The 61,108-nt window shown below is 39.7% G+C and overlaps 1 long non-coding RNA gene across 1 annotated transcript; it reads left to right on the forward strand.

Moving 5' to 3' along the window:
* The first annotated feature begins 6,792 nt into the window (after nucleotides 1-6,792).
* On the forward strand, nucleotides 6,793-58,120 carry LOC127053793 (uncharacterized). The gene is made up of 3 exons (XR_007775121.1): nucleotides 6,793-6,878; nucleotides 10,118-10,335; nucleotides 57,685-58,120. It is a non-coding gene; the product is annotated as an uncharacterized LOC127053793 (long non-coding RNA).
* The last annotated feature ends 2,988 nt before the right edge of the window (nucleotides 58,121-61,108 follow it).

Genomic DNA, 61,108 nt, shown 5'->3' on the forward strand with positions numbered 1-61,108 from the left:
ATTCCTCAAGTCACACTGGCTCCATGGAGACTGAAATTTCTCACAAGAAGAGGGTCTAAACGAAGAAAAATAAATGCCCAAAAAACCCACAAACTATCTAGGAAAGTTCATTGGAAAACATATGGAATTGGCAAGTTCTGTAAATACTAAACCAAAAGCTTTAAAAATCCCTGATGCAGCTTTCTTTTTTGAGGAAAATTCAAGTCTAAATCTTTTTCTGGTCATGATCAAAGTCTGTGTCCTGTTGGCAGATGGGGAAGAGCTGTTGTGGGGAGGGAGAGATTACTAAGCCATCTACGGCAAGAAATGCAAGCCTCAGCATTTGAATCTAGATCTGAAGTTCAGGGGCATTTAGTTCTAGGGTTTGATCACTTCTCTATCACAAGTGAGGAGATGATACAGGCAAAACAAGAGTGAGATTTTTCAAAACGTCTCAGCAATAGTTGATCTCCGGTGCTGTTGACATTAGCAAGAGTTTTATCATAACATTCAGTGGTCACGTCGTTAGACTCAATGCAAAGTACTTTTGAAAATCCCACCTTTCAGGTGAGGAGAAAGGAGGAGCAGCACGGACAGGAGATGAAACCATGACAGACAGCAGAGGCCAAGTGTGAAGGGATTGTAGCTTTTATAGTACTGATGGGTAGATGTTACCAATGGTATCTCAAACCACAGTGACCTGTGCCAAAAGTTGGAGCTTCCTAACTCTAGCATTAGAGTAAGCAGGATGAGAACCACCATTAGAAATATCAGTAGGTTTTGAAAATCTAGGAACACATAAGGAAAAGTGACCACAAGTAATACACTCACACGCTATCCAATATTCTTTTATTAACAATTTCATTATTCAGATGAACAATGCCACAACTGTTGAAACAGATGCAGAGACAGAAACAATCTAGGATTAGAATTCAAAATGATCTGGAGAAAAGAAGACTGAGAGGGGACGTGATAACAGTTTTCAGGTACATAAAGGATTGTTACAAGGAGGACAGTGAAAATTGTTCTCCTTAACCTCTGAGGCTAGGACAAGAAGCAATGGACTTAAATTGCAGCAAGGGAGATTTAAGTTGGACATTATGAAAAACTTCCTAACTGTCAGGGTAGTTCAGTGCTGGAACAAATAACCTAGGGAGGTTGTGGAATTTCCATCACTGGAGATTTTTAGGGAAAAGGTTTGATAAACACCTGTCAGGAATGGTCTAGTTATTATTTAGTCCTTCCTTGAGTGCAGGGGACTGGTCTAGATGAACCGTTAAGGTCCCTTTCAGTCCTACATTCTATGCCCGCTATGCTCATGCATGAGAGTATCAATCACTTTTCCCTTATTTGCACTTCCATACCTCATGACTTTTAGGATGAACCATTTCTCATAGGCAATCTTCTCAGTTCCCCCTGATTCTCACGAACCACTATATCAATAAGTTACCATAGCAACCTGAAGTTATTACAGAATCCCTCAATATGTTACTATCGGGCATCTTATGGTATTTCCACTTTATTTCTGCATAGTTTCCAGAACATCAGCACTTAATATCTTTTATTTTAATCTTACACTTTACTGATACAGGGTTCTCTCTCAGTGAGCTAGTCATGCCAAGCTGTTTCAGGGGCCTGTGGCCTTTTATAGCCAAAGTACATATCTTATAGACCTAAAACCTATAGGCCTTGCATTTCAGCCTTATCTTACTTCTATGCCTAATACATTCAGTGATACATACTTACTAGTCCTATATACCTGTGGCATGAGCCTACTTATATTTTACCACTTAAATCTAAAACTCAAATCTAATCTATTACCCGTATCTTTGATTACACAGTAGGTTTGACTCATTGCTAGCACCTCCTTGTGGCACTCTCCCTATTGAGTACCTTCCACCAACAGTCACCCTGGGCCCGCAGTGGCCAATCCCTTCCTAAGCCTTCCAGCCAGGTCACTATAAAGTTTAAGAACATAAGAACGGCCGAACCGGGTCAGACCAAAGGTCCATCTAGCCCAATATCTGTCTATCGACGGTGGCCAATGCCAGGTTCCCCAGAGGGAGTGAAGCTAACAGGCAATGATCAAGTGATCTCTCTCCTGCCATCCATCTCCATCCTCTGATGAACAGAGGCTAGGGACACCATTCTTTACCCTTCCTGGGTAACAGCCATTTATGGACTTAGCCACCATGAATTTATCCAGTTCCCTTTTAAACATTGTTATAGTCTCAGCCTTCACAACCTCCTCAGGTAAGGAGTTCCACAAGTTGACTGTGCACTGTGTGAAGAAGAACTTCCTTTCTCTTCTTCTCAGGTAAACAAAAACGAGGGGCAATAACACAAATAAACAGAGTTCACAGTAATAGAGTGGAATGGTTTTCTCTCAACTTGAGTCATCCTCTTGCCCTTCCTTTCCTTAAGAGTAGGGGGACATCAGATAGCTGGAGAGCTCCTGCTTTCAACCAGTCCTCTTCAGGAACTGAGCCCCACCAGCCTGTTCTCCCTGGTCTTCCATCAACTGAGCTGAGAGTGTCCCTTTGAAGCTCCTCCCTCAATGCCTGACACTTCTCACAGGTAGGGTGTAGACACCTGAACACATATTTGCTCATTAACCTCATGTTGTCCAGTGTGAGGTTTGTATATCCCATCACACCAAGGCAGGAAAGGTCATAAATGCTAGCAATGAACTAGCTAGTGTGCTTTATTACCCTACATGATACTATATTATATACATTCAAATCACACATTAAAAGTAGGCATTTTATCTTTTGATTCTGGTGATTGTAATGCATCACTCAAGCTTTCCTCTCCTGATACTGCTAGTATCTTTAAATAGATTTACAGGCCTTTTATGAACAGTTTGGAATGTATAATTCTTTCACCATATTTTTTTTTAGTGTGTAAAATAACGGCTTTATTTAATCTTAAATAAAAAATGCTCATTTGGGAGTGTTAGCATTTATGACTAGTTTTAGACTAGGGCTTCTTCATTGTGACTCTGTCAGATTATCTGCTTCTGCAGTAAGAGTCATTTGGGACATCCTACATACACTCATTGTACACTGGTGTAACTGCAGGACTTTACTGGAATTACTCCAGATTGATGCTGGTATAGATGAGAGCACAGTCAGACCCCATTTTTTCTTGCCTATATCCCCATCAGCTAGAGTTTTATTGCTTTCTTAGGGCCTGACAAATGAAATTAGTGAAATAGCTGAATTTCAATCTAGTGATGGGGGAAGCGTCTGGAAGAACGGAACTACTGCTGTGAAGAACAGATCGCCTAATGCAATTGAACTGATTCTGAATGCCACCATTTGATGGTGATGCTTTCAGGACCAACATGGCACCCATCTAATGTTCAGTAGATTGTACCCTCCAGCAGGTAAAGTATTATGGCAGTACTCACAATAGCCTGGCACATTATTCCCAGCCCATCTGTCTTGTACTGGGAAGCAGAATGCACTGGAAATGTGACTCAAAGAATGACACTTCATGCAATGGGAGAGTAGATGTTAGGATCACCAAAAAGGAAGTCACAGGAGGCCTTAGCTTTTCACGTAAGACTAGAACTGAGAGAATAATTGAGAATTAATGTATCTGAATAATTTGGCTTTTTTGATCCAGTCTCCTCATTTATAATTGTATTTATTATTCAATTAACCAATTTTCAAATTATGTACTAGATGGAAGGCAAATAATAAAAACAATAAAAAAAGACAATGTTGAATCTAACAAATCACTCCCCTCTATTCGACATTGGTGAGGCCTCATCTGGAGTACTGTGTCCAGTTTTGGGCCCCACCCTACAAGAAGGATGTGGAAAAATTGGAAAAAGTCCAGCGGAGGGCAACAAAAAATGATTAGGGGGCTGGAGCACATGACTTATGAGGAGAGGCTGAGGGAACTGGGATTGTTTAGTCTGAAGAAGAGAAGAATGAGGGGGGATTTGATAGCTGCTTTCAACTACCTCAAAGGAGGTTCCAAAGAGAATGGATCTAGACTGTTCTCATGGTACCTGATGACAGAACAAGGAGTAATGGTCTCAAGTTGCAGTGTGGGAGGTTTAGGTTGGATATTAGGAAAAACTTTTTCACTAGGAGGGTGGTGAAGCACTGGAATGGGTTACTTAGGGAGGTGGTGGAATCTCCTTCCTTAGAGGTTTTTAAGGTCAGGCTTGACAAAGCCCTGGCTGGGATGATTTAGTTGGGGATCGGGCCTGCTTTGAGCAGGGGGTTGGACTAGATGACCTCCTGAGGTCCCTTCCAACCTTGATATTCTATGAAATCACCAGTAAAGGCCATAATATGTTATTTCCATTACCTAGGCACTACCACAATACAAATGGTTGTTAATAATAATCAGTATATTGGATGTTATTTGGGCTCTTCTAGTAGGAGTGGGATTGGTGTTCAAACCTACATCATGTTCATGTTTATTAGCCATATAGTAACTGTAGCAGGCAAGCTGGCATTCACCATAGGTGAACCCCCTGAGTTCTTTTAAAATAAATAATGTTTTTCTCTGAGTGTCCTCCACCAGAGAACCTGAGGCCTGGTGCAAACAAACAGAAAAGTCTTGTAAAAAAGTTCAGACAAACAAAATGTTCCAGGTTTCTTCTTCCACAGGAATTTATTGGGGTTCCAGAGCCTCCCCAGAGGTCCAGTGCCACACAAGAAAGTAGAGGAGATGTAGCATTCTCCTGTAGCAGGTTAAATCCCCGATACACACAATACTCTTTCTCTCACTCACTAATACTCCAGATGGTTCAGAGCTTGACACATTAGCAAACACCTCCCTGCTGCTCTAGTTACGCATAACAAAAATGTCACCTCTATCCAAGTCAGAATAATTTGCTCCATCAGTCTTGTAATTTGAGCAAATGTAATTAGTACAAATTATTTCTCTGCTATGAGCATAGGGAATATCCAGGTCCCTTGAACAAGTGTCAGCTTAGCATTATTGCATCCTGCCATTCATATCAGGCTGTCAAATACATTTTCTGCATTGTCATTTTCTCTACATCATCTGGTTTAGTAGTTTTGTGGGGACAGACAGCTCTCATTGTTTAGCCTGAAGGATGTATAGCTCCTGGATGTGCTCATGTAATCTACTGCATGCCCGCTGCACAAAAAAATGAAATGAAACAATAGATGATTAAGATTCTGCTAGAACTGCCTACTTTCCTCCCGCTGCCCTTTCAATAAATTCCATTTACAACTCGTTCTAGTGGGAGCAACCATTTGTAACGTCCGAAAGACATTTTCATTAACTAGGCTCTCAGCCTCTGCAGCTTTTCCCAGAAGTGATAAGTGCATTCAAACTGGAGATAATTTTGGAAAGTTTTGATGTGTGCAGTCCTTATCTGAAGCCGGGCTGTGTGTGTGGCATTAATTTGTTATCAATCACTGAATCAGAGTGACTTTCAGTTTGCTTTCAGCTTTGTGTTTGCATAATAAAAGAAAAAAGAGAGGGAGACAACAGACCAATTGAATTCTTCACCCTAGGTTTTGTTCACTTCATTTTCTTTAAAACTTTCCTGCCATCAACACGCCTAGCACAGGTAGCACCAGTTTGGAGAGTAGAAGGATGTAAAATTTTGAATGGAGATTTTTAAAAGATTTCATTAGGAGTGTTCCAGAGAGAGTTTAATGGATGGATGGTGGTTGCTGAACTTGTGGTGGAAATCTCTGAGGGAGCTGAAGTTATCCATCCAGGGGATGAAAATATTATCAATGTATCTCAAGAATATCATTGGTTTTGTGGTGCATTTGTCCAGAAATTCTTCTTCAAGGTGGCCCATGAAGTCCAGGATATCCACCTTAACACATTCATAACCACCTTTGCCAGAGAAGTAGATTGCATCATGGAATGGGCCACCCAAATATTCCAAGAAACCCTGCTTCAATACAGAAATAAAAACCCCTCAGACCGCACACCCCTAGTTGTCACCTACCACCCCATTCTGGAACCCATATAGGGTATCATCAAACTACAACCCATACTCATGGGGACCCCATCCAGAAAGAAATCTTTCCTGAACCCCCTCCTCTGCTCTTCAAACAATCTCCTAACATCACCAACCTCATAATCAGAAGCAAGTTCCCCCAGACCAGGACACACCAACTCAAAGTGGCAACAGACCTTGCCAGAACAACAGAAACAAAACCTGCAGACATATCTCCAATGCTACAATTATCAACACCCTTCACAACATGCCTTTCAACATCCATAGGTCCTACACATGCCTATCACAACATGTGATGTACCTCATTCAGTGCACTAAATGCCCCAACAACAACTATGTGGCTGTGACAGTCTATATGTCTATACTATTATGGTCACCACTTTTACAAGACTATGATACATTTTGTACAAAGTATGCCTTGTGAGGTATCATTTGAAAAGTCATAATCTGCTGAATATCAGTATCCTGTTTTATATATCTATCTGTATATATTGACACTATATGTGAAGTTAAAAGATTCTACTGTACGATTGTTACTGAAATATGTTGTAATTCTGGGTAACACCACAAGACAGTTCTTCAGAGACAAAGACACACTAGAAGCCTAGACAGACATTAAAGGGTCATCACCTAGTTAAGCAGCCATCCTTCAGTGTGTGTGTGGGGGGGGTGTAAACAAGAAATTTATGTTTAATCACAGGGAAGATTCAAACCTCATGTCCACAATGGGCTGCATGTCACCATGACTCAGCAAGGATGTTCCTGGCACAAGAAATTGAACTATAAAGAGGGAGGAAAATATTTGACTTCTCCTCTCTCCCCCTGCATGTCTGCTCATGATATCAAGGACTCTTAAAGAGCTGAACTAAGGGGGAGTGCTCTCAGGCTGAAAGGTGACCCAGCCTATGAAATTTACATGCAGCAGATGGTGAAAGAAAACTTTTGCTTTTAAGTTCACTTAGCTTGTTAAGTTAGGTATTAACTTGCACGTTATTCTTTTGTTTTCTTTTGTAACCAATCCTGACTTTATGCATCATCACTTGTAATCACTTAAAATGTATCTTTCTATAGTTAATAAACTTATCTTCTTGTTTCATCTCAACCATTGTGTTTGGATTAGAGTGTGTAGGAAACTCTATTTGGGAAAAGAAGGCTGGTGCATATATCATTTTCCTTTGATAATTGATAGACTTTCCATTAGCTCGCATTGCTGGCCAGTACAAGATGAACATTTCTGGGGAAAAAAGTCTTGGACTTGAGAATCTCCTGGTGTCACCCTGTATGTAATTCATGGCTGGCTGGCTAGCATTCATGTAACATAGCTGGGATTGATTTTACATGCTAGAGGCTGTGTGTAAACAGGCCAACAGTGGATGTTCTTAGAGCAAAGCAGTGTAAAAGGCATCCCAGGCTAGATAATTAAGGGGACACAGCTGTTCAACAGTCCAGATTGTACCCTGGGAAATGTCACAGTGGGTGAAACCAATCACTACGCTCTCGAATGAACTCACACAGGAAAACAATAAAAGACAAAAACACCACATCATCTCTGGGTGAGCACCTTTCATAAAATGATCACTGTATATTTGACCTATCAGTCCTCTTCCTCAAAAGAAACCTGCACAACACTTGCCTGGAATCTTAAATTCATATAATTGTTAAGACACTCAAAAATCATGATCTTAATAAAGACACTGGATTTATGGCTTATTACAACCATCTGTAACCCACTAACTATCTTTTTCCTATGACTACAGGGGTGCTAATGGGCCACTTCACCTTGAATGGTCCCTTAGAATATTTGCTAACTACATATGCTAAACTCTCTATTTGATCTTCTATTTAGCTGTGATATTCTGAGTACTTTCCTCAGATCAGAGGAAAGCTTTCAAGCCGCACAAAGCTCTGTCTCTCTCACCAACAGAAGTTGATCCAATAAGAGATATTACCTCATCCATCTTGTCTCTCTACTAAAGCAGTGCCTCCTATGTCTGTACAGTGGTCGGCCATTATTTCCATTAAAGACCTGTATAGTGTTAGGCTATGTCTACACTACAAACCTTACAGCCGTACAGGTAGTGGTACAGCTGTTCTGCTGTAAGATTTCCTGTGTAGCCATTCCTTGCTGGTGTCATAACATTTCTTCCCAGATCTGGACCTTAGCGTCCAAAATATGGGTGTTAGCATGAAAACCTCCAAGCTTAGGTACCAGCTTGGACCTGGTAATTGCTGCCACAAGCTAGGAATTATACAATGCCTAGCTCACTGTGGTCCCCCAAAACCTTCCCTGGGGGACCCCCAGACTCAGATGCCTTGAGTCTTACAACAAAGGAAAATAACCCCCTCCCCTTGTTTCCTTGTTACTTCCTCCCAGGCTCCCCTCCCTGGACGACCCTAGGAGATTCTCTGCTTCCAGTCCTGGAAACGCAAGTACTGAGAGATCTAATCTCTCTTCCCCTTCACCCAGAGGGTATGCAAAGTCAGGCTTAGTAAATCTAACACAAAGAGATTTTCCCCCTGACTTCTTCCTCCCACCAATTCCCTGGTGAGCTGCAGACTCAATTCCCTGGAGTCCCCACTAAAGAAAAACTCCAACAGGTCTTAAAAAGAAAGCTTTATATAAAAAGAAAGAAAAAGACATTAAACCTGGTCTCTGTATCATGGTGACAATATACAGGGTCAATTGCTTAAAGGAAAAAAATGAATAAACAGCCTTATTCAAAAGCAATACAATTTAAAACATTCCAGCAACTACACACATGTAAATACAAAAGAAAACAATATAAACCTATTGTCTTACTATCCTTGTACTTACAACTTGGAAACAGAAGATTAGAAAGCCAGGAGATAGAAAAATCACTCTCAGAGCCGAGAGGGTCAGACCCAAGACAAAGAACAAAGAACTCACACCCAAAACTTCCCTCCACCCAGATTTGAAAAAGTCTTGTTTCCTGATTGGTCCTCTGGTCAGGTGTTTGGTTCCCTGTGTTAACCCTTTACAGGTAAAAGAACATTAACCCTTAGCTATCTGTTTATGACAGCTGGCAGGAGAGAAAACTCTCTTGCTGGCATAATTAAACCACTCCCAAGGAGCAGCAATAACAATGTCAGCAGGAGAGGCTCTCCTGCCAACATAGTGATGGCGAGACCAGCACCTACTGTCAGCGAAACTAATGTTGGTCAGGGACGTGTTTTTTCACACCCCTGATGGACAAAATTTTTACCGACAAAAGTGCTAGTGTAGCAAAAGCCAGAGTCTTTCAAAGAATTACTTTTAAGCAATGTTAGAGAGGAGAGATGGAAAGTTCAGGTAAATTTATTGGAAAATGGTGTAAAAGTATTATTACGTTAAGAATCCAGAAATCTAAACATTCTGGACTATTGTGTTCTATTACCTTTTATAATTCTTCAATGAGTATGTAGCTGGAAATAGGCTTTTAGCACAAAATCTAACTTCAACATTTTACTCTATCATTCAGAGAAAGAAAAGTTATTCATATTTAATTAGGAAGGATATACCATATTTTCTGATAAAGAACAAAATAGAATAGTGTCATAGAAGAACCACCTCCAGAAATGCATTTTAAAAATCTTTCATTCATAACTATTATTTTTAAAGTTAAAATTAGGTTGGATGGGATGTTCACACTGAAAGACAATGCCAGGGAAAACTTGGGAAACAGCAGGAATCTGTGTAAGTACCAGGATCTGCACAGATTTCCAAAAGTGGGCTTTTGCCAGTAAATTAGCATAATCTTCCTTCACAGACACAAACAGAAGTCTTGATTCTCCTCTAAACAGGTTTAAATCAGGAGCAGATCAATGTATATCAATGGTATTACATTGATTTTACACCAGTGGAGGTGAAAGTAAGGCTCACAGAACTTAAGAGATCAGATCCATTCTTTCTCCAAATCAAATTTATTTTCTAAGGATTTTTACTTGGCCTTTTTTGTCAATATTAAGTTTGATAAATTTGCAGGATGACATTTTGTATTTAGTGAACATTTAGAAACATTGTTCTTGAATTTCTTCCCATTATGTTTGTGTACATGTTGTTTTCTATATAAGGGTTGTGCTTAGTCAAACTTCCAAACTCAGCAGTTATGAGTCACTCTGGAACTTCCTTGAGGTTCAGTAACCAATGTCTCTCATTCTTGCCTCTAGAACTTGCCTTTGATACTCAGGGTATATCTTCACTACTGGATGGATTGGCGGGCAATGATCGATCCAGCGGGGATCAATTTATCGCATCTAGTCTAGACACAATAAAATTGATCCCCAAGCGCTCTCCCATTGACTGCTGTACTCCAACTCAGCAAGAGGCACAGGCAGAGTCGACGGGGAAGTTGCAGCAGTCGACTCACCATAGTGAAGACACCGTGGTAAGTGGATCTAAGTACATTGACTTCAACTACTTAGATCGATCCCCCCGCAGTGTAGACCAGGCCTCAGTGGGGGACTCAGGTGACCTAGTGGGCCAAAACCTTCTCTCTTGTTGGACCTTGTATCACTTGTCTGCCAGTCAGAACTCCATCTCCTATTCCTGCTCCTCACTATTCCATCTGATTCTCAAATCACTGGGCTGTGGCACAGATTGCATTCTCAATTGGTCTTTGGATCTACCTACTAGCTTCCCCATAGCTTCTCCCCAGCTCCCACTGAATGGGCTAGGAAGTGAGGAGATGGAGAGAAAAGTGTAATTTAGAAAGTTGGGGAGAGGTGATGTCAGCATGCCGGAGTGTGCATGCAGGTGTAGGTGGGATATCTAGTCTTTACTGGAGAAGGAGCTGGATGGTCCTCAAGCTGGATGGGTCATAATTCTTATAGCCTTCTTTGCTGTTGCAAAACATGAAAATATGATTTTCATACCTGTCTCTAGAACACAGCCAACCCAAGAGAATAATGGTGTTGTTGCACAGGACAGGGCCCTCAGAATGTCAGGACCACCACTCGTCTGTAGTTGACTGCCATAAAGGAATATACAGATTTTTCTGTTAATTCACATCCAGACAACCATGACTACATTGATAGTTTTGGTTCCTTGCTGTAAAATGTACATAGAAACCTACTATTTATTTTTCACCAAATCTAATAGCAATTAGTTATTTCCTATAAAATGTCTCCAAATATTCCCCTCCCTCCCACATTAGAGTTTAGAGTTTTTGAATGTGGGGTTTTGGTTCAGTCCATTATAAAGACATCTGAGTAAAACTTAAAATATGGATCCCGAACCAGGTTTGGATTACAGCCACACTCCCAAAGTTGGGGTCTTCAGAACTACTTAGTTTTTGGTCCTGAAAATCCTTATGCATCTTAGGGAGCATTTGTATCCCATTGCTAGAGAGGAGGTTATGCAAAAGTACACACAACAGGAACTAGTCCCCCACATTGAGTGTCTGGTTCACTGTGTTCCAGTTCCTTTACTCTCAGAGGAAAAAGAAATGTAGTATGGGGAAAGAATGGGCATGCTTAAGGAATCATGGGTTTAAGTGCAATCCTCAGCATGCCAGTAAGTCTTGTAGGTTCACACTCCCTTCTTTGCAAAAGGCTTGCTATTATGCAGAAGTAACTTGATGCCTGCACAGCAGCATTCTCAGTAGATTCCCCTGTTCTCTGCTCTGATTGTCACTTACTTGCTGTGCTTATAAATGCATTGTCCATGGTCAACCCATCTGTGAGCACATTATGTCTGTTGGCCAATAACTGTAGGTAATATATTGTCAGAGAAGATGACTTTGTATTTGATGATATACCAGGAGCTATATCTTCGTACGGCAAAAGCCTTCCCCCAATTATCTCTGTGCAACTCTATGACCCCACCAAATGACAGTGTAAATGAGAGCAAACTTTGTCCTATGTTGTGTAGCTAGAATGGTGAAAGCTTTAGTGAACTCATAAAAGTTGTAACACAAGGAGATAAGAGAATCTCCATGAGGAAGTTTAAGTACATGAAATTCAGATGGATAAAGAGGACTTTGAAAAAAGTCCTCTATTTATTACTTACCTTCACACCCAGCAGTTAAGAAACTGCCCAGTCCAAATATTTCATTAATGTCAAAGCTGTAGATTTTATTCCTCATAGATTTATGGAGTATGAATGTTCACTAGCAGGACTGTATAACTCTGCCTTGCTTCTTAACAATCAAATGCATTAATATTTACTAATATATGTATGAATCCTCAAGAAAGAAGAGGAGCATATCATCCAGTCCATCAGTTGTTAAACTTTAACATTCTAGCAGGTATGTTTCCTGGGGAAGTGAAAGTAAACAATATTCTTCTTGAAAGCAGACAGAACATTTCTAAGCAGGCTGTAACAAAGTGGTAGGAATCTTTCTTTGCCATAACAGCAGGATTTGGAGCCCTGCAGAGAGAGAGAGAGGTTAATTACCAATGATTTAGCAGATGTGGCTCATTCCACTCCACGCTGAATATAAGGAAGGCATGAATAAATCTCTAGAGAGAAGAAAGTAGGGGTTGAGATGAACAGACTGACTGAGGAAAGTAGAGCCTGGGACAAATGGATAGGATGGATCAACTGACCATCCAAAAGGGAAAGGAACTCTAGAATACCAGGTCTATAATACATTTTCTGTTCCCTATGTTGCAGTATTAAGCTGTGCACATGTGCAAAATTTTATGTGCCTAATTTATGCACACATTTGATATATGAAAACACACGAGTGCATAATTTGTCTTTTTACATGTAAATAACCTATCTGTATGTACATTTATAATATTTTCTAGTATAAACTAAAGCTGAGATTATCGAAAATAATGGGAATTAGCATCCTGAACTCCCTAGGTGGCTTTGAAAGTCTCACTCCCAAGAACACACAATTTTGCATGCATACGCTCTTAAAAATCTGGCCTGTGTTGCCAGGGTTCATATTCCTGGGGCCCAGTCATGCAAGGTGCTGAGCACTCAGTCTTCGAGCCAGCAAGGCACTTAAGTGCATGAGATGGAAAGAGCTTTCCCATAAGGGAAAATGAAGTCATCCTCATTTACATGACTTCTGAAATTGTTTACCCATAGTTCAGCATTATTGTCTTTTGTTGCTTAAATTGTAATGTTCTGTTTAAACAATAGATTTTGTTTCTGTAATTGTATTCATGAAAAGGCACAGAGATTGTACACATACCCTGGAGTAAGAGGGTAACCCTGAATTTACAGATGGTAGACTCTGGCTTGGAAATGAGATTCAAGCCTAACATGGAGAGGGGAAAGGGCTTGTTCTTAAAGATCAGCAGCTCCACCCCAGGAGCAGGGCCTCTGTCAAAGGGTCTTGTTTTGCTCAAGTAAAATGTAGTTGTGGTTTGACATAACCAAGGACTCCTGAGTGCTTCGAAGTGGGGAAAAGAACCCCAGCCACCTAGAGAGTTGATCAGGCAGGTTTTATTTTCATTTCCCAGTGCCAAGTAGGAGTATGGGTCTGAGTTAGGCTTCAACTATAGTATTATTTATTTTAGGAAAGTACCATTAGATAGATGGACCCTGTTCCTTGTGCTCCCACTGGCAACCCGGTAGAAGTGTTACATTAATTTTCAGTATGTGATTAGTTCTGTTGACCTCTGTGGGACTAGTAATTACATGCTTGAAGTTAACTTGGAGATCACTACTTGGCAGAATCAAAAACTTGCTGAGTGGCTTGTTGCCTTACTAATGTATTCACACTTAAAAATTATATCCTGCCATTGAGTTTTACACTAAACTCCCAATTAATTTACTGGGAGTTCTACACACTGAGCAATAACCCTGAGAGTGTTACTGACAGTGAAAGCTGGCTTGAAATTTTCCAATGGAACAGTTTTCTGTTGAAGACTGCTTATTAGTTGAAATCCAAGTGTTGCAATTGAACAAACATAACCCAGATAGGCTTCTGAAAGAGTAAGCAGATTTTTATCTGAAACCTACCTGATTTCTTGCCTGCTCATCCACCCAACTCCTGAACAACCTGCCAGTTGGTGAGCCTGGGCTTCCAAGCTCTTCAGCAGCCACTTGGGGGAATTCCATTTTTTAAATGATCAACATGAACTCTTTTGATACATTTTGGTGCAGATTCTTTTTCATGGAGAATTTTGAAATCTAGGCGGTTTGTTCCAAATCAGGGGGGAAAAAATGAAATTCTAAAGTCCTCCATGAAACAGAATTACCCTTCTCCACACAGCACTACTGAAAATCAGACCTCTGCTTCTCTAACACAAACTCACTGACCTCCACCCCCGCCCCCCTCAAAAAAATCTATTTTCCAATAGAGAATTTCTTTTCAGTTATTAAGATACAGGAGAACACCTGATATTTTATTAGAAGTCTTCAGCTGAATTTTAAAATAACTGCTCATATCCAAAAACACTTGAACAAGGGGACACCTCTACCGCAATCCAGATTCAGTTTCTTGATTGGTTTCCCATATCTCTGAGTCAACTTCCATATTCTTCTCATGGCCTTGACTATGTCTTTGGAGGTGGAGCGGAGATATTCTATCATTAGAAGTGCAATGATTTATCCTTATTTCTGCTGAATGTGAAGGAAGCAAAAAGAAAGAACTTTGCATCTCACTTGAAAATGGAGCAGACATTCTCCATATTGCTCCTGTAATATATTGAATTCTTTTTTTTTATTTGCTTTGTGTTTAAAGTTAGCATTTTGTCTTATTAATGAACGATTACTGCTAAATTTGTCATGTTTATAAGCCTTCTTAAATCACTGGTGCTATTCTAGTGTAGATACAGTGAAGAAGCTCTCATTAGATCATTTGGCTATGCATTATTTATACTGTATATTTCATTCTGCTTGTCCATGGTAAAAATTGTGATTGCCTTCCTCTAGTGTTAACAGGGGTTTAAGCTTTAAGAGAGCTGATTTAAAATCTGGAGAATACTTTTTCTTCAGAATTATTTCCATAACCTACAGAATAAATCTTCAGTCTGTTTTACAGTATCACATGGTTGGATATATATTTTTGATTTGGAAAGTGCTCACAAATTACTGTCCTTAGTGTATGATCTTTCATGATTACATATAAGGGAAATCTAAGACTATATCACTATTCCTTCTGACCTACCAGATCATGAGTTTCAATATGGAAATTGCACATCAGAGTTGGAAACTTTTGTTTGCGTTTGGCCTCCACTTCTGTTTTTATTCAGACCCTGATCCTGCAAGCTCATACCCTGCATGGAAGCCCACCCAAGTGTCTTCGATTGCAAGCCCTTAGGGGCAGGCACCATGACATGTTTTTGAGGTACATAGCAAATAGTGTCCTTGAAAAATAAATAGTCCATAATCCATTTTTTTCTAAGAATCCCCTAATTCTGTTTATCTGGTTTTTGCCTTTAAACTGTTCCCTATACCTGAGAGATTCAAGTAGCTTCTTCAAATCTTACTCCTGGGTATAAAAGTATGCTCATCCAATAAGGGAACAAAGCCAATACCATATATACTCACATTTTAATTATCACATTGAATTTTTCATAATCTAGCCATAAAGTAAAAAAATGATCAAGAACATGTTTTATAACTAATACATTCAAAGTAATCCTGATCTGGTCACAAACAGAACATTCCACAAGCAGAAAAAGTAGCTGAATTCACCAGGTAAATTTGTTGTGATTTATTTCCTTAGCAGTAATCAGAGACTTATTTTATACGCTGCCACCATGCCTGCTGTAAGCATCCTTTGCCCTCACCACCCCACATACCATTAGGGATAACAGCTTCTTCTGGCAGTATAACCTGTTCTGTTATTTTTAATACAGCTAAAATCCAGAAACTAGTCACAAAGGCCCAGATCCTCAAAAGTATTTAGGCACTTAACTTTCATTGAAATATCTTTGAGGATCCAGGCCAAAAATGACTTTTATTATGAAAAAAAAAATCTTTGGAAACAAAGTGGGAAAGGTAGCAGGCTAATCTGGAGCCAAAAATAGGGGTGGGGGAGGAACAAAGCTCACATAATGGGCTGATTCCTGCAGTTCTTACTGCAGCAAAACTTCCAGTGAATGGTGATTTTTATTTATTTATTTATTTTACTTGGGAAAGGATTGAGGGACTCTGTCCCAGTGTGAAGTTTTTGCACATCCTGCTTGTTAACTACTGTTGAGACAGAGATGGGCAAACTTTTTGGGTCAAGGGTTAACTCTGAGTGGGGAAATTGTATGCAGGGCTGGGGCAGGTGGTTGGGAGAGAGTGCGGGTATGTGTGGGGGAGCGGTGTGCAGGAAGGGGCTCAGGGCAAGGGATTGGGGCAGAAGAGCAGTGCAGGGCTGTATGAGGGGGCTCAGGAAGGGGATTGGGGTGCAAGAGAGGTGCGAGGTTCAGTCAGGGGGCTTAGGGCAGGGAGTTGGGGTGCAGGAGGGGTTTGGGCTCCATCCCAGTGCCACTTACCTAAAGCAGCTCCAGGGTGGCAGTGGTGCACACTGGGGCTAGGGTAGGATCCCAGCATGCCTGCCCTGTCCCTGGCCCCGGGCCACTCCAGGAAGCGCTGTGGCCCCAGGGAGGGGGAGGCACGGAAGGCTCCGCGTGCACTGCCATTGCTGCGCCTCCAGGTACCTCCCTCAAAGCTCCCAATTGGCCGTGGCTCCCTGTTCTCGGCAACGCACTGAGCCTTCTGTCCGGGTGCCACAGAACATGGTGCTGGCCGCTTCCAAGAGTGGTGCAGGGCCCATAGCTCCATGGGGAGCAGTCCCACAGGATGGATCCAAAGCTGTAGTTTGCCCACCCCTGTGTTAAGGCAATGAGTCTCATCAATAATTAAAGCCACAAAGATGCTATTTTGTGTTGTTTATTTCCCACTTGAAAAAAAAATGTTGTTCTCTTATAAATTGCTACCAACCATCAGGTATTTGGAGACATTTTATAGGGAATAACTAATTGCTATTAGATTTTGTGAAAAATAAATAGTAGGTTCCTATGTACATTTTACAGCAAGGGACCAAAACTATCAATGTAGTCATGGTTGTCCTGAAGCAAATTCCAAAGTTTATTGAAAAACATCTAAAACTGGTTAATTACTATATTTAAGAAGGCCTTTATATGGCCACCATTACAATAGGCTTGGTCAACACTTAAAAATTTAGCTTGACAAAGCTACGGTGCTCTGGGATGTGAAATCCACAACCAGAACATCCCATGTGTAGATGCAGGTCGAGCAACAAAAGAATGCTACCATCACGCAAGGAGATGGTGTTCCTACAGCAATGGAAAACCCACTTTTGTAGGCTGAGTCTGCACGAGGGGATTATGTCAGAATAGCTATGGCACTGTAGTTATGTCAGGATAGTCTCATTAGTGTAGTCATGGTCATAGTGTCTGACCACCTCAAATTTTAATGTATTTATCCCCACAACACCCCTGTAAGAAAGGGCGGTGCTATTATCCCCATTTTGGAGAGGGTTGAACAGTCAGGGTTCAGGAAAGGATGTAGCACCTGTGATCAAGTCTTGTCCTTGACTACCTTTATCAAAAACGGTTTTCAGCAAAATCTAAAGATAGGAGATGTCTTCCTAGATTTGACTATCGCTTATGACACAGACTGGTACAGAGGCCTTCTCTTGAGTTGCCCTGTGTTGGAGAGTTGAAGTAGTAGAGCTCCTCCTCCAGAATAGGCAGTCAGAGTACACACGGGTGACCTTGCAATTCCTGGCTCAGGACTGTGCCTAAAGGACAATCTGGCCCTAAAGGTTTTGCACACACCATATTTGGTATTAACTATATCACTACACTACTCTAATCACAGCTGTAATTGTATGTATGAAAATGTTATAATTTTATTAAAAACCCACTGAAATATAAATGAACGGAACAGCTAAAGCAATTCTCCAGTGGCTTTAGAAGACTCGAATGTATTAATGCATCTTTGTTCAATATACATGAAGTGCCAAATTAAAATTTTATATTGAAAAATACTTCTCTTTGGATATAATTGCCTTTCCTGTATTGTTTTCCCAAGAAAGACCTAGAGAAAATATTTGCACATTGCCTAGAAGAAGCAAATTAGCTGGTTTACTAGCAAACTCTTTTTGTGCGGTGAGAAATACCATATTGTTGCTCAGGAGATGATATCATAGAAAAACAAAGCAGATTTGTCAAGACCTTTTTTGAATGGTCCATGTACATCCCACACTTTTTTTTTGCATCCCTTTATATTTTTCTGATGTACTCCTCATTTATAGCTCCATTGAAATATAAATGAACAATAAAATATCCTAAGTATCAAACATTTAAGAATGAAATCATTTAAAAAAGTACTGAAAAATATTCTCTTCCGGGTCACCTGAGGGCAACCTGCATCAAATTACTCATTATTTGTACTGCAATAGTACCCAGAGGCCTCAAGATGGGGGCCTCATAGTACTCTGTGCTATATGGACACACAGTAATAGACAGTTTCTGTCCTGAAGATCTTTCAATCTAAGCAAACAAATGGTTAAAGGGAGTATTATGATCTTCCTTTTTCAAGTAGAGAATGGAGATACAGCACATTAAGGTCCAGATTTTCAAAAGGTATTCAGGCTCCTAAAGTATCAGAGGGGTAGCCGTGTTTGTCTGGATCTTAAAAGCAGCAAAAAATCCTGTGGCACCTGTCATAAACAGATAGTTAAGGGTTAATGTCTCTTTTACCTGTAAAGGGTTAACAAACAGTGAACCGGATACCTGACCAGAGGACCAATCAGGAAACAAGATACTTTCAAATCTTGGTGTTTGTGTTTTTTGGGTTTTGCTTTGTTCTCTCTGGGTCCTGGAAGGGACTAGACGTGCAACCAGGTTTCTTGCCAATCTCCCTGCTACAGTCTCTTATATATTCAGAATAGTGAGTATTTAGTAGAGAAGGCGGTAATAATCTTTTGATTGTTTTCTGTATTTGCAAATATGTAGTTTGCTGGAAGTATTTTAAATTGTATTTTTGCTGGGGGGGGGAGGCTTCTTCCTAGTGTCTATAAGCTGTAAGACCTGTAACTTTTACCATCTAAATTGCAGAGATAAAAAGAAAGAAAAAAGGTAAAAGTTATTTAAAGTTTTGCTTTTTAAGACGTTTGATTTTTTCCCCTTGTTGAGGCTCAAGGGAATTGAGTCTGTACTTAACAGGGAAGGAAAAGGGTGGAATCCCTTTGTTTTAGATTCACGGAGCTTGAATCTGTCTCTCTCTCCAGGAGCCCAGGGAGGGAACACCTGGAAGGGAAGAGAAGGGGAGGGAAATGGTTTATTCCCCTGTGTTGTAAGACTCAAGGAATTTGGGTCTTGGGGTCCCTAGGGAAGGTTTTTGGGGGGACTAGAGTGCCCCAAAACACTATATATTTTTGGGTGGTGGCAGTGTATCAGATCTAAGCTGGTAATTAAGCTTAGGGGACTTCATGCTGGTACCCCAACTTTTGGACTCTAAGGTTCATATGGGGAAAGATACTATGACAGCACCTTATAGACTAACAGACGTTTTGGAGCATGAGTTTCGTGGGTGAATACCCACTTCGTCAGATACATCCAAAACATGTTAGTCTATAAGGTGCCACAGGATTCTTTGCTGCTTGTAGGCTCCTAAAGAGTCAGATGATGCTTTTGAAAAATCTCACTAGGCATTTTAGGAGCCTATCTGCATCTTTTGGAGCCTACGTACCTTTAAAAATCCAGCCCTCGGTGCCTTGACTAACGTCACACAGGAGGTCTGTGGCAGACCCAGGAAATGAAACCTGATCTGCTGTGAACCAATCCAGTGCTTTAACCACAAGATCATTTTTCCATTCAAAGGAGATAGTCCCACTCTGGAGAAAGGAAGGGAAAGAAAGGAGTCAACAAAAGATTCTCAGATAAGTTAACAAGCATCCAAATTGCACAATTTCTTGTTGGACAGAAGATTTTCATTATCAGATAGATCTTTTACGTCATGTCCAGAGGGTTCTTATCAAGTGCCCTGCTCCCACACCTCTGGTTAGTAGGAGCCTTCCAATTACAAAGACTAAATCCAAGCCTGCTTAAGCATATTCACAATTTAATCTAAGCAAGCTTCCTCATCTAGCCATTTTTTTTGGCCCCCAGGGAAGTTTCTTCTCATCAGAGACTATATGAGGAGGTAAATTACATTTTCTGGAAAGTATTTTTTTTTAAACCAGTTGTTATGGATTAGTCATTCAGGTGCTATGAGAAAGATTTGCCACTGTTCCAAGGCATTTTAAATTCACTCAGAATTACTTTAACTGCACCTCAGAAGACTGGGAATTTCTAACAATGTGTATCCGTAAACAGAAATTTTATTTGGAAGGGGCTAGAGTTAAGTAAGTGTAGTATCTCCCACAACTCTTAAAAGGAAATGCCAACTTAAGGCACTCCTCTTAACTATTCCATAGGTCTGACATAGCACATTTCTACTGACAATGGTAGACTCCGCAACTTCCGAGGGAACTTCTTTCTGTCTCCAACATATAAGGAAACACATAACACTAATCCCTCTCACATCATAATGCAACTCCTTGACAACCTCAGCAAGGATTCAGCGTTGACAAGAGTGCAATCTGTTTGTGTGGGGTGAACAAGGATCAGGTGACCTGGATGTGCCTTGGGGTGATGTTTTTTTCTAAACCTAACTGCAGAGAAGTAAATAGCACTGGTTGAAATATATATATATATTTTCCATGTCAAATTTCAATTTTTGGTGGAAATTTGAACACCAAAATATTTTTGCCAAAAACTGGAATATGTAGAGGCCAAAAAGTTTCAGCAGCTGGAGATGTAATTCAGGGCACTTTTCACAAATAAATTAGGTCAGGAGCCAGGGTTCCCAGATCTATCCTCTAGATCATTCTGCATCCATCCTCTAGATCATTCTACTACACATTCAGAGTCTTATTGAAGTCACTTTATTGAAAGCTAAAACTCAAATTACTTCCAAAGTACAATGCAGTGCTTATGTACCAGAGATAACTCACTTTTCCTCCCCCTTTCAGTAATGATGCATTCCAGTAACTTTTAATAATCAAGAGTCTATTTTTCGCTAACTGTAATAAATAATTTCACCCTCAATTTGGTGATTTTATGCTTCAGGGTGCAAGCTCATAAGTGTAACTGTAACACTTAACTGGCTACAGTGCTATAAAAATTAGATCTACCTTTGAAGCATTACACTTCCCAAAATAGATTCACTCAAAACGGTAATTAATTTCATGAACTTATCCTATGGGAGCATTGAAGAATGGTTCAGCTTTCTCACAGAAAGAGCTTCATGAGCATATCTGAGCTGCTTAGATACACCCAATGCTTACACTTTTTATTCAAATCACTGAAAATTAATAAGCAAGTTTCAGACAGTAAATTGTTTCTGTTACATTATCTTTTACTGACTATACAGTTCATGTAATGCCAAAGATCTATATTCTCTTTCACTGAATTTACCTTTTTGACTTCAGCAATCACAGAAGCAGTTAATCAAAATTAGTACAACTTGGACACCAGGGAATAATTTTGGGATAAGAATGAAAGAGTAAGCATTGTATTAAAAACGAACCTGAGTTAGTAGAGTTATTTGTCTGTTTGTGGAAATTAATGGGACTTTGATTAATAATAACTGAGGTATCAGGCAGAAAATTTTCTTCTGCTGTATGTGTGTCAGTTATATTTACTGATATCTTAAGCAGTTGGGGCTTCTTGGTAAAAAAAAAAACCAAATAAATTCTTTTTTTTTTTTTAATGCAAACACAAAGAACTTAAACCATTTAAACTTGATTCAGAGTCTTTAGGACTGAAAATTCCAAGTACAGCAGGTTCTAGGTACTCTTCTTCACAGATGGATTCAGGAAGCATAGATGGCTCTGACCCAGTGCTGACAGGAGGGTCCATGAATCTCCGAAGGCCCTAATACTGCAAGCCTCTCCACCCATGCAGAGCCCTGTAACAAGGTGGAGTCCCACTGTATTCATTGCAGTACTGCCTGGTCAAAGAGGCTCAACTGCATGGAGCAACGTGCACTGTCTAGACCCAATTTGGATGTATGGCAGCCCTTGGAGTTACCATGGTAACTGGGGAGCATCACTGGTAAGGAAGGGAGCCAGAGCTGCCATTAGGGTGACCAAATAGCAAATGTGAAAAATTGGGATGGGGCTGAGGGGTAGTAGGTGCCTATATAAGAAAAATCCCCAAATATTGGGACACTCCCTATAAAAATCAGGACATCTGGCCACCCTAACTGCCATGCATATGTTTGTAAGGGAGGGGCCCTTTGCTATATAACACGAACTATCTTCTAGGATTGACAGATTGAAGTCCTGAGTTAAGCCTTGTGATAGAGGTAGGAGCAAAATGAAGACAGACTAGCTACTGCTGCTCTGAGGAAAGAGAATGTTTCATAAAAGGGTTAGAAACAAACAGTGCTGCAGCTATTACTTGCAAGAATAATCAGGGATTTATCAAAGCTCTTAGCTTTAATGCACAAAGAGAAGGAGAAAATAAAGACATAGGCCTGGATCCACAAAAGGGATTGAGGCCAGGGGCGGCTCTAGTCATTTCGCCGCCCCAAGCATGGCGGCATGCCATGGGGGGCGCTCTGCTGGTCCCGTGGCTCTGGTGGACCTCCCGCAGGCGTGCCTGCAGCTCGGGTGGACCCTCCGCAGGCATGCCGCAGAAGGCAGCCTGCCTGCTGCCCTCTTGGCGACCGGCAGAGCGCCCCCCGCGGCATGCCACCCCAAGCACACGCTTGGCGTGCTGGGGCCTGGAACCACCTCTGATTGAGGCATTCCACCTAGAAAATCACAGGAACAACGCTCTGATCCACAAAGCCTGAATTACACATGCAGACCCTCTATACAATGAATGGGTAGAAAAAGGTGCCTTAAAATGAAATCTATAAAGCCAGCCACCTGAAGCTACTTAAACTAGTAGCCAATGTGTGCTAAACTCTGAGCTTGGTGCCTAAGCCCAGGCTGCAGGGAGGCACCTATCTCTGCTTGTGGGGAAGACAGGCATTCAGCCATCTTAGACATGTGCAGAACCATACAAAACAGCCAAGGGTCAGGGGAAAGGAAGAGACCAAACCTTCAGCCTAGTGGTTACGACACTCATCTGGGCTTTGGAAGACATTTGATTCAAAGAGAAAGGATTTGAACAGGGAACTGCCACCTCTCAGGTGTGTGCCTTGTGGTTATGGAATGTTCTGATTGAAGTTTTCCACTATAATTAAATATTAATTAGGCCAGAGAGAGTGTAACCAACACAACACCTAGTGGTCAAAGCACTCAAGTGGCAGATTCCTATTTAAATCTCTTTTCTCCCAGGGAAGGGGGAGAGGGGAGAAGAGGGAGGGGAAGGCTGTACTTGAGGTGTGTGTAGGGGGTCTCACATATCCTGGGTGAGTTCCTTGTCTCCTAGGCTAAAGGTGATAAGGGGACTCTTCCTCTCCCACCATGGCTGTCCTGTGTGTAGCTAGGAGGCCTCTCAATATACCTCCCACACTGAGCCCCATACATGACCTAGGCAGTCAAGCATCTTCCCCTGGTTCATGAACCAGTCTGGAGCTTAGTTGGGAGATAAGAGTCTATGTGCCCGGAGGGAGCAGCAGACATGCCCAGAGGAAGAAACATAGGTACTAAGGGAACTTTTACTGCAAAAACTTAGGCACTGAGCAAGTTTAGGTTCCTACAGGAATAAATGGCAGCCAAGCAGAAGTTTTGCAGATCATAGTGGTACCTAAAATTGAGACATCAGTGTTTAAGTACCTTTGGAGATGCTACCCATTGTGATTAGCTGAGAAGTATTGGATAAACATGCTGGTGGATCTAGGAAGGAGGAACTACCATCAAAGTCTCCTTGAGGGAAGGAAATTGCAGAGTGATATCTAGGAAGGAACAGACCAGAGAATGGGCAGGTAAGGATTTATTTGTGTGTTTTCTCCTTCTCTCTCAGATAGGACCTGGACAGGAAAAACCCTGATGTTTGAAGGGCAAGAGAGAATAACCTACTCAAGTCTCAGTCATTAAAATAAATCACAGTAATCCCCTGAGTAGCAATCTGCTAACAGACTCCATGTAGCAAAAGGTGTAGGTGACCAGATGAGAGCCAAACCACTGAGAAACATGTAATAAAATAAATGGATATAAATATTTCTAGTATATAAAAAGCCTGTGTGCATTTGTATAACTAGCCAAATAATGTCAAATGCAAGTTCTGCATAAATCCCACACAGTCCTTTTTTTTTTTTTTACCTTTAGTATCTGTATGATGGATTGCTTCTGACTGCGTGCCTCTGCTCAGGAAGATATACACTCCTACTTAGGGAAAACCTATAAATACTTCAGAGGCTAAGTCTGACTAACACTGAGCCCAGTCACCAGTTAACTCCACACAACATGCAGGTCTTTCTGCTTCAACCCTCTGTTTATTACCCTGCTGAGGAATACAAACATTAATTAATGCATTTAAAACACCAGGCACACGCCCTAATTCCTACCTGTGGTTAATTATCCACCTGCATTCACTCAAGGGCCTGCCTACAAATTAAAATGACCCAACTCACTCCGAAATAGATTTTGATAGAAAGGAAGAGATTCAGTAGAGCAGAATTTTAAAAAACACCACAAACGACTTGGGGGGAGAACTAGAAGTACACATGAATTGCTGAGGAAAGAGCTAAACTTTCTTTGAGAAAAAAGTAGTAGATATGGTAAAAGAAATGAGACCTAGTTTGTTTAGGAGGAAGGGATCTGGAGATCAAAGCATTTTGTAGAAGTTGCCTGAATGATCATGAGTCACTTAATTAAGTAGAAAAATGAGAAGTGTACCCCAAACTTAAGTACAAAAATCTGCTGAAACATTTCTGGACCTAGGGTGATTTGCAATTAATCTAAATTAGACAAACTTAGAACTTGTAGATGTCTCAAGACTCTGTCCTGTGAGCTGTTTCATTTGCAGTTTAAGAGCATTGCTTCTTATGCTCTATGTAGTTACTGCATTAGGTGTTTCATCAGAAGGGTGTCAACCTGTGCCCATGCCTCAGCGACTTCAGTGGGTGTCTGCATGCACACAGCAATTCATAAAATTGGGAAGTAGAAGGCAATTTTTTTTGTTTTCTGCTTTGCATATGTTCATAATCTGGTACTGAAAACTGGTGAAGTGGGTCTGCGGGCTCGGTGTTGGAGCTAAAATAGGTCTTGCGGGGTGGGGGGTCCTGCACTAGTGATGTCAATGGGAGTGGTATTAGTTCCTGAGCATATTTTTCTCCTCTAAGTTCTATCTATTATTAAGGTTTCAAGTACAGTGGTTGCAACAAGAGAATCGAAAGTGTGAACTGAAAACAGACTGTAGTCTCATGACAACGTAGTGTGGGGTTCTCCTTTCTAAAAGGCCTTCGCTACTTCAGACTCTGAAGTAGACTCATTGCCAGAGACCAAGAGGTCACTGGGGAACAAACCTAGTGCAGAGGGACCAGGCAGATTATCTTGATCTCACACAGATCCCTTAGGATCTATCGGATTTGGCCTCAGTACCCTGACTCTCTCCTTGTGGGGGAAGGGAGGTCATATGTCTTCTTCCTCTGAGATCCCTTCTGCAGGTTTTTCCACAGGAGGAGACCATCTGTTTTATGATTTTCAATATTCTCACTGATCACTTGATTGAGCTTTCAAGCCTTACCACAGCTCTGAAAGATTATTCTGTCCTGAACACCAATGTGAGCACTGAGCAGGAAAGGAAATAAGCCTTTGTTCCTCATCAGTACAAGGGAGCAAAAGCACAGGATAATTAAACCCAATAACAATGCAACTCCAAAATCATGAATACTGAAGTGTCTCACCAAAAAATCTTGTTTAAGTTTTAGTATTAAAGCAAACATCACTGTAAAATAAAGATCGTGGCTTTAACACTAGGCACTGACTGGCTAATTGCTGTAGAGAACCCTGATTTATTAATAGAAAGCCAATTTTAAATCTACACAAACTGTGAAATTTATCTAGATTCAGGTTAGTTTTAAAAAAAATCCCTCCTGAGACAATATTGAGTGAAATAGCTAAAAACTGAAAACCTCTTGTTTGTGGCTATGGCTGCTCTTGATTTGAAGATGAAATACCATGTTACTAGCTGTCTTGTGGGCATCTTCTTCAAGAAGATAAAGAACTGCTTAATTTACAACAAAATCTGTGTTGATGTGCCCTTTTTTTTATTATTATTATTCAGCTCAGATACCTGTAGAAATACACTTCATTCTGATCCTTTTCTCTGGTCTATACTTCTCTGGTCTTCTTAAACAAGTTACTGGACTGTAAAGAGACTTCCCCTCAAGCTCTAGTGTCTTATTTTCACCATTTTCCATTGATACTTGTCTTTTATTTTTTCTAATAGCTTATTTTCAATGTTGCTGGTTATCCCTTTTCACAAGTTACTGTGTGATGTAGGAAAATAAGATTTAAAATATCTCAGTACACTTACTCATCATATCTATATCTATATCTATAGATATGATGAGTAAGTATTTTTTTTCTGTAAAGAGAACCAGGGACGCACAGAAGCAAAATCAAACTCTTCATTGAGTTCTTTGCATAGTGGCTTTAAAGACAGATATGCAGTGTGATCTTTACCTTTTGGACTGTATGATCTCTGGGATGGCTATTGTCTATATTTTGTGTATTGGACAGCATATTACCAGAGCTTAACAAATATTGAGTAATAATACTGAGCAGACCTTAGTGTTAGTTTTCACACCTACTCTCTGATCTACCATGCTTCTGTTGTAATAAATAATAATCATTCAGTATATATGCAGCAGTATTATGGGGTAATGGTTATATAGCCAATATTTTTCTCTCATTTTACTTTGGGACTTGTTATAAATTGTTGAAAGTATTTGTTTCATCAGAGCAATCATGGTCTCTCTTGCCAGCTCATTCAGGCCCTGGTCAAGAGAGCACGTATACACATACTTGACTAACTGTGCATGTCAATAGTCCCACTGATTGGAAGTAAGTTGTAAGCACTTGTATCTTTGCAGTACTGGGGCCTCACACTGAGAGATTTAATAACAATTAGTGTGTTGCACACAGAATTCAGCAAAACTGGCAATATAAAAATGTGGTGATTAGTAGCAGAAAATAACTAAAAAATGACTTTGCCACAGGAAAGAGACCTCATTTTATTCCCTCAATGCAACAAAATAAATCCTCTATTCTTTAGCTTCTGCAGAAAGGCAAGCCTGCTTCCTACTTTTTTGGGTTTGCTAGACACATCACTGGGAAACAATGCAAGGCCTGAAGTGGTGACACAGTCATTCGTTTTTTCTTGGTAGGTAGACAGTGTTTTGCTGATTGTGTAACCCTGCTGTATACATAAATAACAATAATACTCTGTAAACAGAGAATGACTTGTATCTTTTAAACCTTAGTTCTTTTAACATCCTTTACCAGAAAAAATGCACTCTGACTGCAATGGGATGAAGAAATAGGCATGGCATAGTCTCCATAGTGAGACGTTCTGAACAGAGGCAACGTGTTTGAAGGTATTAACCGTTCAATTAATCAACTAAATTATAAACAGTCCTTAGAGTTTATTAAAGGGGAACAGCGTCAAGTCGGTTAGACTCTGAATTTAGATTATGTAAAATGATGTTTTGGAAAATAAATTAATATAATACTTTGAAATTTTTAAGTGAAAACAGTATTTTATGAGGTTCAGGTTTATATTGGAGTATCAGGTTATATTGGTTGGGACATACTACTTTTTCCCTATGAAAATAGTTGCTGAAAACTGAAACATTTTCAGGTTTCTGATTTTTTTTTTTACCAGACTGCCTCCCCTCATTTGATATATATTTTTAACAGTGAAAGTAATTAATCATTAGAACAATTTACTAATGGTTGTGATTCATTCTCCATCAATGGCAATTTTTATATCAAGAGTGGATGTTTTTCTAAAATATATGCTCAAGGGGAAATTCTGTGGCCTGTATTATACAGGAGGTCGGATTAGGTGATCACAATGGTCCTCTAGGCCTTTGAATTTGTGAATATATGAATCTAAGATTACTCACATAATTAACTTGTAATTTCTTCATTTTTTTTAAATCAAAGTCACTGTGTCCAAATAGTATAGAAACACTGCTATGAGTGCCTTGCAAAGCCAGAAAATCAGATGGAGCTCTTGACTGCAAGAGAATATCTAAGCATCTTTGGTGTTAATACAGATGAATAAAATTAACATGTAAGTGCTATTGATCATTGTAGGTAAGAACTGGCTATGTTTGGTGTGGAGGAGTGCTCCAAAAAATTGCTTTTTGGGCCCAAAAAATGAGTAAGGCCAGTCCTAAATGCCCTGTCGGTAGTGCTGAGGTTCTAAAAGGTCACCATGCCTAAAGTATGTATGTTTGGTGGTCAGGTACTACAATGAAAATAACCAGTTGATGGAGTTCTCTATCTTGTGCTTAAATTTACTGTGTTGTTTCCACATATCTCCAGTCAAGACTCCAGTCTCATGGACTGAAGGCAACCACTTTACCAAGTGAGCCAAAATGGAGGCTAGACTGCAAGGTGGTTAGATCAGTACACTGTGGTGAAAATTACTCTTTGTAAATATCTTACACTTTGAAATAGGCCCAAACCAGAACTTGGAATGATTGTTATTTATATTACATTAATATCTCAACTGTGGTAGGTGCTGTGCAGACATAATAAATGTAAACGCCGTTAGAATTTCAGGCAGTTTGGATCCAAAACCTCAGATTCAACCCATCCCTGTGGATCTTGTCCTGGGCCTATGGAAAACTAGAAAAAAGAGGCCTGTCTTTCAGTTCTGGGTGCTGATCGAGTGTTCAGATCAATGCAAGTGAACACTGGTGTCTGCGATATACAGAGGATCAGACTAAGTGATCTAGTGGCTAACAGATTTATTTGGGCATAAACTTTATTTGGAAATAAGTGGTAAAAACCCCAAATTCTTCAGATGCATGTACTCCATGGGTTTTTTTAACTCACGAAAGCTTATGCCCAAATAAATCTGTTAGTCTTTAATGTGCCACCAGACTGCTCGTTGTTTTCGTGGATACAGACTAACACAGCTACCCCTCTGATAGGGTACAAGCTCTGATTTGGATTCAGGCCCTGTCATAAACACATAGTTAAGGGTTAATGTCTCTTTTACCTGTAAAGGGTTAACAAACAGGGAACCAAACACATGACCAGGGGACCAATCAGGAGACAAGATACTTTCAAATGTCGGTGGAGGGAAGCCTTTGTTTGTTTTTTGGGGGGTTTTGCTTTGTCCTCTCTGGGCTCTGAGAATGACCACACGTACCTACAGGCTCTCTAACCTTCTATTCCAATTTTGTGAGTACAAAAGTAGAAAGGCGGTATAGTCTTTTTATTTGTTTTCCTTTATTTGCAAATGTGTCGTTTGCTGGAAGTATTTTAAATTGTATTTTGCTGGGGGGGAGGCTTCTTTCTAGTTTCTATAAGCTGACAGACCCTGTAACTTTTTACCATCTAAATTGCAGAAATAAACTTTTACTTTTCTTTCTTTCTTTTTATTAAAAGTTTTGCTTTTAAGACCTGTCTGATTTTTCCCCCTTGTTGAGGCTCAAGGGAATTGAGTCTGTACTTAACAGGGAAGGAGAGGGGAGGGGAAGGGCGGAATCCCTTTGTTTTAGATTCACGGAGCGTGAATCTGTCTCTCTCTCCAGGAGACCTAATTTCTCTGTGTTGTGATTCAAGGAGTTTTAATCACAGTAATCATCCAGGGTAATCCAGGGAGAGGAAGGCTGGGAAAGGCAACGGTGAGGAAAGGGGTTTACTTTCCTTGTGTTAAGTTCCAGGGGGTCTGGGTCTTGGGGGTCCCCAGGGAAGGTTTTGGAGGGACCAGAGTGTATCAGGCACTGGAATTCCTGATTGGTGGCAGCTTATCAGATCTAAGCTGGTAATTAAGCTTAGAGGAATTCATGCTGGTACCCCAATTTTTGGACTCTAAGGTTCAGATTGGGGAAAGATACCATGACAGGCCCTAGCACTTAACTGACCTGGATTAAATCACCTCCATCTTGGCCTGTTCCTACTTATGGTTTCTGCATGCTCACGGTGGTGGTGGAGAATTCCCCATCTTGGAGGCACTGGAATATCTCTGAATTGATTCATCCTGATGCCAGTGTATATTATTTGAAATGTTCTGCTGAATATTTTATACGCGTAACTGAGCTCATTTTTATAAGTAAGCTCTTTGTCCATCTATTGGGTTTTAAATATTTAATCAAATTATCCGAAACAAAGAAGTCTATTTTTAAGATGACATAGAGTTCACGTTAGCCTCAGGCTGAAGAAATTCAGAAAGCTGCCTAGGTTTTCAGACTTGTGCATTTTTTAACAGCATATTTCCCATTACCTTAATGGGAGTTTCATGACTTAAACTTCCTTTTTCCCCCCGGGCCAGCCCTTCAGAGTCAATTTGAAAATGGAAGGCTTTGAGTAAAATATTATTCACTCCTTAATAAAAAGGTAATAAAAGTCTTAAGGTACACAACTTAATACTATATTTGATCTTCAATTGCCTTATTCTTAAAAGATATAAAGAGGATGTTAAAACTCTGATTAGATCCAGCTATAATATTCATATCACATATTTGATAGGCAATTTGCATTTTTTCCTCATAAAATAATTAATGATTTGGAAAGACTGACTTTTGAAGATAGAGTAAAAACATCTACTGCCTGGGTAAATGGTGACCAAGGAGAAGGGGAAATGCGTTGTCTTCATCTATCTGAGATGAAAAGAGAACGAAAGTTGAGGTCAATGATAAGTTAGGGGAAGAAATAGCTAACATAATACAAAGGATTACTTGGGTGAGCTAGGAGTAATTGGGTGAAATAAAACATCAATATTTTTAAAATAATTATTAGGAAAAAAAATCCTAAACAGTGGAATCTTTCAGACTGTAGAACAGTCTCCCACGGAAAGTAAGTGGAACCGCCATACTGGTAAGGAGATGGATTACATTGGATCGTTTAAGTATTTTCCATCTCTAATTCCTATTATATTCTATAAAATGTATTACTTCTTCAATTTTTTAATAGCCTGCAATTTGTAGGTATATCCATTTGCTTTGTGCAAAGGTCCACATTTGCACGTCCAAAACAGAGAATTGTATATGATGCAACTGCCTGTTTATGGGCCAAGGAGGCAAAATTACCCATTTAGTATGGACAGTTGTGAGTTTTTGCCTGAGCACAGGAACATATTTATGCATCCAATAAATACTGCAGGTGCTCATTGAATGCTATTGAAAAACTGGCCTTCGGAGTCTTGTGTGCTTTCTTCATTGTTGAGTATATTCTTATATAACATTACGGTAGTTTTTTGTCTACTTTTATTCAACCATAATAACTTGAGACAATCTTGACCAGATTCATACCAGATACAAATCATCATAGTTCCATCAAACTCAATAGAGCTAAGCTAACTTTCTCCAGCTGAGGACTTGGCCCATTATTTACAATACCCTCCCTCCTGAGAATATCTTTGCCAGTCATGAAATCAAACAGATAGGTATAAGGATTCTAGGTTGTACTTATATATTCTTATATTCATTCTAGTTTATTTGATGCGATTGATTTTTGTATTTACTGCAACAAGAAGCTGCTAGTAATCAGCAACATAATGTATTTGTGCCTTGAAACATATGCATTCTGTTAATACAGACTTCTGATAGGCAGGAACAGAATACATTTTTCTTTGTAAATGTGCAGCTGTGGTTAGAATTCAGTCACTTTTAAGAAGCAGTATGGAGACAATATTTAGACTACAGATTCCTTTGTTAAACATTACAAAACCTTTTTCGGTAAGGCGTTTACATCAACTTCTCCCTATTCAACTTATTATAAAAGCACACAAACTCATAATTATCATCACTACCTACAGTGACAGTTATACCCTAATTGCAACTTAATTAAACCTTGTATATTGTATCAGGGAAAAGCAAACCCCCACCCTTTGTCTTAGGCCCTAGGCCTTTGAGCAAAAATAATTTAGAGTCTTAGCTTAGCTTGTTTTTCTGTACAACAAAGGACATGCTGAGGCAGAAAGATGTGGTCAGGGCCCCAAAAAGAGGAACTGGAATTGGATAAAGGGGAACCAGGAGATCTGTTACAGCTGAGCTTGCTGTTGGGACTACAGAAAAGGTGTTAGAACGGTCAAACTGCAGACTTGACTGGCAAAGACTATAACAGGAAAAGCCATAGATGGAAAATTGGGGCTCTGCTATAGATGGAAAATTAATTGGTCAGCTTGCTTGTTATCAACATTATATTCCAAATAAGGCAAATAACATGTGTAACCAGTGTGCTACGTTTTGCAGTTTTAACCTTTATAAGCATGGTAAAATTTGTAAAAAGCAGAGCAGCCTGCCTCTTGCGTGGGGTTATGCTGTCTCTCCCTGTATATATGCTTGTATCAAAATAAAGGACCCTCAGGCTGTCTGATCTAAAATCAACTGTGTGATCTATTTTCCACAACAATTGTATCCCTGTATGAATCTGATTATCCTAAGGATCAACTAAAGTTCAGACTAATCCAAAACAGTTTCATATTTCTGTGTGTTCACCAGACTTCTGTTATCACTGTTACAGTTCCTAGTAAGTTGATATCTTTTTAAGTGTTATTAAAATCATATAAAATGTCTCCTAGTAAATATTCCTCCTCCTTGTTGCTGCTTTAAAAAACAATAATGAAATGAAAACTTTTAAAAGATACGAATATGGGATTGTGCTGATTAGTCTATGAGATGAGCTTATTGAGGTAACAGAATTGATTTTTAAGATTAATGAGATTAGTAACAATATTTCCATTCCCTTCAGTGGGAGCCAGGCCACAGTCCATAGTGTGATAGCCCATCATCTATGGCAGTAAATAGCACTGCAGGATTTTGTGTGTCTGACTGCAATTCTCCTGCTGTTGTATTTGAAACCTAGATTCCAAATTACCTAATATTTTACCCAGCTCAGAGCTGCCTTTGAACTTCCACCAATGTTCCATTCTTGACCTGCCAGCAGCTACTCCTGTTGAACAACAGCAAATGTATCTTCTCCTTATTCCATCCCATCTGCAGAGCTTCCCCTTCACATTCATCTCCCTCTTTCAGTAAGGGAGAATCCAAGACTAGGAAAAAGTCTGATACTGCGACAGCAGTTGGCAGTTGCCAGTTTAGCAACAAGTAGAATATGGAGCTTCAGCACCCTTCTCCAAGCTCCATAATAATCAAATGGAATAAATTCTGCCTATTGTTTCAATCTCTCACCTCAGAACAGTTGTGACTGTAAACTGCAGCAGACAAAAAAAATGAGACAAGGACACCCATTAAGTATTTTAGATTCAGAATGTACTTCATGAAGTGTTACACTACGTACATTAGCAATCATTTGCATATAAATAGTTGATATAGTGAATATTTTTTTCTGTTGGGGTTCGTGGTTTGCTTGGTTATGATCATTCCACTTCCTCGGTATTTGTGGCTGCAAAGTTCTGAGCATGTAGTCCAGTCTTATTCACAGTGCAATGAGAGGTAATATGTCTTCTTTGCTTGACTACCCTGGTAGCAATAATAAGGATAACTTGTAACATGGTTGGACTGGCTGATTGGAGATTTTCTCAGAGCTCTGTTGTACAATTCTGAATAATTGAGGTGACAGTTAGACAGTTTCAGTCAATAAGAACATTTTTCAATATGTTTGTTGCAAATTAGATTAATGAGCTTGTCTTTCCTGCAGTTGTTGGCTTGTTGCAGATTCTTTCCCTTCATTTCCTTATTGGCAAGCACAGCGATGGTGCCCATTAAGGTTTCCCATAATTACCAGATAATGCAAACACCTCTTTGTGATCTGATGTAAGTTAGCCCTGTGGATTGGCAGTATACAATTCCCTGCTACCACTGTAGCATATTCACTTTTCAGATACTGTTGGGAATCTGATGTTTTGTAATCAGTCTGAGCAATTTTACTCTCTTAGGACTGTTTCCAAATCGTACTATCTGATTCCATTACCTCATTCTTGCTCAGTAGTAAAAGTTGTCTATCTAGATGATCAGATGATTGATTGATTGATTAAAAGACTGTTCTAGAAGATTGTAGTATGTGGCTACATGAGGACATTGGTTAAAGGTATATTGGAAGAATGCATTTGCCTTCTAGTGAGTCTCAGGTTATTATGCAGAGTGTTTGACTAATTCTCCACTAGTTTGATAGAGGATATAAATAGAATGGAATATAAATATTTTAAATGGTGTAGAATGTACACTTCTTTAAAATATCTTGCATTTGCAAGGCAAACGCCTATTTATCTCCTCCACAGGAAAAAAGTCCAGACACTGATATGTGGTCCCACAAAAGCATTTAGAAAACTATCCCAGACACACTCACTGATAATTGTTGCCTCCTTTGTCTGTAATAACAGGGGATGAGGACATGATATCTCATTTCTGGGTTTATTCCAAGACACCTGACCTCTTATAGTAATAGAGCGCCATTCATCCAGAAGCAAGTGAAAATGTTAAGTAATGAGATATAATATAGAGGGATCACGTCACACACGGCACCAAACTGCACGTCATATGTGAGATACAACATAGCGGTTTAGCAGAGCACAGCAATACTACATAATAAGCTAAGACAGGACATGGCCAAGAATACCATATCCAGTTGAAACTATAGAAGAATTTAGGGTAGTCTAAGGTTACTACCCAAGTGGGTATTTGGCCAGTGTAGATACCCATTCCCTTAAGATAACTTTTAACCTACAAAAAAGTGTTATGGGATATTTCATAACCCCAAGTAATCAGACTTTTTTATGTTGATTATCTCATCTACATGAATTAAAAACTAACAATTCAATGCATCCTAATAGCATGATGTGTGCATAAGTTCAGAGTTGAGTCAGATGGAAGAATGACACCTACTCTATTTAAATCTCCAGCATCTCCTGTAGCATTTCCTTAAAGATTGTCCATCTAATTACTAGCTGAGCCAGATCCTGATTAGTTTCCAAGAACTAGCAGAACTGTAGCATTGGGTATGAAATGTACAGGTATATCCCTTTTTCTGAGCTATTTCTTCTACCTCTCAAAGAAAACATTGCAAATGTAAGAGCTGGAGGCTATACCCCAATCCCTCAAGCCCTCTGTATGTGGAACTCCCATTGACATTGCTGTCAGTTCAATGCATGGAAGGCTTTCTGTGCCAGATTTTGGGATCTTGTTTGTATAGTAGCTGCAGTACTGAGGGTGGAGGGGGTGGGTGGGCTGAGCATGCGTGTGTGTGTGAGAGAGATTAATGTAACATATCTTGTATGACACCATTTATCTTCTTAAAGGAAGCAACACAACGATGACTACTATCACTAACCTCAATATTGGTTGACACAGCCCACAAATTAACCTTTCCTATTAAATCAACCTCTAACCTTACAAACATACAAGCATGGTTGTATCCATGGAACGAAACTGAGAATTTTGTCCATATTACATGTAAAATACTATTGAACTATAATAAGAATGGTCTCCTTCAACTGCAAATCTTTGGTTTGCATTTAGGATAGAAAGATAAAAGCAAGACCCATTTCCTTTATCATCTTAATCTGGTATGCAGGTGTTCACAGACCTTTTTAGCTATGAATATTATGGATGTTTCTGTATCATAAATGTGTGTTTGCAGAAGAATCTGGTGCGTCAATCTAAAAAATAACAAATTTGATAGAACATTCCCATTCAGAAAGACACTTGTTTAAAACTGCTAGGTTTGAGTGGAAACTGTTTTACACTAAAATATAAATATAAATAATAAACCTGTTGTAAACATTAAATATCTCTGTTCTCTTTTTAGACAACTCTAGTAAACTTGGACCAACTTTCCTATGGAATTGATCAAGAGCAAATGTATTTCTTGATCAGGAAACCTCTTTGAACAACTTTTATCAAGCTCTCTATCTGTGCAGAATATTGAAACTGGCTCCCAAATCTCCAGCTGTATTGCAAAAAATTGAAATAATTTACTAGACTAATGTCTTTGAAACTGAGAATGGCCTCCTTGATGAGATTCTGAATAAGGATAGGTATTCATTGGCTAGTGCACGTGGACTGCACACATAAGACAATGAGGGGGCTATCCTCAGTTGTCATCAGACTAACCCCTGCTGCTTCACTTGGCTTCCAGGTGAAGGAACCCTTCAGTCTTTGGCATGTTATTTACAGCTTTTCCTGCCCATCTCATTCATGGATCACATTTTAAATAGTTGTGTGGGTCAAATGCAGAGGCCACTTTGACTGAAAATTGTAACTATGAGCTAATTTAGATTATAGATTTTAGTGTAGACCAAAAGGAACCACTATGATTACCTAGTCTGACCTCCTGCAAAACACAGGCCACAGAATTTCACTCACTAATCTCTGCAAGGGAGGCAATTATTTTTGTTAGCTATTTGAGTGAATGACATCAAGCCAGTAACTTGAGGCTAAATAGAGCATATCTTTTAGAAAAGCAGCCAGTCTGGATATACATACTCCAAATCATGATGTATTGACCACTGTGATATCCCCCAGGATGCAATCCTGTAACCCTGGGTTCCTCATATTGCTTTGCTGTTGTAGTTGCCAACCCGGGCCGCTCAAAAACAGCTCACCAGCGTGCAGGTCACACCCTAAACGTGTGTGTATAACTGTTACTACTTACTCTCCCAGACTTGTGTCCTGCACTATCCAGCTCTCTCCTGGGTAATTTAAATATTAAATATCTGTTGCCTCTGTAAGGAGTCAACATGCAACAGTTTGCAACTTTAACTGGAGTTACACAAACAGTTCAATTTAGACACAACACTGAATTAATTTTGATTAAAAAATAAAACAAGTTTATTTAACTACAAAGAGATTTTAAGTGAGTACCAGTACAAGGTATTAAAATCAGAAATGGTTACAAAAGAAATAAACATAACACTTCTAGTAGCTAAAACTTAACAAGCTAGACTTTGTTCAAGGTAAAATCATTACCACATGTTCCCAGCAACAGGGCTGACCAAATTCTCAGGTCAGAATCTCCCCCAAAGACAAAGAGCTGATTCCTTTGTCATCTTAGGTGAAAGAGAGAAAGAGACTGAGAGATTGAGAGAGATCACTTGGAGTATTTTTATCCCTCACTTTTATAGTCCAGTCACCCTTTGAAAATGCATTTTCCTGAGAGTTACCCCTAGATAAAGTTCATTCAAGCTGTGTGGATGGAGCATGGAGTCTAGTGGTGAAAGAGGTTACATATTGTTTGCTAAAATGGAGATCAATTTGTTCCTCTCCCTTTTGTTACCAAAGAATAGCCATGTAAAAGGTAATTACCAATCAACTTTGATTACACCTAGTTAGAAGTGTCAGCTTGTCCTTTATCTTTGAGAAACCAGTTTACCCACTACCTAGATTTGTCTGATTAAACACATTGTAGTCATAATTTCAGTTTATGTATTAACTCTTAATACATATTTCATACATTTAGTTTTTAAATGATACCTCAAAAAGATTATTACAATAATGTGTAGTGTGTGAATAATTGGTGTGCTTTCGGTCACACCCTCATTGTTTCCAATTTGATTTTTCTAACTTAAACCTCTACCTATTGGCTGTTGTTACATCTTTCTCTACTAGATAAAGATCCCTTTAGTATTAGAGATATCTTCTCCATGTGTAAGTACTTTATAGCACACGATCAAGTTCTCTTAATCTTTTCTGTAACATAACAGCTGAGATAGTATGATGATTGGCGCTCTATTGATGCCTAAGAAAGATAAATGTATGTTGGTGAGCATGAGTCAACTTTTCTTTTACATGATCTATGCCCTTTCTGCTGTATTTCCAGACCTTGCTGGATATAATTCAACATATTATCATTTAGGATAAAAGATTCATGGCAGCTTATGTAGGAGAAAAAGCCTTTCATGAACATATTGCAATCAAGCATATGGTTTGTCAGAATCAGTCAGGAGTTCAAATTTCATTTCATTTCAGTTTCCTTCCAAAACTAATCGAAGACCATTTGTTGATCAACAGTTAGAATCTGCATGGGATTTGGAGATTTGTACGCATTTTATACTGACTGGAATGCTACCTAACTGCAAGGAGGGCTATTGTTATGCCTTTATAGTGCAAAATGTTGTACAGAGCTTTACTCTTTTGCAAAAATATCATTCCCTAAAGGGTGACATATTTTAATAACATCATTAAGGCATTGTCTAAAAATTAGAACTAATGGCTGTGAATTCTGTGCCTTTGCCATATAAGAATGTCCCTCTATAGAGTGAAAGTTGCTCTAACCTATGCAATTCTGATGGGAGGAAAGGCTTGTGAATAATGTTATTAATATCAACTTTGCAGGTTAACTGGAGAAATAGAGCATATCTGTCAAATGTAATATACAAGCTAAAAATAAATTATTAACAATGTTTCTTTACAAAACACACTTTGCTAATGAAAAATAGAAATTGCTTGAGTAGGACATCGAAGGCATAACAGTGACTGTTGGGGAAGCTGCAGAAACAAAAACACTTCTTTGTAAGAATGCTAGAATGAAACTATGTACGAAACTCTGCTGCTTTGGTTCATAGAGTTTGATGTGAAGCTTATTTTAGTGGATCCATAATCCTTTAAGCACCCCCTTTGAATCTTTGAACACAACATAAGTCTCCATTGAAATACCTGGATTTCGCTTGTTATTGATATAAACTGGGACCATATAGACCATGGTTTGCAACCATGGTCCTGTAGTGGCACCAAATCCTCTGTAAAGGGGGTCATATAAGGTGTCTTAGACCAAGTTATGAGTTACTGGTTATGATTATGCTGTCTATATGTCTGTATCATTATGTAGTTGAAGTTATAAGTATTGGCTGTATACTGTCTGTATTTCAAATTGGTGCTGCAGTTCTGGGAAACACCCCAGACAAGTTGGTGTTAGCTCTACTTAGCCTGCTTGATGGCCCATTAAGAACCATCAGCTACACAATCGACCCATTGAGAGGAGGCAGATACACCTTGTGACTCAAAGTATGCAGGGACTTGCCCATGTGACTCCAAACTCCATTTTGCTGTAATTTTCCACAGTAAGAACAAAGAAGTGTTTTTACACCTGGAAGTGCCTATATAAGGCTGATGCCTCATCTCCATCTTGTCTTCAATCCTGCTTCTTACCTTTGGAGGGACTTTGCTACAAACTGAAGCTCTACGCAAAGGACTGATGACCCATCCCAGTGGGGGATGTTCTCCAGAGACTTGATTTGAACCTGCAGTTTACTCCATCACTGCTACAAGCCTGAACTAAGAACTTTGCCATTACTGTATGTAATTCATAGACTCATAGACTTATAGACTCTAGGACTGGAAGGGACCTCGAGAGGTCATCGAGTCCAGTCCCCTGCCCTCATGGCAGGACCAAATACTGTCTAGACCATCCCTAATAGACATTTATCTAACCTACTCTTTAATATCTCCAGAGATGGAGATTCCACAACTTCCCTAGGCAATTTATTCCAGTGTTTAACTACCCTGACAGTTAGGAACTTTTTCCTAATGTCCAACCTAAATCTCCCTTGCTGTAGTTTAAGCCCATTGCTTCTTGTTCTATCATTGGAGGCTAAGGTGAACAAGTTTTCTCCCTCCTCCTGATGACACCCCTTTAGATACCTGAAAACTGCTATCATGTCCCCTCTCAGTCTTCTCTTTTCCAAACTAAATAAACCCAATTCCTTCAGCCTTCCTTCATAGGTCATGTTCTCAAGACCTTTAATCATTCTTGTTGCTCTTCTCTGGACCCTCTCCAATTTCTCCACATCTTTCTTGAAATGCGGTGTCCAGAACTGGACACAATACTCCAGTTGAGGCCTAACCAGTGCAGAGTAAAGCGGAAGAATGACTTCTTGTGTCTTGTTTACAACACACCTGTTAATGCATCCCAGAATCATGTTTGCTTTTTTTGCAGCAGTATCACACTGTTGACTCATATTAAGCTTGTGGTCTACTATGACCCCTAGATCTCTTTCTGCCATACTCCTTCCTAGAGAGTCTCTTCCCATTCTGTATGTGTGAAACTGATTGTTCCTTCCTAGGTGGAGCACTTTGCATTTATCTTTATTGAACTTCATCCTGTTTACCTCAGACCTTTTCTCCAATTTGTCCAGATCATTTTGAATTTTGACCCTGTCCTCCAAAGCAGTTGCAATCCCTCCCAGTTTGGTATCGTCCGCAAACTTATTAAGCGTACTTTCTATGCCAACATCTAAATCGTTGATGAAGATATTGAACAGAACCGGTCCCAAAACAGACCTCTGCGGAACCCCACTTGTTATACCTTTCCAGCAGGATTGGGAGCCATTAACAACTACTCTCTGAGTATGGTTATCCAGCCAGTTATGCACCCACCTTATAGTAGCTCCATCTAAATTGTACTTTCCTAGTTTATCTATAAGAATATCATGCGAGACTGTATCAAATGCCTTACTAAAGTCTAGGTATATCACATCCATTGCTTCTCCCTTATCCACAAGGCGCGTTATCCTATCAAAGAACGCTATCAGATTAGTTTGACACGATTTGTTCTTTACAAATCCATGCTGGCTATTCCCTATCACCTTACCACCTTCCAAGTGTTTGCAGATGATTTCTTTGATTACCTGCTCCATTATCTTCCCTGGCACAGAAGTTAAACTAACTGGTCTGTAGTTTCCTGGGTTGTTTTTATTTCCCTTTTTATAGATGGGCCCTATATTTGCCCCCTTCCAGTCTTCTGGAATCTCCCCCGTCTCCCATGATTTCCCAAAGATAATAGCTAGAGGCTCAGATACCTCTTCTATTAACTCCTTGAGTATTCTAGGATGCATTTCATCAGGCCCTGGTGACTTGCAGGCATCTAACTTTTCTAAGTGATTTTTTACTTGCTCTTTTTTTATTTTCTCTTCTAAACCTACCCTCTTCCCATAAGCATTCACTATACTAGACATTCCTTCAGACTTCTCAGTGAAGACTGAAAAACCCCAGCCTTGGGCTGTGACTGCCCTGTTTGAGCAATTGGTCCTGAATTGGCACTCTCAGTTGGGTCCCGCCAGAACCGCATTGTTACTGTGTCCTGCCGACGACGCCACTTTGACGGGGTTTTTCCACCTCTAAGGCAAACCAAACCAGCCAGACAAAAAGGACTTTGGTTTCACCCCGCTGGCTAACCACAAGTCACACAAGCAATTTCCTTAGACACTCCAGTCTCCCAGTATCACCACCAGTCCCACTCGTCCTGGGGATGAATGGTTATGAAAACCAACACCCCAGTAAAAGAAAAAGGTTCTTTCGATCCCAAAGGACCAAGCCCCAGACCCAGGTCAATATACACATCAGATCTTACCCACAAATCACGCTGTTGCCAATCCTTTAGAATCTAAATCTAAATCTAAAATCTAAAGGTTTATTCATAAAAGGAAAAAGATAGAGATGAGAGCTAGAATTGGTTAAATGGAATCAATTACATACAGTAATGGCAAAGTTCTTAGTTCAGGCTTGTAGCAGTGATGGAGTAAACTGCAGGTTCAAATCAAGTCTCTGGAGAACATCCCCCGCTGGGATGGGTCATCAGTCCTTTGTGTAGAGCTTCAGTTTGTAGCAAAGTCCCTCCAAAGGTAAAAAGCAGGATTGAAGACAAGATGGAGATGAGGCATCAGCCTTATATAGGCACTTCCAGGTGTAAGAACACTTCTTTGTTCTTACTGTGGAAAATTACAGCAAAATGGAGTTTGGAGTCACATGGGCAAGTCCCTGCATACTTTGAGTCACAAGGTGTATCTGCCTCCTCTCAATGGGTCGATTGTGTAGCTGATGGTTCTTAATGGGCCATCAAGCAGGCTAAGTAGAGCTAACACCAACTTGTCTGGGGTGTTTCCCAGAACTGCAGCACCAATTTGAAATACAGACAGTATACAACCAATACTTATAACTTCAACTACATAATGATACAGACATACAGACAGCATAATCATAACCAGTAACTCATAACTTGGTCTAAGACACCTTATATGACCCCCTTTACAGAGGATTTGGTGCCACTACAGGACCTTGGTTGCAAACCATGGTCTATATGGTCCCAGTTTATATCAATAACGTCACAGCTTGGCTTCGGTGAAACACAACAAACTGGCTCAGCTCCTCTTAAACTGGACCATGTTTGCTTGAAAGTTTAGACTGCTCCATAGGAAAGCACTGGATCTATACACCACTGAACTCTGGAGTTGTTTGAAATCCTAGTTTGAATCCAAATTTTGCAAATGACTCTCATCTTTCTAATGGACTGACTCAAAACCCCAGATCTAGATTGTCATGGTATAATTCCCCACTCTGAACCTTAGCGTCCAAAAGATGGGGTACCAGCATGAATTCCTTTAAGCTCAATTACCAGCGTAGTACTTGTAGCGCTGCCACCAACCAGGAATTCCAGTGCCTGGTACACTCTGGTCCCCCCAAAACCTTGCCCAGGGACCCCCAAGACCCAGACCCTCTGGATCTTAACACAAGGAAAGTAAATCCTTTCCCTCACCATTGCCTCTCCCAGGCTTCCCCTCCCTGGGTTACCCTGGAAGATTACTTTGATTCAAACTCCTTGAATCTTAAAACAGAGAGGAAAATTCACCTTCCCCCCTCCTTCTCAATCCCCCTCCCAGACTTTCCCTGAGAGAGAAAGTAATCCTAACACAGAGAGAAATTAATTTTTCTCTCCCCCTTCCCTCCTTTCTCCCCACCAATTCCCAGGTGAATCCAGACCCTGTCCCCTGGGGTCTCACACCAGAAAAAAAAACAATCAGGTTCTTAAACAAGAAAAGCTTTTAATTAAAGAAAGAAAAAACAGTAAAAATTATCTTTGTAAATTTAAGATGGAATATGTTACAGGGTCTTTCCACTACAGACACTGGGAACACCCTCCCAGCCTAAGTATTCAAGTACAAATTAAAATCCTTTCAGCAAATTACAAATTTGAACTCCTTCCAGCCAAATACACATTTGCAAATAAAGAAAACAAACATTAGCCTAACTCGCTTTATCTGTCCTAGTACTCACTATTCTGAACTTATAAGAGCCTGTATCGGAGAGATTAGAGAGAAACCTGGTTGCACGTCTGGTTACTCTCAGAACCCAGAGAGAACAACAACCAAAATCTAACAGCACACACAAAAACTTCCCTCCCTCAAGATTTGAAAGTATCCTGTCCCCTAATTGGTCGTCTGGTCAGGTGACAGCTAGGCTCACTGAACTTAACCCTTTACAGGCAAAAGAGACATGAAATACTTCTGTTCTATTAACCCTTGACTATCTGTTTATGACATAGATGTCTCTGAATGATGAGATATTTGAAATTCTGACACAAATTCCACAAGTGTTTTGATGACCTAGGGATGAATTTTACGTTTGTAGTGAAAGTCCAAGCCAAGTTTAGAGAATAACGTAAGAAAGGTGTGTGAACTCATTGGCCTCCAGAAGTATAATAAAGTCACTGGAGGAATAAAAAGTGCTGAAAGAATAATACAATGTACACAACTCTTTGAGACAATGAGCCACATTTTATTGTCTTAGTTATACTAGTTGAAGTCAATGCCTTTAAAATCAGTGAGCTTATACTAGGCATGAATTTGGCTCTCCATGCTTAAAAAACAGAAGAAAAAAAAATCAATGTCCAATATAAATGTGTAATTACTATGAGGTCTGTAGGAACCACTTCTAGATGAAGAAAAAAATCTTGCCATAGCTCCCATTTTCTCAGCCAAAAGAAAGCTTCCTTATTCAGCTCGCCTAGTAGCACTAGAATTCCAGCACAAGACATTGCTTTCATGAGCTTAGGGTTTGATCCACCGCACTAGCCCCCCGCCCCCTGCTCATTGAATGACTTCAGTAGACACTGGATCCAGTATCATGTGAACAAACACTAAGCCCGATTCCAAACTAAGGGCTTAAAATAACTGGTTAAGGCTGCATGGAGATCATTATAATATCTTTCTACCAGTTTGCATACAATAAGGACTGACCAAATCTGAACCAGGTGCTTTGGGTTTTTGAATGTTATCTGTTCTTTATTAAAGTTAATCTGTGTGTGCTTCTAAACTTTCTGGTCTGGGCTTGGAGATGAAGCAGAAGTGCCAAAATACAGCAAGAAGGTTGTTGTTAGGGCATTTCCAGCTTGAGTCGGAAGAAGAGGAGGAACAAGCCTAAGTACCTGATCCAGAGGCCAGTGAAGTCGATGGAAAGCCGTCCACTGACTTTCTGTTGACTTTGGATCAGGCATAGCGAGAGAGAGTTTAAGATTCCCAGCTCAATTCATGCAAAAATTTAGGAAATATTTTCCCCAACCTTACACTTTCTGAAGTTCATGGCAAACTCCTCTGGACTTGGTAGTAGAATCACGTCCTACTGCTTAGTTGAATCCTACTGTTTAGGGTTTGAAGTTTACTCTTTTCTGTTTAAGGAAGCTTTTATGGATTAAAAAGTGATAGATACATGAGAACATTGTAAAGAAGAGAGTTTGCTGTCATTACAGTCCATTCTCCTGCATGCTAAGGTAAAAGTGGTATCTTGTCACCACTTCACTTTACAAATGAAATGAAATGATACTTTCTGTAATTTTTAATAAAGAATGGAGAGAAAAGGAGTTAAAGGAAAACAAGGAAAAAGGGAAATAAATTGCAAACCAGTATCCCAGGAAATCCACACATTTCAAGATGGCATTAGTGACCCACCTTTGATACATCCTTGGACTTGTAGGGCTTCCCAAGTTTTCAGAGGGATGCAGGGAAATTGTTTTATTCTTGCATCTCCTCCCCTACTGGTCATTTTTGGCTGAAACTTGTTCAGGTTCTCTCTCATTCTTGGGATGATTAAGCCCGAGTGTTTTAAACTTCCAGCAGTTCATGGTCTTCTAGCCCATGCTCTGTATGTAATATATTGTTTCAAAGACTTCCATTTCCATCAAGGCTTTTGTTTAAAATGCTTGTAGTTAATCATACTGTCACTGTTGTCTTTCATCCATTTGATTAATGAATGCTTCATTAATATCAGTCAATGGGATGTCTTTGGGGCTGGAAAATATGGCCATGGTAATAATCTCTTACACAGGCAGCTCATATTTAATACATCATAACTTTTGAGCAGGGTACAATGAAGTATAGTACAGATACACATTTCAGTGGATTTATCAAGTAATAAGCAATGCTATTAGAGGAGACTAATAGAGTGTCACATTTAAAGCAAGGTCTGTGGAATGGATAAATCTGACTATTCAGCCCTTGGAAATCCATCCATAATTTTCTGGTAAATCTATCCTTGCCTCTACTCACAAATAATGAATTACCTGATTTATTAACTTGTAAAACAATTAAGTATCATTAATTTGGACCTTGTAGCAATTAATTAGGTCATTTAGGTTATTGTTTTCACTGCTTAGGTGGCATTTTTTCCTGATCAGTTTTTATACCGGTGGACTTGTTCAAGTCGAAATTCCACATCTTGGCTTCATTTTCCCTATAAGGGGTTAATCTGTTTTCTATTAATAAAACTCTAGATTTATAATGCACAGAATACAACTCTCTGTCTTCCATACTTCATTACTTTCCCCATCAAAACTGAGAGGTCCAACTATTAAAAAAAACAAATTGCTGTTCTTGAGCGTATTTATTTGTTACAATGATTTTACATGACAGTTGAAGTATGTTCAATAAGCCTGATTTAGAAGGAGGAAATAGCGCTCCCTTCATGTTATAGCTGCTCATAATAGCATGGTCATAAAAGAAATGGCATGAAAAAATTTGGCTTAAGTTGATCCTAGGCATTCCACTGTTGTAGCTTTTATAATGGACCTGGTCCTCAGATTGGCAGACCTTTGGTGTTGAGATTCTTGGAAGACCACATTTCCACAGATGCCACCTAGAAAGCAGCAATAATCCTACTACTTATATATATAGTGCAGGCCATCTTGCAAGTGATATATCATCATTTATTCACTAATGCCCTCCTTGGGGTAAATTATTATTCTCATTATACAGTGGAGCAAACTGAAATGCAGAGAGGTTTGGATAAAGTATTCAATAGCAGCTAGTGTAAATAGTCATAGCTCCAAGTTCAATGGACCTATGGCAGGTTACACAAGTTGAGGATTTGCATCCTCATGTCTCAAGCTGGGAACTAAGAATGAAGGCACTTGGAATTAGTGAACAGTTTTTTGTTCTTAACCTGTGTCCAAATTTACCCTGCTGTAAAATGGGTGTAATGATCCTTTCCTACCTCAGAAAGGAATATAAATATTGTTTGTAAAGATATTCAAGACAGACTGCTGAAAAGCCCTGTTTACAGTGGGTATAAATATTTATAATATTGCCAGTAATTGTTAGATGACCCTCTTGATCCCCAGGCAAATAAAGAACATACCCCAGTGCTTGCTTTCACTCTGACAGAATACAACTGTTTCTTGTTAGTAGAAACAATGGCTGCATAGGGGTCCAACTTCTGTACTCAGAACAACAGTTTGCTATATAGTAGTCTGTGGCAGAGTGGATTAGGGTATGGTGTGAAGTTACCCCACTCTAGGGACTCAGGGAAGGGCTGTGCTTCAGAGAGACACAAGGATTCTTTCCTAGGCATCTGGCTGGTGGGTCTTGCCCACGTGCTCAGTCTAACTTATCGCCATGTTTCGGGTCAGGAAGGAATTTTTCCCTGAGTCAGATTGGCAGAGACCTTGGGAGAGGGGGAAAGAGGGAGGTGATGCCTTCCTCTGCAGCATGGGGCACGTTTAAACCTGCAAGTGACCCTAGTGTATATGGCAGATTCTCTGTAACTTGAAGTCTTTAAATCACAATTTGAGGAATTCAGTAACTCAGCCAGAGGTTATGGGTCTGTTACTGGAGTTGGTGGGTGAGGTTCTGTGGCCTGCAATGTGCAGGAGGTCAGACTAAATGATCATGATGGTTTCTTCTGGCCTTAAAGGCTATGAGTCTATAAGGGAGTGGATGGTTCATTTCTCCTCCCCTGCATCCTTCATTTGCTACATGGACCCGCATGTTGTGGCAAGACTAGGACTCTAACCTTCCCCAACCACTCCGCAGTGATTTGCAGGGGTACTCAAACAGAGCAGTGTATGTAGACCTGTCCCCAACCACAGAGGCTGCCATTAACCAGGGACCCTTGATGGATAGGTTCATCAATGGCTTAGCCAGGATGGGCAGGGATGGTGTCCCTAGCCTCTGTTTGCCAGAAGCTAGGAATGGGTGACAGGGGATGGATGACTTGATGATTACCTGATCTGTTCATTCCCTTTGGGGCACTGGCCACTGGTGGAAGACAGGATATTGGGCTAGATGGACTTTTTGGCTCACCCAGTATGGCAGTTCTTCTGTTCCCTTTTACCCTGAAGCAGGGACACTGTAGTCCTGGGGATACCGAGTAACTGCAATGTATTCCACATAAGATGCAATAAAAATTACAGTTTGATTCAGATAAGGGTCCTAAAATCTCCAAAAAGACAAAAAAATTCGTAGAAAATACCCAGAATCCCTGATCTCTTACAACAACTTAGGTAAGCTGCTTAGAAAGAAAACATTGCTCATTTTAGCTGTCACTACACTCCGCTTGTGTACAGATGTAAAATATGATAAGGCTTTGTACTCTGGAAGTGTCTAAAATCAAGAGCAGAATCTAATGAATCTACCTGTTCAGCCTCAGCTACTTCAGCCTGGTCCACAGTTCCTTTCAATATTCAGTAAAAGATGATGGTCCCACATTCCGACTTCAGTTATAGTGGTGTAAATAGGAGTGACTGCTCTGAAGTCAGCTAAGTTGCTCCATTTTTACACTGGAGTGACTGAACCCAGAATTCAGCACAGTTTCCAAACACTGAAAAATTAAAATGTCTTTTAATCTTCCAATAAGATAATAGAGGAAAAGAAAAGATAAAACAGCCCTGTTTTCCATTTTTCTCAAGTTTCCATTTTTAATTAAGATTTTCACATAATACCAAGACACACAAACACAGACAATAAAAAAGTGATGATAATATCATTAAAAATTAAGCAGGCAAGATGAAAGTGCCTTTAACACTGTAATTGTGTAACACCTAACACTAAATGAAAAATTCATTTAAATGATTCCAGATAATAAGATCCTGAATTTAATATTTGATGTTATAACATCTTTCAAATATATGGCTCATAAGCATTTGGGGAAGCCAGAGCTAATACGTGCTTGAGAAGTCTCTTTCCAATGCCTCAATACAATATGGATGAGTGTGATGTTAGAAAGTCTTTGAGTTTACTTTTTGCATTCATCTTGCCTGTTACTAAAGATGCATTTCAATTAGGGAGGTCAAGCGAGTCAAAAAATTAATCGGAATTAATTGTGAAATTAAAAAATTTAATCCTGATTAATCATGCTGTTAATAATAAAATACCATTTATTTAAATATTTTGGATGTTTTCTGCATTTTCTAAAATATTGATTTCAATTACAACACAGAATACAATGTGTACAGTACTCACTTTATATTTATTTTTTATTATAAAGTATGTCAACTGTAAAAAAAAATTATAATTCACCTAATAAAAGTACTGTAGTGCAATCTCTCTATCATGAAATTTGAACTTACAAATGTAGAATTATGTACAAAAAATGCATTCAAAAATAAAACAATGTAAAACTATAGACCCTGCAAGTCCACTCAGTCCTACTTCTTGTTCAGCTAATTGCTCAGACAAACAAGTTTGTTTACATTTGCAAGAGACAATGCTGCTCGCTTCTTGTTTTACAATGTCACCTGAAAGTGAGAACAGGCATTCACACTGTTGTAGCCAGGGTTGCAAGATATTTACGTGCCAGATGAACTAAAGATTTGTATGTCCCTTCATGCTTCAACCGCCATGCCAGGTGACATGCGTCCATGCTGATGACAGGTTCTGCTCAATAACAATCAAAAGCAGAGCGGACCGATATATGTTCATTTTAATTATCGGAGTCAGATGCCATCAGAAGAAGGTTGATTTTCTTTTTTTGTGGTTTGGGTTCTGTATTTTCTGGATTGGAGTGTTGCTCTTTTAAGACTTCTGAAAGCATGCTCCACACCTTGTCCCTCACAGATTTTGGAAGGCATTTCATATTCTTAAACCTTAGACCGAGTGCTGTAGCTATCTTTAGAAATCTCACATTGGTACCTTCTTTGTGTTTTGTGAAATCTGCAGTGAAAGTGTTCTTAAAATGGACAACATGTGCCGGGTCATCATCCAAAACTACTATAGCATGAAATATATGGCAGAATGCGGGTAAAACAGCAGGGAATATACAATTCTCCCCCAAAGAGTTCAGTCACAAATTTAATTAATGCATTATTTTTTAACAAGCATCATCAGCATGGACGCATGGCCCCTGGCATGGTGGCTGAAGCATGAAGGGGCGTACAAATGTCTAGCATATCTGGCACGTAAATACCTTGCAGTGCCAGCTACAAAAGTGCCATGCAAATACCTGTTCTCACTTTCAGGTGACATTGTAAATAAGAAGAGGGCATCATTATCTCTTGTAAATGTAAACAAACTTGTTTGTCTTAGCAATTGGCTGAACAAGAAGTAGGACTGAGTGGACTTCTAGGCTCTGAAGTTTTACATTGTTTTGGTTTTGAGTGCAGTTATATAACAAAAATAATCTACATTTGTAAGTTGCACTTTCATGACAAAGAGATTTCATTATTTGTAATAAAAATAATATAGACTTTGATTTCAATTACAACACAGACTATAATATATATGAAAATTTAGAAAAAACATCCAAAATATTTAATAAATTTCAATTGGTATTGTAACAGTGTGATTAAAACTGCGATTAATCATGATTAATTTTTTTAAGTTAATCACATGCAATTAACTGACAGTCCTAATTTCAGATTAATTTTGTGCTTTTTGAATGTAGTACTGTCTAACATGTGCTTCCAGATATAAAGACATTGGTAAACGTCTAACCATGAACATGGTTACAGTGCTGACCCTAGCAGACTTGGCTTCATGCGGTCCGTTCACTGACTGGCTGTTGCAAATTCTAGGATAGTTGAAGGAATTTTCATGATAAATACTGTATCCACTTGCTGGCAAAGAGAGATCTAAAAATAACACCAAAGCACCCTGTACCTGAGACATTCTTGTGATGTTTTTGGTGTGACGTAACATCTTTGTTTACTTGGCATAGGTATATTCTGGGGTCTACCGCTCTCCACCTTAAAAATGATTCTAGTCAGAGACTTAGGCAGTGAACAAGTTTTTATTGGGAACAGGCTTAACTGCTAAAAAGAATTGCATTACAGCTAGCAATGTCCATTTCTCCCAAGACCTAATTGGTTTTACATTTGGTTAAACAGGGCTTGTCATTCTATTATAGCACAACCTGTAACACTATGATTCTAATGAATGCGTGGGCACCATATTAATGTCATCTGAAAAGGTTTTGCTTCTTTATCTTAGCAAAAATCCTACTGAAAATGAGAAGTTGAGCTCAGATATTACAATGATATGCAGTTATATAACTATCTAGATAATAGATTATTAGTGTAGCACTTAGGATTCCCATCATGCTCAATGCTGTAAAAACACACAGAGTAAGGGACAGTCCCTACTTCGAAGGGTTTAAAATCTAGAGAAGACTAGGGTAAGATGAGAAAGGAAGCATTATTAGATACAGCCTTTTCATGTCTTTTACTCGAGATTTTAGAGAATAGCAAAACAACTACTTTGGGTCATTTTTTAACTTTTGTATGTGCATTAAAAAGAAATCCCACCAGGTTCAATTGGCCCATTCCCAAAATGATTATATAGCCTACTCATTTTCCATGTAGAAAAGTGTATGAGATTATATCAGAGCTGGATATTGATGTGAATTATAGATAATAATTTCTGTACAAATGGGACATCTTTTCTTGCCTAAGCCACATTGCATCTTCAGGGAATCTTGTAATCTGTCATGCTTTATTTGGGCTGTGAACTATCACAGAAACTTGGTGGAATGAGGATAATCAATGGAACACAGTAATACTAGGGTACAAAATATATTGGAAGGACAGAATAGGGTGTACTGTTGTTGGAGTGGCACTATATGTGAAAGAAAATGTAGAATCAGATGAACCAAACTACCATAGAATCTCTATGGGTAGTAATTCCATGCTCTAATAATAAGAATAAAGCATAAGAACATAAGAATGGCCATACTAGGTCAGATCAAAGGTCCATCAAGCCCAGTACCCTGTCCTCCGACAGCAGGTGCCCCAAAGAGAATGATCAGACAGATTATCATCAAGTGATCCATTCCCTGTCGCTCATTCCCAGCTTTTGGCAAACAGAGGCTAGGAACACCATTCCTGCCCATCCTGGCTAATAGCCATTCATGGATCTATCTTCCATGAATCTATCCAGCTCCCTTTTGTACCCTGTTATAGTATTGGCCTTCACAACACCCTTTGGCAAGGAGTTCCAGAGGCTGACAGTGCTTTATGTGAAAAAAAGCTTTCTTGTGTTTGTTTTAAACCTGCTACCTATTAATTTAATTTGGTGGCCCCTTGTTCTTGTGTTATGAGAAGGAGTAAATAACACTTCCTTATTTACTTTCTCTATACCACTCATGATTTTATAGACCTCTATCATATCCCCCCTTAGTTGCCTCTTTTCCAAGTTGAAAAGTCCAAGTCTTATTAAACTCTCCTCATATGGAAGCCGTTCTATACCCCTAATCGTTTTTGCTGCCCTTTTCTGAACCTTTTCCAATTCCAATATATCTCTTTTTAGATAGCGTGACTACATCTGCACACAGTATTCAAGGTGTGGGCATACCATGGATTTATATAGAGGCAATATGAGATTTTCTGTTTTATTATCTATGCCTTTCTTGATGATTCCCAGCATTCTGTTCGCTTTTTTGACTGCTGTGCACATTGAGCGGATGATTTCAGAGAACTATCCACAATGACTCCAAGATCTTTTTCTAATTTAGACCCCATCATTGTATATGTATAGTTAGGATTATGCTTTCCATTACTTTGCATTTATCAACATTAAATTTCATCTGCCTTTTTGTTGCCTAGTCACCCAGTTTTGTGAGATCCTTTTGTAGCTCTTCAGAGCCTACCTGAGTAGTTTTGTATCATTTGCAAATTTTTCCACCTCACTGTTTGCCCCTTTTTCCAGATCGTTTATGAATATGTTAAATAGGACTGGGCCCAGTACAAATCCCTGAGGGACACCACTATTTACCTCTCTCCATTCTGAAAACTGACCATTTATTCCTATGCTTTGTTTCCTATCTTTTAACCAGTTACCAATCCATGACACAACCTTCGCTCTTATGCCATGACTGCTTATTTTGCTTAAGAGCCTTTGGTGAGGGACCTTGTCAAAGGCTTTCTGAAAATCTAAATACACTATATCCACTGGATATCCTTTGTCCGCATGCTTGTTGGTTGGTGAGGCATGATTTCCCTTTACAAAAAACATGTTGATATTTCCCAACAAATTATGTTCATCGATGTGTCTGACAATTTTGTTCTTTACGATAGTTTCAACTAGTTTGTCCAGTACTGAAGTGAGGCTTACTGGTCAGTAGTTGCCAGGGTCACCTCTGGAGCCCTTTTTAAAAATTGGTGTCACATTAGCTACCCTCCAGTCATTTGGTACAGAGACTGATTTAAATGATAGGTTACAGATGACAGTTAGTAGTCCTTCAATTTCACATTTGAGTTCCTTCAGAACTCTTGGGTGACTACCTTCAGGTCCTGGAGACTTATTATCATTTAGTTTATCATTTGTTCCAAAGCCTCCTCTAATGACATCTCAATTTGGGACAGTTCCTCAGATCAGTCACCGAAAAAGAATGGCTCAGGTTAGGGAATCTCAACAGTGAAGACTGATGCAAAGAATTCATTTTTAGTTTCTTCGCAATGGCCTTATCATCTTTGAGTGCTCCTTTAGCATCTCGATCATCAAGTGGCCCCACTGATTGCTTAGCAGGCTTTCTGCTTCTGAATTATTTTAAAAAAAAATTGCTATTACTTTTGGAGTCTTTGGCTAGCTATTCTTCAAATTTTTTTTTGGTCTTTCTACTTATATTTTTACATTTCATTTGCCAGAGTTTATTCTCCTTTCTATTTTCTTCATTAGGATTTGTCTTCCACTTTTTAAAGGATTCCTTTTTGCCTCTCACTGCTTCTTTTACGTTGTTGTTTAACGACAGTGGCTCTTTTTTGGTTCTCTGACTATGTTTTTTAAATTGGAGTATACATTTAAGTTAAGTCTCGATTATGGTGTCTTTAAAAAGTTTCCACACAGCTTGCAGGAATTTTACTTTTGGTGCTGTACCTTTTAATTTCTGTTTCACTAACTTCCTCATATTTATGTAGTCCCCCTTTCTGAAATTAAATGCTACAGTGTTGGTCCGCTGTGGAGTTTTCCCCACCACAGGGATGTTAAATTTAATTATATTATGGTCACTATTACCAAGCAGTACAGCTATATTCACCTCTTGGACCTGATCCTGTGCTCCACTTAGGACTAAATCAAGAATTGTCTCTCCTCTTCTGGGTTCCAGGACCAGCTGCTCCAAGAAGCAGCTGTGTAAGGTGTCAATAAACTTTGTCTCAGCAACGCTTTCTGAGGTGGCATGTACCCAGTCTATATGGGGATAGTTGAAATCCCCCATTATTATTATTGAGTTGTTATTAGCCTCTCTAATCTCCCTGAGCATTTCAGAGTCACTAACACCATTCTGGTCAGGTGGTCTGTAATACAGCCCTACTGCTATATTCTTATTTTTCAAGCATGGAATTACTACCCATAGAGATTCTGTAGTACAGTTTTATTCATTTAAGATTTTTACTTCATTTGATTCTATGCTTTCTTTCACATATAGTGTCACTCCCCCACCAGCACGACCTGTTCTGTCCTTCCTATATTTTGTACCCTGGTGTTACTGTGTCCCATTGATTATCCTCATTCCACCAGGTTTCTGTTACGCCTATTTTATCAGTATATCCCCATTTAATACTATACACTCTAGTTCAGCATCTTATTATTTAGACTTCTAGCATTGGTATATAAGCATTTAAAAAACTTATCATTTTTTGGCTGTCCCCTGTTGCATGATGTAATTGAATGGGACTTTTTTTCATTTGGCTGTTTCTCATCAGATGCTCCCTGTATTTTATCATTTTCCATCCTCTCCTCCATATTAGGAATCTTCATTTATAGATCCTCCCTAAGGGATATCCAAACCACATGCTCCTCTGCACCTGTCGACTTTCCCCCAGCCATTAGTTTAAAAACTGTTCTCGAGCTTTTTAATTTTAAGCGCCAGCAATCTGGTTCCATTTTGGTTAAGGTGGAGCCCATCCTTCCTGTATAGGCTCCCCTTCTTCCAAAAGCTTTCCCAATTCCCAATAATTCTAAACCCCTCCTCCCTACACCATCGTCTCATCCATGCATTGAGACCCTGCAGTTCTGCCTAACTGGCCCTGCGTGTGGAACTGGAAGCATTTCAGATAATGTTACCATGGAGGTCCTGGACTTCAATCTCTTACCTAGCAGCCTAAATTTGGCCTTCAGGACCTCTCTCCTATCCTTCCTTATGTTGTTGGTACCTAACTGTACCACAACCACTGGCTCCTCCCCAGCACTACACATAGGCCTATCTAGATGTCTCAAGAGATCCACAACCTTCGCACCAGGCAGGCAAGTCACCATGCGGTTCTCCTGATCATTGCAAACCCAGCTATCTATGTTTTTAATGATTGAATCGCCCATTACTAATACCTGTCTCTTCCTAAAAACTGGAGTTCCCTCCCCCGGAGAAGTATCTTCAGTGAGAAAGGATACCACAACATCATCTGGGAGGAGGAGGGTCCCAACTATGGGATCATTTCCCTCTGCTCCAGTTGGATGTTCTCCTTCCCTGAGTCTTTCATCCTCCTCAACAGCACAGAGACTGTCAGACTGGGGGTGGGACCATTTTACTGTGTCCCAGAAAGTCTCATCTGTGCACCTCTCTGTCTCCCTTAGCTCCTCCAACTCAGCCACCCTGGTCTCCAAAGTCCATACAAGGTCTCTGAGGGCCAGGAGCTCCTTGCACCGAATGCACACACATGCCACCAGTCCATAGGGCAGGTAATCATACATGCTGCATTGGGTGCAATAAACTGGGTAGCTCCCACTCTGTTGCTGGACTTCTGCCTGCATTCTCTTTTTACTCCCGAAGCTTGTTCCTTTGTTGGTGCTTTGTTTTTATCAAGTGGTGGTTTGACCTTTAAGTGCAAAGACCTTTAAGTGGTCTGACCCAGAATGGGCATTCTTATGTTATGTTGTTATGTTCCACCTCTCGTTACCAGGGGGCATAGTTTAAGAGAAAAATGACTTCCTTTTCTGTATATAATTCTATTACTATTTAAATATGTTGTATATAACCACATTCTCAATCAATGGGATTTCCACAGTGGGTCAAAGGCAGTTCTGCATATGGCCCATAGTTTGTTTTATATCTGTATTTTTCATTTATCAATAATGAACTCATTTAGTGAAGAACAATGAAACTATTATCCCTATAAGACATATAACGACTAATGACTTTTAAAATGTATTTGTGTTATCATAATGCTTACAAAACCCCATGGTGCTAGGTGCTGTACAAAGAACACAGAACAAAAAGGTGGTCCCTGCCCCAAAGACTTCACAATCTAAGTATAAGAAAAGAGACAACAGATGTACACAGATATATCAATAGTGGAATACAAGGAAACAATGAGACAATACTGGTCTGCATGATAGGCTAGGGTCTCAGCACAACAACAGACTAGCTGTTGTCAAGTTATTTGTAAGCCATGCAGCAAAGGATAGTTTTAAGAAGGACAATGAGTTAGTTTTGCAGGTATTTACATACAGCTTCTCCCAGGCATGAGGGGCAGCATGCGAGAAATCACAAAGTTGGTTTTCCAAAAATTTAGCAAGTCGTTGAATAGAGGTTGACATTGTTGGCTGATCATTAGTGGAAGACACATGCCCTGTATAGCTGATAGCTACAATAAGTTCTTGTTGAACTTCAGTTGTAAAGGCCTGTGCTATGCAGAAGAAGGATGAGTTGGGTCTTTGGGGATGTGTGTTTATTAATGGTGACCAATCATTGCACAAAAATATAAACATTGTAGCAATGAAAACAAACCTTAATCTAAGTCAGGGGTTCATAAAATGGGATTGGGACCCCTCAAGGGATTGTGAAGTTATCACATGGGGGAGTCGCAAGCTGTCAGTCTCCTCCCCAAATCCCACTTTGCCACCAGCATTTATAATGGTGTTAAACACATAAAAAGGTGTTTTTAATGTATGGGGTGGGGGGTCGCACTCAAAGGCTTGCTGTGTGCAAGGGGTCACCAGTACATAAGTCTGAGAACCCCTGATCTAAGTGAAATCCCCTTTTCAGCTCTTTTTGCTGAATACAAATTTTAGCAACTGCTGGAAATTGCTGAGGCTTTTAGTACCCGCATTTTGAAAAGACCCCAAGATATAAAAATACAATTTTGTCTGGGAAAGGTATATGCACACTTAACATGCTAAATGAAAGAGCATCACTGGACAGCATTGCAGGTAAAATGTGGTGTTTTCTGGGCGGTGGGGTGTATCTTTATTCCTCACTCTTAATAATTTTTCTTTCCTCCTCTAAACAGTTTGTGAGCCCCACCTCTCTCTATCTCAACGAACTCCCTCAACAAACTTTGGAAGAGTTCATTATAATTGCCACCATCTCTTGGAGCAAAATGAAAATTCCACCCAATAAGTACATGATATAAAAGCTTTTTTCTGAGTCCAACTGACAGCAAGATGCATTTTTGCCCTGGTGTCTTTTGGCAAAGCCCATTAAAATTCAGCTCACAGGATTTTTTCAGATTGTGTTATGCCTGATAATTCTGGTATTTAAACAAGTTCCTCAGTGGATGGCAGCACTTTTGCAAGCAAAGATTTAGCACAATGAAAATCAGGATTATAGTGCTTAATATTTGATACACCTCACAAGGTTCTGGGACTACTGCATGCAAGTTATGCACACGGTTGAACATTAATACTAATTACAGCAGTGACTCCAGTTATTTACTGCATTATCACAAAATAATGAGGCAGTGTTTCCATGATTATCTTTGCATAAAAGAGTTTACTGGGTAATAAATATTTCAGCCCCCAACTGCAAAATGCCGCACAGGATTTTGCTGTAATTTAGTGAACTACCATGACATGATTATAATTTTTCAGGAGGGGCATTGGTTTGCACAAACTTTCCTCTGTATTTTTAGTGAATTGCTAAGTAGTGTTCCTGGTTTACAGAAACCTGTATTCACATCCCTAATAGTTTTGCATAATTTCTTACTGTAATGGTATATATTTTGGTGAGCTCCCAATAACAGTAATTGGAGCTCTATAAACATGCATTCAAGGGACTCTAATATTTAATTGCCCCTTGAGTGAACACATTTTAGCTCTTTGCTTTATGAAACTATTACAGGGATAGGGAGAGAGAGAGAGAGAGAGAATGTTTAGCCTCTTATATTCACTGTGGCACTGAGAATGTATTAAAATGCTTTATCCTTGCTTGTTTGGAGAATGCTGCAGATATAAATTCCAGTTTCGTAGATTGATTCATACCAAGAGTGTTCGTTTAAAGAATTATATTGCCATATTCCTTTTCCCTTTCTCTTTTGCAGCTTTACAAAGGGCTTCAATAAGGGATTACAATCTTAATCTGCTGTTGTGGCTTTGAAGCATGATCCTGAAATTGAAGATGCAGTTCAACAGTGTGGTGCCATAATGCCGATAAAAAAGAGAGATACCAAATTCAGATTAATATGATCACATCTTCCATTTAATCTGTTCCATGTAATATTTAAATAGCTATTTAGAAAACATCAAATACAATATAGTATATGTTACTCGATTTACAAATGAGAATGGTACCAGGAATAAAGCAGGGTTTGCTTTGACCTAATGCCCCTAGTACATGCTACTGAGCAAAAGAACTGAGGAGAGCTGTGACAGCAGGAAGACTGCACAGCTTCTCTGTGTGAGTAAACATCACTGCTAGTCACCAGTGCATTGTGTGTGCATGGCAAGAAACATGGACTGATTCTTTGACTGAGGTAAATAAAAAATACATTTTTGGATGTACACAGGGGTCTTGCACTGTGTTTCTCAACATTGGGACCTCTTGTCCCCTCCCTTCTAACTATAGGTGCTGGAACCAGTGGTGCTGGGGATGCTGCCGCACCCCCTGCCTTGAAGTATTAATAGCAACCCAAATACATGGTTTCCATGTTCAGCACCCCCCACTATAAAAATTGTTTCAGCACCATTGCTTCTGACTAGTTTTTGTGGGGCTACTAGCAGAATAAGGTACTACTAAACATAAGGGTGACAGATTTCATACCAGAGTGCACAGAATGGTTCTTATGCAAAAAGGGTTCCAATGAGGAAAGGTCACAGAACCCTCCTTTCCCCTCCTCACATAATTGGTTCCATCCTCCACAGGCATCACAGAGTGAGAAGCTAGAGCCAGGTACAATTTAATTGCAGTATCTCCAAGCAATGGAAAATTGGAATCACATAGTAATTATTTTACTAAACTTCTGTAGTTCATGCAATAATGCTAGAAATATAATTTTAGTATGGCGAGCAATGTGCCAAGAGAGATCAGCGTTATTGGACATTTCTTATCCCTTCGACAGTCAGGAACCTTAAGAGCTGAGAATCTGCCAGGTTGGTTAAGAATGAGGAAATGTAATGAGAGAGAGTGTGTGTGTGTGGTATTAATGTCTTAGTCCATTATGGGCTTGAGGTGATCCTGATTTTACATCTGGAGAATTGTCTCCTAACTGAGATACTCCTATCCATAAAGGCTCTGAAATACATGTTACAGATTGTCCAATATGTCTCGTAGATCAGAGGTTGTTCTGCTCTGCCTGGTGGCAGAATATGGATCATAAATGTGAAGAACAAGAACCTGCTCCTGCTCCCGTTGAAGTCAGTGGTAAAACTCCCTTGGGCTTTGAGAGCAAAACAGGGCCACATTTAGGCACCTGTCCTTGCTCATCAGCAATTCTCACTGAGGTTTTAAGAAGTGTACAAGTGAACCTGCCTCTTTCCAATACATTGCTGAAGAGCCAGATGCAGACTATTTCAGGGACTTAGGGGTAAGATGAGTTGTCTTCTGGGGCGTGTGAAGACTTTCTTTTTATAAAGAGTTGGGTTTTTAATGTTTTTAGAGGTGTTATAACCTTAGTCCCAGATTTGGACCTTAGCGTCCAAAATATGGGGGTTAGCATGAAAACCTCCAAGCTTAGTTACTAGCTTGGACCTGGTACCTGCTGCCACCACCCAAAAAATTAGAGTGTTTTGGGGCACTCTGGTCCCTCTGAAAAACCTTCCCTGGGGACCCCAAGACCCAAATCCCTTGAGTCTCACAACAAAGGGAAATAATCCTTTTTCCCTTCCCCCCTCCAGGTGCTCCTGGAGAGATACACAGACACAAGCTCTGTGAAACTACACAGAGTGACTTCCCCTCTCTGTTTCCAGTCCTGGAAACCAAAAGTACTTTCCTATTCCCCCAGAGGGAATGCAAAATCAGGCTAGCAATCCAACACACAGATCTCCCCTTGATTTCTTCCTCCCACCAATTCCCTGGTGAGTACAGACTCAATTTCCCTGAAGTAAAGAAAAACTCCAACAGGTCTTAAAAGAAAGCTTTATATAAAAAGAAAGAAAAATAAGTACAAATGGTCTCTCTGTATTAAGATGATACAATACAGGGTCGATTGCTTAAAAGAATATTGAATAAACAGCCTTATTCAAAAAGAATACAAATCAAAGCACTCCAGCACTTATATTCATGCAAATACCAAAGAAAAGAAACCATAGAACTTACTATCTGATCTCTTTGTCCTTACACTTAGAAACAGAAGACTAGAAAGTAGAAAGTACTTCTCCAAAGCTCAGAGAAAGCAGGCAGACAGACAAAAGACTCAGATACAAACTCCCTCCACCCAGAGTTGAAAAAAATCCGGTTTCCTGATTGGTCCTCTGGTCAGGTGCTTCAGGTGGAAGAGACATTAACCCTTAGCTATCTGTTTATGACAAGAGGGATACCTGGTCTTTCATGAGCTACAATTATATCTTGAGGCTAATTGTAGTTTAGAATATATAATAATTGCATTAATTGTAGTTTATCCCTTGTAAACACTAAAGTTGTCTGTACTGAATGTTGAAAATGAAAACCACACACACATGGCATCACTGTCTCCAGGATCAGTGACAAAGCCAGAGAAATGGTTTATAAAATGTATTTAAACCTGAATGTTCCTGATGTTTTTCTCATTATGACTTCCCGTTATGTATTCATAATTATTTCCTGTACAGCCAACATCACCCAAATGTCATGATTTCTAAGTATGTTATTTTTACTCTCTGCATTTGTTCCAGATTTTCCAATTCTTGAGCTGCAAACCCTGGTCCTGTGCACAGTTTTGGTACATGGGCTGTGCATAGGGGAATGCTTGGGGACTAGGAGGGAGTGGAAAACCTGCTTTCCGCAGCTGTAAAGTAGCTCGAAAGTGGCTCTGTGGCCACAACTGCAGCCTCACTAGAGACTCCATTTAACGGGTTTGGCTTGTGAACACTGTTAATCTCAGATATACCAGCCGTACTCCCCTACCGCTAATGTGGAGCAAACCCCTACAGAATAGTGCTCTATGATGCTTAAGGGGCAAGGACTCTCTGTGCAGGTTTGCTGCACAGCAGACCTGCACCAGTTCCACTGCCTATTGGGTCAGAAGCATCAATGAAGAGCATGCAGGATTTGCCTATGAGTTATATTTACATGGCTGTAAGCTTATTCACCAGTCAAACATGAGCAGACAGGTTCAGTGGTGATTATCTGAGAAAAAGAGAGTGAGTTTTCGGTTATGTTTTTTTTTTAAAAAAGCCTACTTTAAATTCAGTACCGATGGACTTCAAGTGTGGAAGCTAATGGAGCAGCTGAAGCTAGACCATAACGTTCAAGTACAGTCACTACATGGGGTTTTCTTACTAAAAGAGAGGCGTTTTTGAATGTGGATCAGGCCAGCCAAAGCACTAGTA

The sequence above is a fragment of the Gopherus flavomarginatus genome, chromosome 6 (genome assembly GCF_025201925.1).
Source record: "Gopherus flavomarginatus isolate rGopFla2 chromosome 6, rGopFla2.mat.asm, whole genome shotgun sequence".
Taxonomy (NCBI): Eukaryota; Metazoa; Chordata; order Testudines; family Testudinidae; genus Gopherus; species Gopherus flavomarginatus.